This window comes from Pteronotus mesoamericanus, unplaced genomic scaffold (genome assembly GCF_021234165.1).
Source record: "Pteronotus mesoamericanus isolate MK-2021 breed Mesoamerican mustached bat unplaced genomic scaffold, CSHL_Meso_final scaffold_36, whole genome shotgun sequence".
In the NCBI taxonomy this organism is placed as follows: domain Eukaryota; kingdom Metazoa; phylum Chordata; class Mammalia; order Chiroptera; family Mormoopidae; genus Pteronotus; species Pteronotus mesoamericanus.
Window position 1 is genome coordinate 15,631,820 of NW_026555313.1, and position 72,089 is coordinate 15,703,908.

Consider the following 72,089-nt stretch of genomic DNA (forward strand, 5'->3'; position numbering starts at 1 on the left):
ACATTTACTAGTAAACACATACAGAACCTCTAGAAAAATAAACAAACAATAATGATAACACACAGAGTCAGAGGAATGGGTTGATAGGAAACTTTTAATTGTATACCAACACACACATATTTTTAAGACTCAACTCAAATGCCTCCTTCTCCAGGAGCCCTTCCTGCGTTCTGAACACTTTCTCTAGGCCATTCATAGACATTTTGTGCCAATATTAAACACTTTGACAATGTTAGAGAATCTATGCTCTTCTTTACCTTAATTTGAGGTAAATTATTTTGTCCACTCAGAAGGAGGAGGAGGAAGAAGAGGAGAAAAATGAGGAGAGAAGTCACCTTCTAAATCTTTAGGAGGAAGAGATTTTTAATGTTTAACAAAAAGAAACATGAATTTTTAAATGGTTGAGAAACACTTCACTGTACCATAAACATTTTGAGGGCAGGGATAATCACCCCCAAACAGCACTTGTCACACAGCATGCTCATCATCCACTTATTCCTGTCTTCCCCACTGAACCATGAGCCCCTAAAGGGAATGAATGACTTTTGAGTTTCCTCAGACACAGTAAGGAATCCGTCTGAAAAACTGAATGAGAATGAACTTACATTCTTTACCAGAGGAAAAGGTTGGCAGTTTTGAAAATGAATACTCAGACACACAAATCTTATGAGTTCTTTCTTATTTTATGGATTCTAAGATACTAATGTTTCCACATTTCAGCGTCTCTGAGATTGAGTGGTGCCTCCCAGTCCCTGACACCCAAGCAGCAGTTATGGCCAGTTGTCACTGCCAGTGTCACTACAGCTTGGTCCTGGCCATTCGTGCTACCACCTCAATCGAGGTAATTGTAAGGTGACTACAGACTTGACCCCCAAACCAAGACTCTTTTAAGAGTGAAAAAGGACACTAACCAGGTGGGATGTCATGACAAATATAAACAGAGATTGTCCCACACAAACATGGACAGAGGGTCACCTTAGTTGATGTACCTCATTGATGCCACATAGCCTGGATTTACATGTCATCAAAATGTCTTCAAATAGAGGACCCTGTGATAAGCATTGAGGTTAAAAATTTCATGTCAACCAAAAGCACAGAAACAGCAGTGGGACATAAACTTGATATTAGTAAAACAAATATTCATTTTTGGAGAAATGACCACAACTCCCTATCTTCTTACAAAGCAATAACTAAGTAAAGTAGATAATTCAAGTCTACAGAGATGTGTTACATTTTTGGGGTAGGAAATATACTACAAAAATCATATTGTAAAAGCATATATAAGCGAGAGAGAGAGAGAGAGAGAGGAACATTGATGTGAGAAACATCGATTGGTTGCTCCCCATACATGCCCCAACTGGGGATCAAACTTGCAGCCTAAGTATGTGCCCTGATTAGGGATCAAACCCATGACTGTTCTATGTACAGAATGACACTCCAACCAACTGAGCCACCTGGCCAGGAAGAGCATATTTTTAATAAATATATTTAAATGCCAAACAATGTGATTAAAGGAAGGAAAAATCATCACATGACTCAAAATTGAAGACAGATATTTCAAAGAAAGGAGAGTCTTTGTGACCAATTCCTATATCAGGACTATTTTCACAGAGGGAGGTGGGGGAGGGAGGTAGGGGAAAGTGGAGGAGGGAAGGCAGAGACAAATGTATTTGAACAATAAAAAAATAAAATTATAAAAAAATAAAAATAAATAAATAAATAGCAGCTTTTGCTTTCTTTCTCAGTGATACACAAAGTCATAGTATGCTTTACAATCCATCGCGCTGCAACTTCATTAGATACAATACTTTGTCTATGTGAATGCAACGACCATCTTCATCATCGCAGACCAAGCTGTGTCTGACTAGACGCTATTTGTCAGGGCAATTTATCAAGGGTCTTCAGTGCCTACCAGAGGTGTGCTGAGGCCAACTTCAAGCCCAGCTTCTGCCCCGAAGCAAGAATCTCTGAGTGAGGTTACCTACCTCTTGTGCCTAAGAAAGGTTAATAAAATCCTATTCAAATAAAATCTACTGTCTACTTCTTGATGTGTATAGTCAAGCTCCCCACTACAACAGTCACATTAGGGACACCTAAGATATGGGAATCTATGATCATAAAATCCCGGCATTTTTGTTAATCAAGGATTATGGTTAGGGAGAAAATTTCTTTTCAACTCTCCCAACAGTGCTTCTTTCCCTCAATACACCATAGTTAAGGGACTCAGAGGCAGGCTCTTCCACCAAAGAAAAAGGCCTGAGAGTCAGGGGTGGGAGTGGGCAGGCATCCACCTTCTGCACCACTTTGCCAGCTCACTCAGCTGTTTTCCTGTATCCCTAAAATTCTCTAATGGATTCTGGGGATAGCTCAAGAGATTGACTGGTGTCTTTAAGTGTAAGGCTCCAGACCCAAGACCCTCCTCAGGAGCTATACACTGCTCAGCAAATAAACCCGTCTATCTCTCCTGCCCCAAAGAGATACTTTGAGCAAACTCATTGCTTTCCGGAGGGCCAGTGGGTGTCACAGAATCATGTGAGAAATAAAATAAAATCTCCAAGAGCTTCCTCAGACCACCTCATTCATCCTCTCCCAGGGCTAGGGTTAAGCCTACCCCCAAGGTCGACCCTGCCAAAAGCAGCCCCAGACCCCTCTCATCTGTAACTCCAATGTGCCTTGATACCAAACTAAATGCCAGGATGGATTTAATTAATTTTCCAAGGGTGGCGATCCAGGATCTAGGTCTAGGATAGCAATCTTTCCCACACAAATAATGACTATAGGCTGCCTAATCAATGTTCTTTGCAGTGGAAACACTATTATTCACTCTTTATTCTTCAACTGAGCATCCACATGCCCAATGCCAGAGTATTTGCAAAACAGCTATTTTCAGATTGGAAGGAAAGTTTGTGGCCATGAAGTTACCCACATGCAGACGAGTCATGATAAAGTGGCCAGGACCCCCTACTCCCAATGTCCAACAGGTCCCTCTAAATAACAATTCAGCTGATTCAGGGTGGCCACGTCCAGCATCTTCCCTGCCCTTCATTGTACCTCAGACCGGCCATTGGCTCTATTCTCAAGCCATCTTCATCCTTATGTGGCAAACTCAGGTGGTCAAGCCCCTCCTCCTTGCTCAGTTTTCATCAGGATGACTGTGCCCCACCCCAACAAAGCATGGAGCTGTTGGAGCAGGCCCAGACCCTTGTCATCCCCTCAGGGGTGCCTGGGCCACGCCAATCTTCACTCCTAAATGCGGGGAGGAAAGAAACTTCTATCTGCATGTGAGAATTCCACTGGGCCCCCTGGGTATGTGCTTGTTCATGCCTGAAAGAAAAAAAAGTGAGAAGGTTCTCTACTCACAACACTTTTGACAGTGTATGTGTGGGTTTTCACATACCAAGCAACTCTCCAGTTTTGGCAGAAGCTGACTCGGTGTTCTACAATTAAACTGGGTTGGAACACTGACTACCCAGAGTTAATACAGACCCCACAGTTTAAGGGTTTAGTCCCATAAGACTGCCTCCCCACTTCAGACACCAATCATAAGTCCCTAGCTGTCACATGTATGTATTCCCTCAAATCTGAAAACTCAGCTATAATTTAGGAGTTTCCGTGACACCCGCCTCAGGTTCAGTAATTTGCTAGATCTGTTCGCAGGACCCAGAGGAGGAGTTTACCTAATATTAACTGATTTTTTTTTTTATAAAGGATACTACTCAGAAATAGCCAGGTGGATGTGATGCGTAAGGCAGAAGGTACAGAGATGCCATGCCCTCTCTGGGGGCATCACTTTCCCAGCACCTCAATGTGTTTGCCAATCTTTAAGCTCTCTGGAGACTGCAGTTCAGGGATCTTTATGGAGGCTTCACCATACAGGTATGATCAATTATTAACTCAATATCCAGCCCTTCTCCCCTTCCTGGAGGATGGGAGACAGGGCTGAGAGTTTCAAGTTTCTAATCATGGCTTGGTCTTTCTGGTGACCAGCCCCATGCAGAAACCACAAAGTCACTCCTATCACCCAGGAAACTCTAAGGGATTTTCGAGCTCTACAGAAGTAATTGGAATCAAAGACCAAATATTAGGGGGCCAAAAAAGATGCTCCTAGCACCTCAGAATATCTCAGGAAGTTACAAGTGTTTGAGGAGCTCTGTGTCAAGAACTGGGGGCAGAAATCAAGTATATATTTCTAACTTTGTCATAATTTCATTCTTTTCTCCATTTAAGAGGTATCTTGTGGGTTACTATCAATAGCACATTTCTTCTCTACCTCCCAGTAGAAACTTCCCCCTCCTCTCCTGTACCTTATGGTAATGGTGTCTCTGGGCCCCCAGGCACTGTGCGAGTGGAGTATGACATCACCCAAACCACTGAGCCGCCTTACTGTCCCCTTCAACTCTCCCGCAGAGAGGAGGCTCAGAAGTAGAAAGCCTGGAACAAAGATGGGGGGGACGGAACAGAGGGTACCTACTCCAAGGTCCCTCACACCTGTCCTCCACACCCTCACCTCCACCATGCCTGCCAAGTTGTCAGGAGCTACCCCACCTACATAGCAGGTGCCCAGCCATGGAATGAATAGGGAAGCTGATACAGAAACTTGTGATTGGGAGTATCTCAGGGGTGTTCCCCGTACAAGAGAAAGGAGACCAATACTAATCATGCCTGTGCTCTGAGGATTTGTGTTTACTGTACTCAAACCTACCCTTGCTTCCCCCTCAACAGGATGCCCAGACCATCAGCATACCTTACCATGACCCAACAGCCCGCCTGGCTGCATGTGTGCCATGTTTGTGAACCCACCAGCAGCTGAAGCAAAGCAGACAACCCTCATCACCAACCCACATCCTTCCAGCAACAACCATCCACTCAAATCTACAGAAGACTTGTTTCCTTATTGTGTGAAAACAACCTGTTCAGGGGATTTTAAAAATATGTTTAATTCTATGTAAACAATTCTGGAATTCTCTGCAAGTGAAACAAGTGTACTAGAGGGTCATTTAAAACAGAGGAATGTATCTTCTGCAAATCAGTTTCTCAGCTTCAATGCATTTCAGCTCTTCCCATGACATTTAACATCTGCAGTGCTTCTGCAGGGTACTGGACATTTCTTCATCAAACTTCCCCTAGGAAATCATCATGTCTTTGAGTCTAGGCTACAGGACCAGCTACTGGGCAATGGTTACAAACTCTTCAGTGTTGTATTCAGTTTGTGGAAAGAGAAAGCAGTTTTACTCGTAGAGTTTCTATACCGTGAAAAATGATGGAACGCCCTCTGCTCTGCTTTATCTTTTCTGTGCTGCTGCTCTTACCCAGAGACCATCATCTCTGATGGGCCCTATGGCAGGGTTAAGCATGGCCTGCTCTCGTGAGGACCTACTTTGTGCACAGCCCCATAGACACAATTAAGTGCTATGGGGATGCAGAGAAGAAGAAAGAGACTCTCGTTGGGAGGATAAATATGCAAACCACTAACCAGAATGAAAAGCAGTATGAAATCAGTGTCATTACAGAGAGTCAAGTAAGACAAACAGTGAAATGGGCCATTGAAATTACCTTGCTAAGTGTACAAACTACGTGGATAGGGTCGCATTGGTACTAAATATTGAAAACCACTGAGTTATCAGTTATAGCTAGAGCAGGGGCCCTCAACCTTCAGTATTTATTAAGAATCACATGCATGATAAAGATTGCACCTCTGGAAGTAGATCCGAAGAAACCCAAAACACTAATTTGAAAGAATACATGCACCCCTATATTCATAGCAGTGTTATTTACAGTACCCAAGATTTGGGAGCAGCCTAAGTGTCCATCAGTAGATGAGTAGATAAAAAGGCTATGGTACATTTACTCACTGGAATAGTACTCAGCCATAAAAAAGGAAATATTACCCTTTGCTACAGAATGGATGGACCTGGAGAATATTATGCTAAGCGAAATAAGCCAGTCAGAGAAAGACAAGTACCATATGATTTTACTTATATGTGGAATCTAATGAACAAAATAAACTAACAAACAAAATAGAAACAGACTCATAGATATAGAGAACAGACTGAGAGCTGTCAGAAGAGAGGGTGACTAAGTGAAAAAGGTGAAGAGATTACAAAAAAAAAAAAAAAAAACCCTTAGAGATACAGACAACAGTATGGTGATTGCCAGAGGGAAAGGGGAGTCGGAGGAGATAGAAAAGAGTAAGGGGGGGATAAATGGTGATGGAAGGAGACTTGGGATAATGAATACAAGACAATGCACAGATGGTGTATTATAGAATTGTACCTTTGAAACCTATATAATTTTATTAACCAATGTCACCCCAATAAATTCAATTATAAAAAAGAATCACACGGGCGGGAAGGGCAGGGATTTCCTTTAGAAGTGCAGCATCCACGAGAAAGATTGTTCTATCAGTAAGAGAAGCAGAGACAAAAAGTTCTCAAATTTGACTGCACATTAGAACACCCCAGAAACTACAAGTGTTTTTCCAAGAGGGCTGGTTTCAAAACTTTTGGTCTCAGAACACATTTACTCTCTCATAAATTATTGAGGACCCCAAAGAGCTTTGTTTTAATATGACATTAAGATATAAATAAATTAAAAATGAATTAGCCCTGGCTGGTGTAGCTCAGTGGATTGAGTGCAGGCCTGTGAACCAAAGAGTTGCAGGTTTGATTCCCAGTCAGGGCACATGCCTGGGTTGCGGGCTAGTTCTCCAGTAGGGGGCACACAAGAGGCAACCGCACATTGATGTTTCTCTCCCTCTCTTTCTCCTTCCTTTCCCCTCTCTCAAAAAATAAATAAAAACTTTTTAAAAAATTAATTGACTAATATATATTTATTATATTAAAAATTGAAACTAAGAATTTCAAAAATATTTATTATTCATTTAAAATAACAATAATGAACCATTACATATTGACAGAGATAAACTTATAATAAAAAATAACAATGTTTTCCAAACTGAAAAAAAGGGTGGCAGTGTTTTACAATTTTGTAAATGTCCTGTATGTCTGGCAAAAAAAGGTGGTTGACACATGTGATTCAGAACCAGGTGGGAGGACCACTATGTGATACCCATTTGAAACCCTGAAATCCAAGTGTTACACAAATCCAGAGGGATGAGAAAGGTGTCCAGTAACTAACTCTGTTCAGGAGCAGGAGACAGAACCAAAAATTAAGTAGCAATTGCGGTTAAAGATGAATGAGAGAAGTGTCAGAAAGTACCTAAAATTTTATTTTGTTAAATTTTGCCTTACAGGAGTTCGCACTGATGACTGTACATCCAAAAAGGCCCTTTTCCCATTTTAAAATCCTTTTTATTTTTCAATTACAGTTGACATACATTATTCTATTAGTCTCAGGTGTACACACCAGTGATTAGATATTAATAACTTACTAAGTGGTCATCCTGCTTAATCTTGCACCCATTTGACACCATACATAGTTTTTAGAATATTTTTTACTCTTTTCCCAGTGTTGTACTTAACATCCCAAAACTATTCTGAAACTACCAATTTGTACTTCTTCATCCCTTCCCCGTTTTCACCAGTCCTCCCAACCCCCTCCTAACCCCCTCCCCTCTGGCAACCATCAAAACGTTCTCTGTATCTATGAGTCTGCTTCTGTTCTGCTTGTTCATTTATTTTGTTTTATAGGTTCAATTGATAATTGAATATATATGTATTTATTTTCATGTTATTGTTCATATTTTTTATTAAAAAAGACTCTTTTTTAAGAGCAGCAGGAAGTTTGGCTTAAAAATACAACTATCTTGGGCCGCCGTTCAAAAGAGTAAGAGGGGGCCGGGGCTGGGCAAGCCGTTCTGAGCCAGCTCGGCCAGCGCTTCCGGTGGGCCGCCCGGCTGGGAACTCGGCTCTAGATCATATATTTATGTTTTGAATGTAACAAAAAGGTTATTCTATTATATTAAAATGATGTTCATTTTTATTTTTATTACTATACAAAAACATCTTCCTGGATTCTGAAAGATACCTAGCTTTTTAAAATCACGTATTTATAATCTAAGTATTACAAGCATAGTACCTATATTTCCTACAGTTCTTTTTCACGCATACTGTTTTTTAAAACCTAACTCTAAATTAAAGGGATAGAAAATGTCACTGCTATTCATAGACAAATAAGGATTCCTTGTTTCCATAATAAACTTTTAAAAGGGTGTGTTCCTGATGGAAACTCATTGTTACTGAATAAAAATCTCCTTGGGGAGGAAAACAGTACCTTCATATATAATCTACATTGGGGATGCAAATTGCAGAGAAACAGGCACCAGAGGATTTGCATTTAATAAAATCTAAAGCAACTCATTCAGAAGCATCACTACCGTGTACAGAAGCCTTTCCCATCAGAGTCAGGCTGACCTTCCAGGAGACCAGGACCCTTCATCAAGGAAAATACGCCATTTACCAGAAACCCTACATTGCTGTTGAGAAGGAAATTCACCAGAATCACCAAGAATGGAAAGTGGTGAGTCAGTGTCAATTATTAAATTTTTTTTTAAACTTTCAGGGAGGGGACTGAGGGAGGGAGAAGGGGGGCGGGGCCGGGGAGAGCAACGGGCGAAAAACTGGGACAACCGTAACTGAACAACGATTGAAAAAAAAAACAGAAAAAGCCTTTCAATAATCCTAATGTTTATTTTTGACATCACAAAGTCATAACTGAAGCAAAGAACAAGAAGAAATATCTTTAACTCTGGCTAAAAAATATAAAAATATAAAAACTTACACCAGAGACCAACTGTTAAGAACTCTTGGTAACATTTTTATCATTCTACTCACCTTTGATTACTAATTGTTGATTTACTTTTGCTGCATTGAATTTAGATTGGTATTTATTCTAAAAGATGAAGCCCATTGAACATTATTTTTATAAAATGAGGACTTGGATATTAAAGCATTCTTTCTAGTCTACTAAAATTTTATGGTAAATGTAATGACTTCTGGGAAGCCCTTTGTTATAAGGAAAGTGCAAGAGGAGAATCCACATATATATATATATATATATATATATATATATATATATATATAGAACTTGAACTATCTTTTATTCATGCAGCTTGCTTTGGGGTCTTAAGCTAAGGCTTTTCTACACGCACAAGATAAGGAAGAACCTGAGTCATTATTTCATGAAGTCAAACTATATATAGGTCTTTCTCCATTTGTTCACTCTGAAGATATAAATATTAGTATCAGCATAGAGTAAAACCCAAATTTGAGATTAAAAATTAGCATTTTAAATATCAATAAATAATGATAAGTATTTCAAAAAAAATCTTTATAAAGTACCTTGAAAGAAAAACTAATATTTTTAAAAATGCCACAGCCCTTCAAAGTCTGGTCTCAAAAGATAAGAAGACAACAAGATCCATAAAAGCATCTGTGTTCTGCAGCATGTAATTGGTTATTGACAGAAATGTTAGATTTGCCAATACAGCTGCTATGGGGCTTAGAAGGCAGGAAAGAGGGGTGGCTACTGAGAAGGCCTATGGATAGATGCCTGCTTTGTGGGCAAACTAAACTTCAACAAAATCCTAGCAGGTTAACTAATTTGGCTTCACTTCTTTAAAAGTTTTGGATGCTATTTCCAGTTTAAGATTTCATATGCAGTATATATTATTTTCTGCTTAATAATGAATATTTTGAACACTTACAACTTGCTGAATGTGCCATTCCTTGTATTCTCCTAGAGGTTTCCCATAATAAAATGAATATGATATAATTTCCCAGATCAGAAGTGGAACCACAACTGCTGAGCCTCTTATAGGGTAGACCTAACACTATTATTCCTACGTGGGTATCTGCTGCCCCCGGGAGGGGGCTCTGCTCCTCAGCAAGGCCGGCGGAGCTGGGTTAGCAGCATGAGGAGGGGGCATCCACAGTGCCAGGGCTGGCACCTGAGCCAGATGCTTCAACAACACACTGTACTGTCACTGGCCTGTCCAGACCTCATTCTTGGCGCTCCCCGGACAGATAGAGAAATAGAACCAACATGGGTGCTGTCCACCAATAACAGATGATTTAGGATTTTCATCCTGTTCTTTCTTGGGTGAGGGAGTGCCTATATTCCATACCTTGAAGGTCTACAGTGCAGGGAGACATCATCTGTTATCTTAATTCTGGCATTGTCTAATGATATAATTCAAAGTATGAATTGTTCTTTTCTAGAGTTACAAGATTTTCTCTTGTTTTGAACTCTTTATTCCCTTACCTATGTAGTAAGAACCTATTTGGAAACTCAAAATCTTAAGGCAAGAATATGTATTCCAGAGAATGTCATCAAAAACAATAAAATAAGAATGTGCTTCAAAAACACCATAAATGTATTTGATATTTAATAACTAAAAACAGTTTAGGAATTTTTTAAATATTCAATTTCAAAATATATGAATTTGACTTTATGCAGAAAAATGTTTAATTTTCAAAGCAATATTAAAATAACAGTACCATTACATTTACTAGGGGCCAAATTCTTCAGCAACTTAAACAGGAACAAGGAGAGGATGTAACTGAGAAGATCTGCTGCATACACCTTGCTACACAACACTACACAGCACCACATCACACTACAGAACAACTTTTTTTTTTCCAAATTTTAAAGGATAAATTGATTCTTATTAGTAAATTTGCTTGGGCTTTTTCTCCGGAAAGACGTGTCTGTTTTCTCAACAGCTGATCTGAATGCAAGTTTGTATCTAGAGTATTTGAATAAAAACTCAAGCCTCTCCTGATTTCTGCAGGTGTGGAGTCCTTAAACAGACATAATGTACAGGGAAAATAATGTTTGGGAGTAGGGAAACTGGTAACATTTTTAAACTCTAAATATCACTGCACTCCAAAAAAGGAGGGCGGGGAGAGTTAAGGCACTTTCAGAATTCTCAAAAACAGGAAGAATATTCCAGTTGACAGTCTAAAGAATTTGTACGAGGTTCCATTGCTTAGTTAAAATTCTTTTTAATTCACTTTGAGTGCTGCATAAAATGTTGGTATTTGCTTTTTGGTACCACTGCTTCAGAACATGGTTTATCCCCACTGCCCCTGTTTTCTCACAACCAGAGGAGGGCTTCCACTGCCATCTCTAATGAAACTGCTCTCCCACATTCTAAAAAATGATGTGCGCCTTTCCAAACCCTGCGGGCTTTCTGGGCCTTCATTTTCCTCAACTTCTCCAAGGCATTTTATTTATGCCTCAAGTGCTTGCTGGGCACCTACTAGGTTCCAGGTCCTTGACCCCACCGGTGATTTCTGTTTCTCAGCCCTCCCCCTCCCTTTCATTTCTCGGGTGCTGTCCTGATGGTACATCACACATTTACATTTCTGACCTCTCCTCTCTCTTGGTTCTCCCACCCCACTTCCCTGTCCTCCGCCTTCCCCCGCTCCCCGCCCCACCCAACACCTCCAAACACCAGAATGTAGCCTTCTCCTGATACCCAGTGCTTGGATTTCTATTCTTCTTTTGCTACAAAGACTTCCGTGAAGAACTGCATTTTCATAGCCTTAGTTATTATAGTTTTAATGATGTTTCTTAGATGTACAGTTCTAATCCTGGTCAAAGTTCTTGTCCTATATATGAGGTATTTTATTTGATTAAGCCACCATAATTACATTAGTTCTTTACCCTTTCAACACATGCCTCACTCCTCCCTGCCTCTGCCTTTGCTCCCGCCATGCCTGATGTCTAAAATACCTTTCTCCCTCCTCCTAAACATCCACACCCTTCAAAATCCAGCTGAAGTCCCATCCTTTTCCACAAAACATTCATCAACAATCAAAAGTGTCTTCTTCCCATTCTCTACTCTTTCACATGCAAATGTCTTATTTCTCTCACTAAAATAAAATCTCTTTGAGGACATCTGTTGTGTGTTCTAAAGTTATTTTGCATCTCCTGTGGCAAAAAGTCCCATGCTTTGCACCAAGTCAGTGCCAACTGCTACATAAGACAGATTGTTTCATGACAAAACCTCAGAAGTATTGATCTGGTTATTTGCCAACTCATGAACTTTATCCCTCTATTCATGATTATGTGGTTATTTGTTAAACTTATTTAGAATAGGTGTATTTCCTCTAGGCTTTTTGGCATACGCATAAAGTATAAATAGATCATTCAGATTTAAATCATCAATTAAAAAGCCCCTTCAGGAGGAAAAAGAAGGTGAAGCCAAACTCTCTGCAAACACACAAAAGATCTAGCCTGGACCTCTTCAATCTCCACCTCCCCTTCCTACTCAGACCCAAGTCCACACCTGCCAGCAACCAGTCAAATGTTCCCCTTTTTGCCTGGCCAGGAATGCCTGTGTTAGAGGTGGCCCCACCTCCACTGGAACCTTATCTAAAGTCCTTATTCTTACACTTACCTGTGGTTCTCATCAGAATTACCAGGAGGGTTTCTTAAAGCATGGATTTCCGGGCCCCCTACCCCTAAAGTCTCCGATTCAGTATATCAGGAGGAAGGCCTGAGAATCTGCATGTCTCAGTTTCTTCCTGCTGCTCCTGCTGCTGGTCTGGGGATCTCACTTCGAGGATCACCGGTGTGTATTCTCACTTTGACTCATCTGTCTGGCTTTGACCTTTACTTTGTTCTATATTGGATACTTAAGTTGTCCTCCTACACCCGGCTGCTTCTAGGGGCACGAGAGGGGTCTTGGTCACTGTGCGTACCACTCAACCACCACCTCTCCCCTCTTCTTTATTCCAGTCTCAGAGGTTGAGAACCATCTTGTGCCCTTGACCCCAATTTCTTTCTTCCTTTTCAAACCGTCATTCCATCATTTTCTTCCTCTTTTCCTAAATCTTAAGTCCCTTCGCCTGTCCTGTTTAAATATCCTCAAAACTCTGCCATCCATAAGAACATAAATGAATATAAAAACATAAATCTCTCCTTGGCACTGTAGTTCTCTCTAGTTTTGATCCAATATCTTGCTTGCCTTTCTCATTCAAACTTCAAGAAGTCGTTTCCCTCCCTGTCTCCACCTCTTCCTTGACATTATTATCTGTAAAGGAAAGAGTTTTAGGAGATGAGGTCAGAGGTAACACAGAACAAGGTTCTAACTACTCTATATGTCCAAAGTTGCCACTGATACAGTCTAACACCAGCTGCTAAATTGAAGGCAATGGGAAGCAATGGGTGCTTTGGCTGTCTTTATCTTCCTGGATCATTCTGCTGCATCTCATACTTCTTCCTTTTTTCTTAAAATCTCCTCCCCTGAATTCTGTGGTATCTTATGCCCCTGATTTTTCCTAGTTCTTCTTCAGCCATTTCATCTTCACAGTGTTCTCTCCTCCTCTGACAACCCTCCAAACAAGGATGTTTCCCAGGTTTTCTCATCTTTAACCGTTTAGCCCAGAGCTTCCCAACCAGCCTTTCAGAAATCGGTATTAGAAGAGTTGCCAGGATATTGATCCTCTCAGCCCTTGGGGATGGCCTGGCTTATTTGTTCCAATGTGCCTAAAACATATTGTTTCTACATTTGCCATCCTGTGACTCTACCTCTCAAACACTCCCCAAGAGATCTCATCCTCTTTCCTGGTTTCATCACCATCAACAGCACGGTGGCTCTGACCTTATGTACTCAGACCAAACCCATGGTGGAAGCTAGAGAATCACCCTTGAATTTTCTCTCCCACAAGTAAATAATTTCCAGGCTCATCTGCTCCTTGTTTTCCTATCTACCACTATTCAGACCCCATTACTTTTGGCCTAAATAATTCCAGAATCTTCCTGCCTGATTTCCTTGTGGTTTTGGGATTCTTAAATCTACCCTTTACAGAGCTACCAGATAAGTCTATCTAAAATGTAAATCTAACCACAATGCTCCCTTCCTCAACAGCCTGCAACGTGACCTCTGCGTCGACAGGACAGGATAAAGTCCACGCTGCTTCGCCCAAGAAGCTTCACTACTGAGTCCTTCTCATTTTACTTCCCCAGGCGCACTGCCTGCCACAGCGTCCCTCACACACTTTTCTGCCCTTGCCTCCAGCCATTGCCTGTGCTGTCTGTCCTCTATGCCTAAATGTTCTTGCCCATTTTTCCATCTCCACACACCCATGGCCTCGGCACCTTGCCTTCACTAATTCCCTCCCACACAGGAATTGACACAACCTGCGTTTTTCTGAATACCCTAGGCATAGTTCTCTTGTGGTACTTAGTACATTGCATTATAATTATTTCTTAAGTGTTTCTCTCCTCCCACTTGACAGCGTATTCTTCCATATCCCCAGTTCTGGCACAATGCTTGACACAGAAAACATCCAATAAATAATTGATGAATAAATATAGCTTTAAGCTTTTCTGAAAGATAAGATGTCTCACATAATTCTAGGAGCAACACTTAGATTCTTTTTGGGGGTAAAAACCCCATAAGGTCATTAAGCTTTAAATTTGAAGCTGATTTGAAAGGTATACTTCAAGCTATTTTAATTAAAAGATATACAGTCCAAACCCTGTCAAAATTGGACCCAAGGGACCATTCAAATAATTTTGTTTTGCTAAAATCAGGTTATGTGTGGCATTATTTGTATTTGATAATACATTGTCTTGGAACCTAGATTTTTTTTCTCCTTCATTTTGCATAGGCACTTAGTATAAAGTTTGGTAGTTTTCAAAGCATTTCCTATACATATATTATATAACTCTGAAGTCAGCTATGGAGTGATTGTACCCCTTTTACAGGTGAAGAAAATGAGGCCGAACAATCGTGATTTTCCCAAGCCAGTGACTAACGCGCGGCGGCGCAGCATTGGCCCCGGTCCGCAGCACTGCGCACCGGCTCATCACTCTGCCTCTGGTTTGGGTTTGGCTTCTTCCTGTCTTCCTTCTTTTCATTCTCTTTGTAATGAGATTTGACTCATAGTCACATACATGCTAGACCACCTGCAGATTCAACCAGATTGGAGAATATTTTGGTTATATACGTAATACATATACATGTTAGTATGTTCTGCCATGCACATGATGCGGAAGTCCGCGCTGCTGAAATTGATGATAAGCCAGCAACACCTCAATGAATCAAAACCATTCAACTTTCTACAGAACAACAATATCAGAGTTAGAAAATGTCTTATAACCCTCTAGTTAACTACTAATGGGTGCTTAAATACTTTCTATAATAATCCAAACAAAAAAGGGTCTCCTGTCTTTGTTTGATCATCTTTAGTGACAAGGAACTCATTCTCAAAAGCAATGTTGCCAGTTTCAGAATATTGGGGGAATATTTTCTCTATAGCCTGTTATCTCTCTATAATTTCATCAGGGTAAAAATAGCAAACTTTCTATTAGCAAACTTAGAGCTACAATTTGATGTAAGTCTGGTTATTAGTAGCTATGAGACTTGGCAGACAACTTAGCCCCAGACCTCAGCATCTTCTGTAAAATGATTCAAATTAAATAATATATGTACATTGTCAAACATTATAAAATGTTCAATAACTACGTGTGGTAAGTGCTCAGTAAGTATTTGATAAATGAATGAATGAATGACTCTTCCCTTATCCATGTCCTTGTTTCAAAGCAGCAGATCCTCATGTTGAATCACTGTATTTTTAAAAATAAAAATCATAAAAAAAACACATACAGAAACAAATGACTGTCTCCTTGAGAGCATAACCTTCCTAAAACAGTGCAGTTGACCTGTTCACCCACATTGGGTAGAAATACAATGCGGCAGGAATACTGTCGCGCTGTAACCTGAATCATGCAAATCGAACTTTTGCATCATGTATTAAGAAGCATTGTTTCCAGTTGCATCCAATCCTTGATCATGTGATGAAAGCATACATTTTAAATCTTCCTTGAGTAAATTTTGACAAACCAGAATATAAAAAAGAGGCTCCTTTGAACAGTTGTTGTATAGAAGATGGAATAGTGTTTCTTTCACTTAATCAGAGCTTGGATGGGTTTCCATTAAGGCCAGGAGATAAGACTAAATGATTTTTAATGAAGCCACTTCAAATTCAAATCTATTGCCCTGGCCACTCAGTTGGTTGGAGCATCATCCCTCACACAAAAAGACTGTGGGTTCAATTCCCAGTCAGGGTACATACAAAGATTACAGGTTTAATTTCTGATTAGGGCACATATGGAAGGCAACCAATCAATGTTTCTTTCTAATATCCATTTTCTCTCTCTCTCTGTTTCTCTCCCCCTCTCTCTTTCTCCACCCCTTTCCCCAACTGCCCTTCCCCTCTCTATAAAGCCAATAAAAATGTATCATTGGGTGAGGATAAAAAAAAATATATCATTCTAACAAGAAATTAGCATCACAATTATCAACTCTGAGTACATCCCTCTAGAGGTTAACCTAATTACTCCACCCACATTGTTACTATTTTATTTTCTTAAGTTCCAGGAGACTACAGCAAACGAGTATATCAAGGTGTAAGAGTGAAGCACACCGTCAAAGACCTACTGGCAGAAAAACGATCCAGGCAGACAAGTAACTCAAGATTTAATGTAAGTCTTAATATAATACATTCTGAAGTCTTTGGTGGGGGTTGGGAGGTATATCTTCTATTAAGGTTAGTTATCTCTCCTCTTCCTTTATTTACATACCAACCTGTCACCTCTTGAATCTGATATCTGGTTCGCAAAGCCTTCCCTCAACTGGATACTTACTATATAATTACCATTATTAACACTGGCACATCTGTTAAGTAGCATGTAAGCATTCCAAGAGCTCTATGAACTTACTGGCTGACTACTACAGCTAGAAACAATGAAAGAAGAATGTGTCTTGACTTTTTACTTCCCCTCAGTCATGAATTAACAAAGGCTCTGTTGGTGAAAATAAAGCTGACCTTTATTCCATCTTACTATAAACCTGATAGAGACAACTTAGGAGAATCCTCTCTGTATCATACAAGTCCAAGTATTAAAATCCAAGTAGGGCTCAACCATAAGAAAATATGAAATACAGTCATTTGCGACAACATAGCTGGATCTTGAGAATATCATGTTAAGCAGAATAATTCAGACAGAAAAAGTCAAGAACCATATGATTTCACTTATATGTGGGAAATAAACTGAAACTCATAGACAAAGACAACAGTATGATGGTTACCAGAGGAGGGGTAGTAAAGGGTAAAGGAGGTCAAATATATGGTGATGAAAGATTTGACGTTGGGTAGTGCACACACAGTGCAATATACAGATGATGTATTATAGAATTTTACATTTGAAACCTATATAATTTTATTAACCAATGTCACCCCAATAAATTTAATAAAAATTCAAAAACAAAGGATGAATCCTAGTAGATGTCTTAAGTCTAAACCCTTATCTGCCATATGTGTCTTCATAAATAGCTATGCTCTGTGCCTAAAATGTTTAAGTAGTGACACCCAATTCTCCAAAATAAAAATGGTTCTAGAATGGAAATAACATTTGACTATCAAGATGGGTATATAATCATTATTCTCTGAGGTAAAATAAAACATATCTGTCAGGCATTGCTGGATGCATGACATGAGAGCAGATGGCCAAAAATAACTAGAGCAATGTGTACAACAGCCAGCACAAGGGCTGGTACACAGTGGACACTGGTTCTTCCAGTGTGTCTGCTCTGAATGTCAGCATCATGTCCAACATTGCTCCAAAACCAAACGTCTAGGACATGTTTTAAATCTACAAACCCAGATTCGACTTGCTCCCAACCAAGAACACCTTTTGCTGCAGTTTCTGATTCCCTTTCTTTTAAACCACTTCCTCTCTTCTAGTTCAACAAATAGAGCTTAACCAATAAAGAGAAATCTAAATAATTGGCTTCTTGTCTGCTCCTAGTGCAGTGTTTTCCATAATGCCTACTAAGAATCATCTGGTTGTGTGTTAAAAATATCCATACCATCCCTGGCCAATATGGCTCAGTTGGTTGGAGCACCGTCCCATAGACTGAAAGGTCACAAGTTCAATTTCTGGTCAGGGCACATACCTAGGTTGTGGGTTTGATCCCCGGTTTGGGCATGTAGGAGACAATGAATCAATGTTTCTCTCTCTCTACATAAGAAAATGTATTCTGTAAAAAGTACTTCTAGGACTGGAAAAGTGCAAACCAGCTCTAATTGTGACACTTACTCTTACACATCAAGTATATAGGTTATATGAACTCGACCTTAACCTCGTTTACATACATTACCCAATGTCTCAATGCTAGTATCTTACTCTTACATCACTTCAATGGCCTTTTGAATGTGGGTAATTAAATACATATAAAGTCAAAATGTGGTTATTTGAACTTTAGGTATCTTAATAAATTGGCTTTACTGTCTGCCTGCTCACTTTCATCTTCTCAACCACCATTCTACAATATCTGTATATCCCAAGAAGGATATTGTATTCAATAATCATCTACTTACAATGATCCAAGATTAGGAATTATGGAGAATCACATCATTGCCAGGCATTTTAGGGGCTCTAATTGCTTGAGTAATATTAAAATTACTTCCTGTTTTTCATACCAATACACTAGGAGACAATGGGTCAGATATCTTGAGTAATTTCCAACAGGGGAGCCATCCTTACACAAGTTCAAAATTTTCTACTGACAAGATAGATTATAACCAGCAAAGGCTAACCAGAGGAGATGGGAGGTCCTACCATGCGGTTTTACCATACATATTGTGCTAGGCCATAAATGGACCCCAGAATATCCCATGTCAAATCCCTGGAACCTGTGCATGTTGCCTTATGTGGCAAAATGAGTGATGAAGTTAAGGATCTTGAAAGGCGAATCCCTGGATTTTCAAGCGGGCCCCCAATGCAATCACATATATCCTTGTAAGAATGAGTTTGAAAGAGGCCCACGCACAGAGGCACAGACGCACAAAAGAGGAAGAGGCAATGTGATGACGGAGGCAGAGGTCGGAGTCACACCACCCGCCCCAAGTCAAGGAATGAGAGCAGCCATGGAAATCTGAAAGAAGCAAAGAATGAGTTCTCCCCTAGAGTCCTATAAGGAACACAGCCCTGCCAACACCTTGATTTAGACTTCTGGCCTCAAGACCTGTGAAGGAATAAATGTCTGCCTTTTTAAACCATTCTGTTTGTGGCAATATTTTACCAGCAGCCCTAGGAAGCTAATGCACATATATTCATGAAGCTATGTCACCCTGAATAGATATCCTTTAGGAAGTTCCTAATGTCCAAATCACTGCTCTGCTCTTTGCAGCAATACTACGATAAGTTTACACAGGTTGTGTTGATCCATCTTTACCATAATTTCTCTAAGAGCATCTGTTTTTGATACCATGAAATGTTCTTCACATCTTTGTAATAGGAATCAAAGGAGAAAACAATCCCTCCAATCAAAAAAAAAAAAAGACTTTTAGCAAAGACTGCATTTAAAACCACTTCCATACATTGTAGCCATAATCCTGTGGTTTCACACTGTTATTGCAGATATCTGTTTTTAAATAGCAGTTTTTCTCTCTCTTTCTAAATTTTTTCTGTTATTCCTTACTACACTACTAGGTCTTCTACCAGAATATTTAAAATATGAGCCATTCACCAACATCTAGTACCAAAAGTATATATAATTTAAACTTTTCATGTAGGTGTAGGTTGTAGGGGGTTTTTTCAATTACACTATTTTCATTGAGTTCCATAAAGGCTAATCATTGAAAAAACTTAATAATGTCACAAAATTCAGTGAACTTTCAGTTACCTATAGCAAAGGGAAGGAAAGAATAACAAGAAAAAGAAGCACTAATAACCATAATTATTCATCTTGGTTTGAAATCCAATGAACAATTTGCAGGTTATTGAGCTTTCTAATTAATTTTTAAGCTATTATAAAGATTCATTTAAAATCATTGAATATACAACAGCTGGCATGAGGGAAAAATATTTTTAAACTTGATGAGTAGAAAATGAAAGTCAGTTTGGAACTAAAATTGTGTCATGGAAAGGGGGAACACAGTGCAGGGTGGAGGAGATTAAAATGGGCCTGGGCATCAGAATCTTGACATTCAGTCTGTTTGGGGGGGTTTGGGGAGGTTTGTTTTTATTTATTTTTTTGAGGTGTGGTATGGACATGCTAGCTGCTATACCGCTGTGCTCAGTCATCAAAATGCTGTGGTAATGAACAGTAAGGAATAGCTATGAAAGTTACTTTAAGTTCATATTTTACATAAACATGAGGAAAAATACGTGAAGATTTCTGGTTGTTTTGCAAAGTCTGAACTGAGGAAAATATCGAAAAGATACATCCCAAGTGGGAAATATATTTGGATTATATCAGCCTTGAATTAAACATATCACACATATACAGACCAAAATTTAATTATTTGCACTTGGCAAGATTCTTTTGTACCAACTTCAAGTATTTGTTTTTCAAATCACAATTACTAACAATTATTTTCTTTATCCTATATTATCCCAAATATTTACATTTAAATTTGCTGCTAAAATCTCCACATCAAGGACACATAAGATAAGACCATAGTGTTAGCTGGGCATCTTGATTAAAACCTTTCCTAAATACTTAAGGAAGAAAACCATTTTATGCACAGCAAAAAGTATGACAATAATACATACTGATGGGGAAATTGGGAGGAACAGATGGTCAATGGGTGCCATATACTGCATTTATGTCATAGAGTAATTGAAAGTGTTTAATCTGGGTTGGGAAATGGATTAACTCTGTGGAACAGATGTGCATTGTCTAGCTCCATGCCTGATACCTGTCTGTTTCACCTTCAAGACTGCTAGTTAGCGGTTTCTTTGGTTTAATATCCAACTGCTGTTTTGTGGCACGGAACAAAGGCACACTTCAGTTACCACTGGGTGTAAACATTGTGATGTCCATATATATGATTTGCTTTTGGATTTCTTGTGAAATATTTTAAAATAATACACAATTAGGAACTATATATTATAGTATCTCAAAGTGTCTTTGATTTCTCTGAAGTTTGGAAAATGCAGCCAAGACCTCTCTTCACACCAAAAAAGAAATTGCCTCTTCCTAGGTCTGTCTGAACCCCGCTTCTGGATATCGGTGGTCTTGGGCAATTCCTTTCTTCTCTTTGAGCTTCTCTCTAAAGGTAGAAAGTTAGATCCCTCCCATTTCAGTACTCAGTTTTAGTGCTCAAACTTTTAATAATCTATACCATTTCTTTATTTTCTTTATTATCATTATTCATGTTTCACATGTTCCCATTTCACTATTTAGGATTTAAAATAGACCCGAGTCTCTCAAAACTAGCTCATAGCCAAGTTGAAGCATCTCTGAGCGGAATTTTGAGATGACTCTGTCACCTGGGAACCTGCAACACTTAGGTTGCCTGGAGTTCGTCATCCATGGCACAGACAGCATGGCATGGTGAAGAGTTGGGGCTCAGGATCCAGGTGGCCTGAGCTGAAATCCCAGGTCTGCCATCTGGCAACTGTGTGATGACTTAATCTTGCTGTGAAAGGAAGATAATATCTGCCTTGCAAGGTACCATAAGTGTTAGGTTAATATTTGTTAAGGGTTTGGCACACAGTATATGCTCAATCAATGCTATTATTATTAAATACTGACTGCATGCAAGGAAGATTAGAATTCAAAGTGATGTAAGAAATCGGTTGACCTGAAGAAACATACAGTCCAGCTATGGGAGAAGAAGTTACACATGAAATAAGTGATTAAAAATAAAATGATGGCTTTGCTCCAGGTGCCAAACACGTGATAGTGGCCATCAGTGAACATGTGGTGGTTTAGAAGAGTGTGAACAAAGCATGGGTGGGCAGGCGGGAAAAGACTTCTGAGGAAGATGAGCCACTGAGATAAACTTTGCAGGAAGAAAATAACTCAGGTGAGCAGCGAGATGGGGTGAAAGTCCCAACGGAGCACAGAGTGTGTGGAGCCCTCTGTCTGTCACATGCAGTGGGTGGGCAATCTGGTCTGCAGGGTTCAGTGAAAGACAGGATTGAGAGGCCTGATCGGGTATATGACCCTCCAAAATTCAGTGCTAGCCTTGCCTGCTAAGGTCTTCCAGACACTCCCCTCTCCTCCCAGAGACTCCAGCATATTTGTCTGCTAAAATAGTTATGATATTGCATTATGACTGTTTTCTTAAATCTTTTCCCCAGCTAGCTAATGCCTTTCTGTTCTCATTTGTTCATTTTGGAGTCTCAAGCCCAGGAGAAATGGCAGTGTGATAGAATGGTTAAGAGTTTATGTTTAGGAGTCAGACAGACTGACAATCTGACTCTAATATGTGAAAGTGATCTAATTTCTCTGGGCCTCAGTTTCCTGCCATGTATATGGGGATAGTGGTACCACCATAAAGTTGTAATGAAAATGAAATTAGATAATATATATAAAGTCCTTGGTACAGCTGGTACATAGCTGTTGTAAGTGCTCAAGAAATGGCAGCTTTTATGGTGTTTATAGTGCCTGGAACATGGTATCACTTGATAACATTGCAGTAGAAGCATGCTGAGCAAAAGCAGATATTCACAAGACTGTGACCAGCTCTGACAAGCAGCCTTGGCAGTTAGACACTCCTGTTTCCATTACTATAGACCGTAACATAATATAAAGAAATCAAACTATTAGAAAAACTACTGGGTGCCTTTTGTAGGTTGGAATTGATTCACTGTGAGGAATGGAACAATAAAACATCAGAAGCGACAGTTAGTGACCTTATTTTTTTATTCTGACTCGGCAATGCCACACTCCTCCACTCTGAAAGACAAGGTGGCTAGAGCTGAAGCTCCAACTTCGTACACTTCATTCATATAAATTCAGCCGCTCTCATTCTGTGGCCATAAATATCTAAAGACTTAACCAGTCTTGGATAACATACCAAGAATTATACTTCCCAATCATGGGCTACTGTTTTATGAAAAATCCAACTTCAAATGGCAGGAAGAGAGAAATAAAAATCTTAACATTTTGACCAGTCTGCTGACTTAAGAAGTAATGTTACTTTTTTTAAACCTACATTTCCTCAATTACAAAGAATGATATAGTATTATGAATGGTACAGATGGGAGGGGACTGATACTCACAGTGTTTTTAATGTTTTCCCTTCTCCCCACTGGATATGGCTTTTCCACAACCTGGCTTGATAGCTTTTCCCAACTTCAGAACATGTTCCATCCACTGGCACCCCAACTTCCAAGGCCAAGCTGGACCCCCCTCATTCTTCTAAAAAAGATAAGTCCCCTTTCCTCTAACTGAGTTAAGAGTTTCACAGATTGAGTTTGCAAGGAAAATAGGGAACAGAAGAACCACATAAAGCACAAGAACAATTATGTGGAGTGCAAATGATGTGACACTAACTTTAATATCTGGTCAGAGGTAGGCACAGGTGGCACAGTTGAGGTGACTTCTGGGCCTGGGTCTCCTTCTATCCCCTCAGTTCTCTGTGGAGTAAATAAGAATTCTTAATAATAATAGCCGTCATTTACTGCTAGGCTCCTAAATAGAAACTTTACAAATATTTTCATTTATCCACTTCTAAATATATATCATTTACCAACAAGAAGCCCTACAGTCTTAAGAGAGTGGCACTCATCTATGTTTCAGTTGTAGAGACTAAGACTCACAGAAAGCAGGGAAGCTTAAACTTGGACTCAGGTTTTTTGGACTCCAAAGTCTTTATTCTACCTAAGGTACTGCCTTCTTAAGTACCTGGTCCACAGAAGAACTAGCTTTGGAATAACCACTTTGCTTTACTCTTCTGCTCAGTGCTCACCTCACCCTTCACATTCCACACGTGAGGCTGAACCTCAGGCGCAATTCTTGTTCCTTCTCCACACCTCGTGCCTGTCTCCCTGCGCATCCTGCAGGGGTTCTGTAGACTGCTCAGATCCAATCAGAACCAATGCCTTTCTTTCCTGTGATATTTAGACATCTAGGTGCAAGAAGTCCTTAAATTCTTTCTAGAAGCTGTTTCTAGTTCCATCCCAGAGCCTGCTTCCAGAATACCATACCTCCTTGTCATTCCCCACCGTTCCTGGACCCCAGAACTTTTAGGTTCTCCATGGCACCAGGCCTTCTCTGTAAGAAAGAGAAAACTTGCCACACTGACTTTGTACGAGCCTCTTTGCTACTCTCCTAGAGATCTCTAAGGCCTACCTCACCCAACCCATTTGGTGCAGACCTTTTCTTCTTGCCTGAAGTTTACTCTTCCGGTATGCCTTTTTATGAGGTATGATTTCCTTTCGGAATATTGCCAAACTGACCTGAGAGGTGGGCATCCTGTGGCTCACGCCCGGGACTGGATGTAGAATGCCACTTCTCCCACTTAGAAGACGGAAATGGTGTCAGCTCTCTTTTGAGGGCTGGAAGGGATACCAGAGCCAGGAAAAGCATCAAGCTTACCAGCTTTAACGTGCTGTCTCTGGTGATCCACTTCTTAGTTGCTCTCCCAATCTCCATGGTATCCAGCATTCTCTCATAGTCTCTATGCATAAAGAATCATATGCATATTCTTAATAAATATAATAGCTACTAAGGAAAGACAAAGGCCATTTCCTTATGCTCTTCCCTTATGAAAGTATGAGAAGAGATAGGAAGATGGTGACCACCAATGAACTCAGTTCTTAAGTACAAAGCCGGGTTTTAGTAATCCATACAAAAGATATATGAAAACCTAGACTAATATGTAATTTTAATCAAGATACACCCTCCAAACCCTGCTAAAACTTGGACAATTTATATATTGTGGTATTCTAATGGTATTGCTAAACAACAATAAAAAGGCCAAAAGAAGAAAGAAGCAGATGAGAAAGAAACTGATATAAATAAAAAAGCTGATTATCCATACCTTAAACTTAGGAAGTTGGCCATGCATAAATTCAAGGAAGAAATCACAGCTATTGCAGCCACCAACACATTATCTAAGAACAGAACATATACAAGTTGTATTCGTGGTTAACAGGCATCCCAAGCTCTGAAGATCAGTGAGTGCAACAAAGTCTGTACCACCACTATCACAAGAAATATTCATGCTTTCCTCTGATTTCTTAAAATTTACCATAAAAATTATTTTTCATCTCTTCAAGTCTTATAAGTTGAACCCGTCCTACAGTGTGTTCCCACTTTAGTGAGAGTTTTACGCTTGCCTGGGCAAGGCAAACGATCATCAGGTGGCCAATATGTTACTTGCTAGTGTGTGATTTCTCTTATGCTGTTTTCTTTTTCTTATTTTTCAGCAGTACGTTTTCTCTTTGTGTTTTCTTATGAAAACTATATATTTTTTCCTTTAATAAGTCCATGTCATTTGCCCTTCCTGCTTTTTTCCTGAATTGCCAGCAGAAGGATCCTTATATTTGTCAGGTTTGCAAGGTTATCGATAAAGGGAATCAGTGTCTACCCTGGAACACTTTTTTGCTCACTCTCATAGCACAGTACTTTGCATGTTGCTTGTTAACATAGCCAACTAACCCCCTTCATGAGCCTAGCAAGAATCTAAAAAAAAACCCCAAAAAAACAAAAAACAAAAAAACAAAAAAAAAAAGCCCTTTTCTGAGCAGGCAATGCCTTGTAAATTCAGAACGTGAATGTTTGAATACAGACATACACATTATATCCTTGACATTCATTTGAATGAATGTTTTATCTAAGGCTTTCAAAGTGGCTCTTTGTCTGACTTTAATTAGCTCACTGTCCTGCCCGGTGTAGATAACTGAACCACATTTCCAGGGCTTTCTGTGTTCCCCACCCAACCACCTGCTCCTTCACAATTGCAGAAATATTTTAAAATAATAATAATAAGGGCAAGTTTTTGCAAACATCTTATTTTTCCAGCTGTTCTATTAGTTCTGCCATTTTTTTAATGTTATGAAATTTAAAATATTTCCTGGTGGTGAATTCTTTCGCACAGCTTGCAAAAACAGTCAGGTTTGCAGCACAAGCGCCATGGCAAGCCCGTCTGGCAGGGCTGGAGTCCTGCAGACTCTGTTCTGGCCCAAGTGTGCCAGACCGTTTATCACTGTGCATCCCCGTGGTTCCTGTGTTCTAACTTAGGTACATAAATACAAAAGGCATTCCAAAGGCACAGGAATACCCAAGGGTTTAAAAAAAAATGTGTTTCATTTTGTAACTTAGGCAACAGAAATCACTTCTTCACAGAGACAGCCAGGGCATAATTTTGTGCCAAGTAGGAGAGTTTTAACAGTAAAATTTCAAGAAACTGTCAGAGTTGGAATTCTGTAACTGTGTTAGCTTTCTGAAAGATATAAAATCGTTCATATTCCAAAAATAAACTGACAAAATAGAAACAGTCATGGACACAGAACAGACTGACATCTGTCGGAGCGGATAGGAGAGAAGGGAACTGATGAAAGAAGGCGAAGGGATTAGCCAAAGAACAGGCATGCGTGACCCATGGGCGTGGACAACGGGGTGGTGAGGGCCAGAGGGAGGGGGAGTGGGGACCACGCGGAGGTGACCTACGGGAGCCGGGGAGCAGGGGGACGTCGGTAATAGTGTCGACAATAAAAGTCAAAATAAATGTCCTATTTACAATAAATAAATTAATTAATTAATATATCAGAAATTTAAGACACTTAGAATCATAGTTTTACTAAGAATTGCAGGAGGGTACAAGAGAAATAAATGGCGATGAATGGAGACGTGACTTGGGGTGGTGAACGATGTTACAGGATTGTGCGCCTGAAACATGTATAATTTTGTTCACCACTGCCACCCCAATAAATTCAGTAAAAAAGGAAAGAAGATAATTTTAGATTTACAATAAAGTTATATAAAGTTATATAAAAATAAAATATTTTATTTATTTATTTATTTTTAGCTTTTATTAGCTAGTTGTTTTAATGACAGAGATAATACATGGTAAGATTTCAAACAGAATAAAAGAGTATGAAGTAAAAAAATAGAAGTCTACTGACCCTCATACTCCCCACCTGTCCCCTCCTACTTTCCGGGGCTCACCACGCTGAGTTTCATATGCAGTTTTCCAGAATTTTGCTCTTATTATATTGTGAAGAAATTAAGTTGCTGCACCCACAAGTTAATGAAGATCAAAATCAATATTAGATATTTACATGTATTATTACAAAATGCATAAATTAATGTTTTCACAGTAAATCCCTTTCCCCAAAATAGAATTTAAATACGTCTTTTAGCCTTCACTTTACTTCCATATATTGGAAAGCCTTCAGCAAATCACTTAACACTCACACTGCCAACCATTCCTGACCTGTGATTTTCAGCCCCGATGAGATTCCTTGGAATGACGCCCTCACCATGTCTGCAGTGCTGAATGCTTCTAAAGGACCGTTGCCTGCCCCCAGACAGAGACAAAGTTCCTCACAATGGCTCTAGAAAGTTCTCGGTGACCCGGCTCCTACACCCTCCTCCAGCTTCTCTTCAGCTTCTCTGTTTGCAACCTTCCTGCACATATTCCATGTCTGTGACATGCTATCCACCCATTTGAGCATTGTTTTGGCCCCCCAGCTATAACGCCCCATATCCTATCTTCTTACACATTTCCTTTCATCCTACAAAACTGGATTCAAGTATCGTCTACAATATGACGTGTTCAGTCACCTTCTCCCAAGACGTCAACCCACCTCTCTCCCTACCCTCATTCTTACCTTTACTCTACCCTTTACCTCCTACATACACTAAATCATGGTTATAATAGATCTATATTGGAATTCAGTCTATGTCACTTATTAGCTTTGTGACCTTGGATGAGTCCTTTAAAATGTTTATTAGTTTTCTAATAAATAATCTAGACATAATAACTTACAACAATCTATCTCATTGGTTAATGGTAAGATTTAATGAGAATGCATGTAAATCATCTAGCATAGTGCAAAGGACATAAAGGATATAAAGGAATGTTAGTTCTTACTGAAAATGATGAAACACACACTAATATATGTGAAGTGCTTGACACAGAGTCTGGCATTGAAGTAAGTATTCATAAAATGCTAGTCCTTTCAACCCTTATTTTTATTGCACTATATATATGCATATATATACAATAATATATGCATATATATAACTGTGCTGTGTCTGTGTTCTCCCTGTGAACAGAATCCATGCCCTATTCCTTTTAGTATTTCTGGAAATTACCACAATCCTGATACATAGCGGACACATAATACATTTTTATTTAATCAGTCAAGTAAAACATATGCTCCTGACAAACCAGCTTGCTTGATTCCTGAAAGAGTAAGATGCAAGTATACCTTCCCACCTTTGTGCCTGCTTCACAAAATTCCTTGCACCTGGGAGCGTTCTTTCTTTTTTCTTCATCCTCTCATCCTGCGGTGCCCAAATCCTTAGCAAGTTGATTTCTCCCTTTTCTTACTTCTGGAATATGTAGAGCATGGACCATGCACCTGGAAACTAGATTACACGCTGTTCTGTACCATGATCTACTTTTTTCCTGGGTATGTCTCTGTCGGTTACTTAAGAAATCACTTCAACCTTAGTAATTAATAATAATGATTATGATTTCTCACAATTCTGTGGGTTGGCTAGAAGTTTCTCTGAAGGAATGTTCCCCCTCGTGCACTTGCATTTAGCTAAAGTCCAAAAAAGCTCCTTCACACGTCTGCCTATCAGTGCTGGCTGTCCCCAGGAGTGCCGGGGCTCACTTCCACGCTCTCACACATCGTCCAGGACTTTCTTAAGGGGAAGTTGTAAGGCAGCCTTCAAAGCAAGGAAAGGTAAACGTGGCAAATCCTCTTGGAGCCTAGACTCTAAATCTCTCCCCACATCACCTCTGTCACATTCTATTAGTCAAAGCAAGTCTCACAACCAAAGCAGATTCAAAGGGGTAAGAGATAGACTCCATGTCTTAATGGGAGGAGCTGCAAAGAAATTGTGGCCGTATTTAATCTACCACAAATGGCCTGTGTTCCTGAGTAGATCCTAATCTAAGCTGTTTGGCTGTATTTTTTCTTAGCACCTGCAACATTCAGCACCATGTCTTGCACATCAGAGGTGCCTGGTATATATCTGGTTTGATGGAAAAGCTAGTGCAGAGAACCTGCTTGTTATATCGCTGAGAGGCTGAAGGAGCAGTCAAAGAAGTTCAGTTTAAATCTTAGTTTTATAATTTACTAGATGGATGATTTGAGATACATTACTTATCTTCTCTGTGCTTTCGTACTTTGTAAACCTGAGATGATAATAACTACTTGATAATGAGATAACAATATATAAAAAACTTGGCAAATGATAGATTCTTATAACCGTAGTTCCTACACAATATAGAGTATTTTTCTAATTTATGATTAAATTACTATGTAACTCAGATAAGTGATCCAAAAATCAAAACTTGTTTCATACTTTACAAAGCAGTAAGACTTATTAGAACAGCTTTGGTATAGTTTAATCACTGTATAAGATTTCACACCAATTAGAATGACCCTGGTTCTACTAGACACTTGTCACAATAACTAAAGCATCTAGTTCTCTCTGCCCATTTTCTTCTGGAAGGAGAAGGCATTTCAGCCTAACATGGGTACTTATGTAAATGTTAATTGTCTTAAGCCCAGCAGTAACTTTCCACTCGTTTCAAAGTTGAAGGAAAATCACATGACCTACCATGGGTCTAAATCCAGATATTAAAATGTGGTTTTAGAATGCATGGTACAATAACATCAGTTCCAATTTCTCCCAACCATGGATATAATGACAATAAGAAATTAAATATATAAAATACTGTAAATTCCTAAAAAGGGACCCCAGGTATTCACAAGTGGCTATGGCTATTACTATTTAAGCATTAATAATAATATCTTTAAGTTTAAAGAGATACTTCCTAAACTGTATTATCAGAATTTTTTAAATATATTATTCAGCAGTGTGAAAAGTCTTATGCTAATCAGAGATCTCTTCCTTGGTACATTTCAATAAGTTCCTTCACCTAGGTTGGCACCTAATATTATTATACGGTCATAAAAAAAAAGACTACAAATGTGTTCAAAGGAACCTCTTGTCACTTTATTACCTTGGTAATCTCTTAGTTCAAATTAACTTATTTCCACAGAATGGCTTTGGGGGCAGCTGTGAGGCTGCTGTGGTAGCTACAGGAAGTTGCAGACTGGCAAATTTCATTCAAATATAAACCTCTAAATTTGGGTACCTGGCATGGCAGGATCCTGTTGTCTGGAATATGCAAAATAAAAATTTTATACCATCTCGCTTAGTCAGAAGTTATGGGCTCTTCAATATTAATATTATTTCTGGAGGATTCATATGGTGAGAGGCAACTGTGGGAGTGTTCTGTCCTGAATGAGGGAGAAAGGAGTGTGAGCTTTCCCTCCACATGAACAACAACAGCTAGTGTTCACCCTAAATGCTCATGCTTGAGGCTGTTCTCTCTCAGCCTTAAAACCTGGGGGTGGGATGGGGAATAAGGAACAGCTCTGAAATCTGTCCAGTGAAATCCTCCCCAGTCCCAGCATAGGCCCTTTAGAACTCTTCTGTGGGATGAACTGAAGTGATGAATTTTCATTGCTTTTTATATGTATCCCTTTAAATATTTCCCAGGCTACCACAGAGAGGGAAGCACTAATTATAGCTACAAAATAACTAATTTTATGGGAATGTTGCATATCACAGTAGTTTGTCAAATTTGTCATTCATTAAATAGTATACTTAAAATTTGTACATTCGATTATACGTAAATTACACCTTACTAAAAATGACCCTCCAAAAATAGAATATTCATTCATTGAAAGACTAAGGAACTGATTGACAGACCAGACAAGGAAGTATAATCCTACTCAGTCATTTTTGTGAGCTTTGAGGTAATTATGTGATCCCTCTTGGATGTTCTAAGTCTCCTTTATACTAAAAAAAAAAAAAAGAAAAAAGAAAAAAATTAATCATGATGCTTTCCTACTTTAATTTTTAAGTTATTAAAATGCATAGAGGGCAAAAGGTCCTTATTGACTCCTACCGACCACCACCACCTGCAGGCAAGCTTGGGTCATTCTCTTCTGGGGCTGTTGTGATAATTAAATGAAATAACACATGTAATGTATTTGGCCATGTGTTTAACAGTGCATTTATGAAACCACTGCAAGTACATGCTTATGATTACTTCTATTATAATTTAAATCTCTGGTGGAAAATGTTGAAAATCATAATAAAATAAAAGCTTTTGTGCTGTGCAAGAGTCAGAAAGATATCTATATCTGGTTTCAATATTTAGGGATTTGATTCTGTTTCAGGCAGACTAGAAGGGCTGGAGGTGGGGAGACCTCCCCCGCAACAAAACCGGATCCTGCGTGAAGCACGTTGGCTGAGTTGTTGAGCCCGCAAGAAGTAAAGGAAATCGCCAAAGCCGGGTCCGGGGATGGGTAGGGTTGACATGGGAGGTTGGGGAAAGAGTTGAGCAGAAATTAAGACACTGAATGATGAGAACGTAATTACATCAAAAGACAAGTGCCCCTGAGGACAGGTATCCAAATTAGCTTTATATGTGAAGACTACTAGTCTTTGAGCTGTTGCCAAGTTTGAAGAGCTGAACCTGGGACTCCAGGATTAATTTGGGAAGCCTGGAAGGGAGCTGGCTCCCAAGAAATGTAAACGTAAATATTTTGGAGAGACATAACCTCAATTTAGGACCCCAGATTTTTCCAGATTAAGGTTAACCAGATATGAGTTTTAACCAAAGATCACCAAATGTTTAAGGAAACATATCACTAAGAATGATAGTCAGCATGAACAGTAAATAATATATTTAAATTCCAAGAACTTTCAGGTATTAGAATTACCAATAACTTAATAAATGAACACTCAACTAGACTCAAAAAAAATTACCAAGCATATTTTTTAAAAAGCAAATGGAACTTATAGATATGGAAAAATGTAATCATTTATACTTTTAAAAACTCAATATATGAGTTAAACAGCAAACTACAGTTGAAGAAAGAATAAGTGAACTGGATGCAGATTTGAAGAAATCTATACTAATCTATACCAAAATATAAAACAGAGGATCATGAATGTAGAAAAACAAAGGAGAGGGTAAGGGATATGGAATATAAAAATAAAAGGGTTCGCATTCATCTAAACAGAATCCCAGCAGGAGAGAATAGGTATAGTACAAACAAGGCAATCTTTAAAGAGAGGATAGATGGAACTTTTCCAGAATTTAGGAAGCACATAATTCCTCAGACACACAAAGTACATCCTATACCAAGCAGAATAAATTTTTAAAAATCTACCTCTAGAAAAAATGAGGTAAACTTGAAAAATCTTAAAGACAATTGGAGTATATTAAAACGCACTCAGAAAGAAAAGATTGTACCAAGAATGAACGTGAGCTTGTCTCAGTAGCAATCATGGAAGCCAATCATAGAGTGATATCTTTAATGTGTCAATAGTAGAATAACTACAAAGTTGCAATTGTGAACCCAGCAATATTATGTTTCAAACACAAAGGCAAAAGAGGTGATATTTGCAGGTAAATAAAACTGAAAGTTTACCACCAATACCACCTTCATAAAAAGAATGTTCTAAAATTTTAGTTTAGAACAGCAATTTTCAACTGGTGTGCCTCAAGAATTTTTAAAATATGCAATACCTGCCTGTTTATTTGGGAGCACTGACCTCTCTTGCTTGAGACTGTCAAATAAAAATATGACAACAGCCAACACAACAACAGTTGTTTGGTGTGAATAAATCAAAATTATACTTATTTTTTGTCAGATCAGCAAAAAATGTATATATTTTGCTGTGCCACAGAACTTTAGTAATTAGTTTACATGTGCAATGAGATGAAAATGCTGAAAACTGCCACTTTAGAAGGAAAAGTAAATCTAGGGGGAAAGTCTAGAAGAGCAAGCAAAGAAAATGATGAATATGTAAGTAAATCTAATGCAGGTTAATGTAATAAAATGATAATTACAATGTCTAATTTGTGTAAGTTTAATAAAAAGAAACTAGCTGAAATGGAAGAAAATGTACACATATAAATTAGGAGAGCAATAGTAAGAGTTATGTTCTAACAACCTTGTTCGTCAGTGAGAGGTTTAAGACAGTTTGTAGTATTTGTTAAATATACAAGGTAAAATTTTATGGGTAACCATAATAGGAATGGAAGTAGTTTTCTTTTCACAGCACGTAGAGAGAAAAATTGGGTAGGAGAAATGAACACAGGAGGTTTCTTTTGATCATGTAATAAATAAAATCAACCACACTGGTGACTGTGAAAACTGTACAGTCTTAAGGTATTAAAATTGGATTGGGGAGGATACAGTGCTGGGAATTCCACAGTAGTAATTAAACATGGGCAGAAGAAGGAAAAGGAATTTAAGAAGATTCTGGAGATTGCTGGTGGTGGGAAAGAAAGTGAGGAATGCTTTTACAGCAGAGACATCCAAAGCTGAAGGGGCCATGGCAGCGTAGGTGGAGCTGCATCCATGCCTTGCGTAGAGGCCAGAGGCACAGCCATGCTATCTGATGATAAAATAGCTGAAGATGCTGAGGGGACAATAGGCACTTACATCTACCGAATTGGACACGGGTAGTGGGTCTCACAGCGGCCTTCCTCCTGGCCCCAGCCTTGGCCAGAGCAACTTACCAGGGAGAAGAGGTGGGAGAAGAGCAATGGGATGTCACCCCAGGCAGCACCAGGACAGCCACCACGCTGCCACACCCTACTCACGTGCAGAAAGAAGGTTTAGGCAGGAGAAGCCAGAGCGTATGTGCCTTGGCACAGGCCTTCAGCAAAAGACCCAGCCAGACAGAGCTAGAAATTGAAAGGAAATGCTAGACAAGATTGCAGAAATGCGCTTCCTGAAATAATCACTGCCTTTTTTCCTTTCCGTACGAAGCACCTGATCTACACTCAACCTCTGACCCCATAGATTCCCTTCTGCCACTTAAAGGTGTTAACTTATTAAACAGGAAAACACATAAATTAGAACTTGTTTAGAGAAATATATCTTAGGTTTGAAGGAACATAAGAATAAATTTGAATGATAATAGCTAACATTTATGTCCTGCTTACTCTATTCTAAGTGCTTGACATATATGATCTCATTGAATCTTCTTGTGCCTAAGATCACACAGCTAATAAGAGGAAGTGCTGGGATTCCAACACAGACACTCTGGTTCCAATGTCTCCACTCTTAAGTATTGTGCTACTTCTGAGTGATTAGATGCTATTTTACCTGGAGAAGATAGAATTCCAGGTTGGTGCTGTGAACTGAATGTTTGTGTCCCTCCGGAATTCATGTGTTAAAGATCTAACTGTCCGTGTGATGGTCTTTGGAGATGGGGCCTCTAGGAGGTAATTATATTGTGAAGGTAGAGCTCTAAGGATGGGATTAGTGTGCTAATAAGAAAAGACGCATCAGAAAGATGATCCCTCTTCCAACACAGGAAGACACACAGAGAGGCCAACATCTGCAAATCAGGAAAGAGAGCCTTCACAAAGAATCCAACCATCCTGCCACCCTGATCTCAGACTTCTAGCCTTTATTCCCATTCTTTATAGTTACCCGTAAAATTTTACCTTGCATTTTTAACAAAGACTACAAACAATATCTTAAGCTTCTCACTGACAGATCTCAAACTTCCAGCCTCCAGAACTGGGAGAAATGTTTGTTGTTATTGAGAAATGTTAAGCCACCCAGTTCACAGCACTTTCTGTAACAGCCCAAACTGATTAAGACTCTGGAAAATGATGGGTTGCCTTCAAATATTTGAAGGGCTGTGATGGAAGAAGGGTTAATTTTACTATGTATGGACAAAGACCTTAGGATTAATAATGCAACTCTTCTCAGCCAGATGTCTGTAACAGAGGTCTCCAAAGAAGAAATGGGCTTTCTCAGGGGGTGCGGATTTCTTTATCACTAGATGCTAAATACACCCAGTGTTATTATGGAGAGGATATCAGCATTGAGTGGGTGGTTGGATGAGACTCTCTATAAAAGTCTCTTCCACACTTGAGAGTCTATGTGGACTGTGAGGGTCAGAGCAAACTAAGAGCTCAGATCCACAGAACTGGAGCTGGATATTGAGGACTCTTAACTTTTAAAACAGCTACAGTTTCCACTTAACTTTGCTCCTAGAGCATCTTGAATCCAGATTTGCATTTGTATATTTTAATATACATCTATACATCTGGGCACACTTCCCTTCAGAAGTGAGCGTAGGTATCACTTCCCCAGGAGGTGCTGTTCCCCCCCACCGACCCCTAATACCTGCTTCAGCACCCTCCTCCCCGCATCTGCCCCAGATCCTGCCACTTCTCTCACACTGCAGTCAACTGTCTACTTCACCATCGATCACTCCTTGTATTAGCTTCCTAGGGCTGAAGTAGCAAATCTACAAACGGGATGGCTTAACACAACAGAAACTTATTTTCTCACAGTTATGGGGACTGGAAATCCAAAATCAAGGTGTCAACTGGGTCAGGTTCCTTCTGAAGGCTCTAAGGGAGCCTCCTTCCTTGCTTCGTCCTTGCTTCTGGTGGTTGCTGGCAATCCTTGGTGTTCCTGAGCTTGAGGTTGTACCACTCAAATTTCTGCCTCTGTCTTCACGTGGCCTTCTCCTCTCTGTGCCTGCGTCTCTCTCCTCTTCTATGGACGCCAGTCATGTTGCATTTAAGGCCCACCCTAATCCAGTGCGACTTCGTCTTAATTTACCTAGTACATCTTCAATTTTCTCTTCCCAAATCAGGTCATGTTCACAGGTACTAAGGATTAAGAAGGACTTCAGTATATCTTTTTGGACATTTAATTCAACTGACAACATCCCCAACCTCCCTTGCTCACTACACTGTGGCTTTGAGGATTGTATGTTTATTCTATATATTTGTATGGTGTTTACTATGAACCACACTCTGATCTGGGTACTGAACACAAGGCACAGATAAGGTCCCAACCCTTGGTGGCATTTCAATTCTACATGGAGGCAGGTAGTAAAAAAGTAGCCATTCAATGCTGAAGCCAAATGCCAAGAAATGTAGATAGACAGACAGGCAGATATAGATAGATAGATACTTACTGTATATTTGACGGATATTAATTGTAAGCAGTTAAAAACAAAGGATTAATTATTCCATTTCATCTAGCCAATGTTTTATGGCATGTTTACTAGAATCTAAAACTTTGGTTTCTCTTTGTCCCTTGTAAAACTTGGTTCTCAATTGACTCCCACCACTCTACCCATCCGAATAACCTTCTTTTTTTTTTTTTTCAGTATCAGGAAATAAAGCTTGTAAAATATATTCCTGATCTCTTTTTTTATCCAAATGTGCAACTAAAGAAGGAAACACTTGCTGTCTTTTCCTTGCAGGGCAGTGTCGGCTCCCCTCCGTCTCCGTTCATCCAGATGCCAGGTGGGTACATCAGGCCAACGAGCAATGCGCTCACGCCCTGTGGTGTATAAATAGGGCACTGGGGCTTCCATTCTTCGGTAACTGTCCTACAGCACATTCAAAATGCTGCTCCTTTAATTCAGTCTTTCTTGAATTTAGAATTCATTCTGTCCTGAAGGCAGCCTTTTGATCACTTGCCTGGCAGAAGTTTATTGGGCAAAAGCAATGAATGGCATTTAGGCTCTTGATATAATTTTCAAATGTCTAAAACTCTGGGACCATAATCCCAAAATTCTCTGGATTATGCACCTGCCTTAGCGCACAGAGAGACCTGGGCAGATGAGGAAACTGTCATTGAATGAGTGCTTTCTATATGCCAGGCACTGAGCTAGGCACCTTGGATTCACTTCAACACATATATCTTATTAAACAGTCCTGTAAGGACAAAAAGGGGGCATGGCTGACGTCAGTGGTTGGCACTCTCATATGTGCACACATGCATTCTTTCCAGATCCCAAACTCAGAAGTGGCATAGTCTTGCTCAGTAATTTTAGTAACCTTCAGAGATGGGTAAGGGAAAGAAATAAGAGCAGAAGAAGGTCTACATGTCTGAATGTCTCTACGTTGAACTTCCCAATCACATTTATTGTCCCTGGATTCTGCTCCCTTTTATAAGAGAAACGTTTCTGTATCTTCTCTTCCCATCTACAATTATTCTTTTTCTTTTTAAGGAGAAAAAGAATTATATACCTAAAAGAGCAGAAAGTTTTTTTCTTTATGGTTACTTTTATTTGAAACTTGGAAACACAGACATAATACCTGGGAGCCTTGTTTACATAGTCTTTATTCTGTTCTTAGCCTTAACAACTCCTGTGGACATAAATCTGTGGTATTAAACAGACCTCATGTATTGATATTAATTTTCATTTGCTCTGATTTTTTTCTAAGGAAGTATGCTTATCGTAAAACCCCTAATAGCAGCTTTCAAATTCATGAGCAGATTAGAAGTTTGGGGTTATAAATTTTGTGCTGTAAGTTTCGACAAGGGCTTTTGATTTCTTCTGGATGAATGAATAAATTTATATATAATTGTTGAGCAAAATAATAAAATACTGGATTTACAGAAAATGCATAAGACATAAGCTCTGCCCCCATGGGGCGTGTAGGAAAGAGAATGGTAACTCAGGTGAAAGAGTAGTGAGCGTAACATGAAGGGCCGCATCGCGTGACAAGGGCCAAAGTGCTGTGTGTGTAGAGTAACATAAGACTGAGTCATGACGTGAGGGACAGGATGCATCTGACTTCTCCCCTGCAGAACAGTGGGCAGGAGCAAAGCTCAGAAATGGTCCACTGGTTGGAGAAAGGCAAGAGAGTGAAGCATCTGCCTTCTCCTCCCAGTTCAGCCCTTTGGTGGCCTGGAGGTGTAGGTCTTTGCTAATGAGGCCACACCCACCACCAGCTGGAAACTATTTTACTGGCTTTGACTCCCCTGCCCCCGAACAAATGTGTCTCCTGCTACAGCTGAACTACAGCGTCAGGAAGCTTTTTAGCAAACACGCCTTTTCTCTTCTGGGTCCATTTCACTCGCCTTACCTTAAAAACTTTTCTCAGTTTCAGCTTCTCCCTCTATTTTCCCCAAGGGAAACAACTTTGTGCCAGGCCTTCTCTTCCCAAACTTGCAGTACCCAATCATGGCCACAAGAGGGCAGCAAATAACACGAGACCCCTCAAAGCCAGGAAATATTCTTTTGTGGTTCTTCCCCTAACTTGGCTGCAGAGAGAAACCCTAGCATTCCAAAACAAGCAAACTGTGCCTGCTAGGTGCCAGACGCGGTGTCAAAAGTTCGTCAGTATACAAAGGATTAGACGAATACAACTTGCCTCGGAATTGGGGTGAGGTTATAGTATCACCTTACCTAGAGATAGTGAATCTCAAATAATAGGCCTAGAAACAGCCTCTTATTAATGGTGCTGTGTATATGAGGACAGAGCTCCGAGGCTGTGAGGAAGTTACTTCATTGGATACACTGTAAATGTCAACTTACTTATCTCTTTAAGCCCAACCCTGCCCTAGCACGGGTGCCTGACACTTAGAAGGTGCACAGTGAATATATGTTGAGTGAGTGAACGATTGAACAGTTATTGCACCACCTAAAGTGAATTCATCCCCAAAGGCCGAGTGAACTTGAAACATATCGTTACTTGAGCTGGACCAGATAAGAGGTAATACAACAGTATTTAACACTTTCAAGGCATTTATCTACTTAAATGTTAGCTTTGATGTGACACGTGCGTTAGTAACATCATTTCACAGATGGAGGGACTGAGTTGCAACAGAGATGCCCTGACTTTCTTAAGAGGAAAAGTTTGCTTGTTTGCTTTTCATTTGGCAACAGGTTCACCGGTCATGTCAGGTTACTATGGTGTGAGGAGATCTTTCCTATCTGACTCCGACTTCCACAACATCAAACAATTTACAAACGACCTCTGCACCCCCAGCGTGGCGAAGCCCTTGCCCTGTGAATCGTCCACGGGGCAGAGCCACCCCACCCTCCTGGATTCCTACTTCCCGGAGCCCTATGGGGACCACCGCCCGCCGGCCCTGATGCCCACCAGCGCAGGCCCTCTGTTGGGTGCCTCGCCCCTGCCGCCACTCCTGTCGCCCCCGTTCCCCAGCGACCCCACACACTTCGTGCTGGTGAGTGTGTAGATATTCCACGGTTAGGGGGTCACTAAGATCAGGGCTCAGGCGGTCCCGCCCGCCCAAGCGCTTGAGGCAGCCAGGTTAAAGCCAGGCCTGGCTGGCCCTGGAGACCCCTGAGGCTGTTGTGCACCTGCCCCGCGAGACGCCAGGACAGCCAGCTCTGCCGGGGCACTCTCCAGAGGAGCCTTCCTCCCTCAAAGATCCGTGCCACCCACGACAGGAGGAGGGTCTACCCGGGGGCTTGGGCGGGGATGACTAACAAGGCCGGATTTATATCCGCTTGGTTAGTGCCCTGCTGGTTTGGCCAGATGGTCTCCCGTCAGGTCTTCCAGAGGAAGGAAAGAGCTATGGAGTTAAATCTCAGATAAGGTTAGGCTGTAATCCCCCTCCTCTCCCCACACATCTCTATCCTATAGAACCTTGTTCACTCTCTGTCCTTCCAAAGTGGAGTTCATAAAGATCTGAAGAACACTAACACCCTCCTTCTAGAAAACTGTAAAGCCTTCAACCACAAAAGAATGAATCTCTCTAAAGGTAGAATTTTAGACAAAAGGAGGGTGGAGGAGGGGTGGGGTGGGATTAACATTACTGTGTACCTACTCCAGTCAGGGTCTCTTATGTGCCTTTGTTCATTTATTACTTGCAACATCCCAGGGTATCATTAGTAAAGCCCTATTTTACTATAAAAAAAGTGAAGTGCTCAGGAAGCTAGGAAGTGTCACAGCCGTGAGTTGAACCCCAAATCTTTCCAGCTCCAAGCCAAGGAGATCCCTACATCTTTGCTGACCAGAGCAGGGGCCTTCCCGGCCCACCCAAAGGCCCAGTCCTTCCAGGGGCTGCTCGCCCGCCCCCCACTGTGGAAAGGGCATTCCAGGACACCTCGCACTGAGGATTTCAAAGAGAATGCAAGATATGGTGCATTGTAAATGTCAAAATGCTCTACAGATGTTTACCTTATTATTCTCACATTTCACTCATTTAATGTTGTTCTCTGGGGAAAGGAATCTTAATACATACAGAGAACCTAATTCTGGAGCAAGAAGGGAGCTAAAACCTTCACTGCTGGTATCAGTCACCAGAGGGAAAAGCTGCCTGGTAAGGAGGCTTCAGACAGCAGAGATGGTGGTCCAGCAGCACCCCATGTCGGGGAGGAACTCTGTCCACATCAGAGTATCATCTAATGACTAACCCCAGTGACCTTTCCTTTCTCCTCAGAGAGACTCATGGGAGCAGACAGTGCCAGATGGCCTCAGCCAGCTGGACCCTGGGCCCACCGATGCCCTGCAGACCTTGCCAGCCAGCATGAGCTGCCTCTCCCAGCTGGAGTCGGGGAGCACCGCCCAGCACAGGAGCTCCGGCTGGGGGGGCCCTGTGGCTGGGGCTCAGTCCTACTCGTTGCATGCACTGGAGGATCTGTATCACACACCAGGGTACCCCACCCCACCCCCATACCCTTTCACCACTTTCACAGCGATGTCCAACGACCTACCACCCAAGGCGGTGCCCCTTTCCCCAGATGAGGGGACAGATGTCTCTGCCCTTCAGGACCCTTCTCCATGGACCAAAGAAGATGGGAACATGGTGTGGGGGTCATACGAATGCCGGAGAGCTTACTGAGGGGTGCACCAAAGAGCTTCTATCCTTTTTTGTTTTTTTTTTTAACTTGGATTCTATATTCCACAGATTGTTTTTGGTGTGGCAGCTCACTCAGAACTGGATTTTCAAGATAAGCCATTATACCACCCTTTGTTAATGGACAATGGAATTTATTTGTAATATTCCTCAACTTATCAGGGACCATATACTAATGAGAAAACCTGACAATGAGGTCTTTTTGGAACTTGAGTAACCCAATGCATTCGAAATCTTCTGTTATCTTTGAAGTATCATTTTTGGCACTAGTTTCTTTTTCCTTAAATTACATTAAAAAGTTTATACAGATCCATAAAACATACTTATTCTTCTGTTCTTTTTTATTTGATCTTTATTGTATTTTTCCATTACCCTTTAGTCCCCTTATACTACCCTCCCCCCAGAAGTCACCACCCTGTTGCCCATGCCCATGAGCCCTTTCCCCGTTGTGCTCAGTCCTCCCACTCCCCGACCTCCCCGCTCCCAACCCAGCTGTCACTGCGTGTGTTCTGTAGTAAAGAGGACGCATAGGATACAATGTAGATCAAGGCACATAAAACTACCCCATTTTATACCATGGGACTTTAAAGCATTAAGCATTTGTTATATACATTTCTCTACTTACAGCAGCTTGTAAAGGACCAGTAACAAACATATCACCATATATGAATGCTTTATTGTCGTTAAAATAGGATGAGGTCAGGAGACTATGGCAGCAGAAATATTTAGTTTTGACTCTTCCCTAAAGCCCAAAATGTCCATAAATTAGACTAATGCAAAATACAATAAAGGCCAAACATATGTTGATCAATGGTTGCCACAATTTAGCTGCAGGTTGTCTCTCTGATGGAATAAACCTACAGTTATCAGAGTGAATTAGTAAAATGGGCATTCGGTGATCAAATAAGAACAAATGCATTGTGAAGAAAATACAGAGAGCAGGGCTGAACTGTCGGCAAGGAAGAGCAGACAAGAGAACACCATGAAGCAAAGGGACTTTGAAGGACAATATATTGTCAGGTGTGGGCCAGTGGCATTACACATAACATCTCCCATTTAAAGGGAGACCTTGTTGATGGCTCATTGGTCAGAATTGCACAGCTCTTTCTATGTATGAAGAAGGAACTGACATCTGAGGCAGTCATCTCTTTCATGCAAGTTTGATTGGTGTGGATGCCTTTGCCAATCAAGTTCCCAGAGTAATTTCCACCACGCAGTGTGCCCATCTCTAGGCCATCTGAATGCCTCTCACACACTTCCACTTTGCAATGCACGGATCACAGACCACAGGTTACACCCACACCCTCCTCTTATCTTCTTACACCACCTTCCTTTATTCTCTTAACACATTTTTCTGACCCATCTGGTCCCTGCTGATGCAATGCCTTTTCCCTCCATCTCCTAGGGGTCCAATGCTCTCGTTTTCCACCTGGCTGTCCAAAGCCCCTCAAGAGTCTCCATCACTTCCCTAGTGACAGCATCCCATGCTCTACCTCAGCTGGGGAGCAGTCTAGAATATCAAATGAAGACATTGATCAACACTTAGAAGTGAGTAATTGAACTTACTCCTTCTCCAAGCCTTCAGGAGTATTTTCTGGTTAAGCAAACACACTCCTAACGTACAAACTACCACTGAAATGCTTGGATAGTGACTACCTTTACCTCACACCTCTCAGCACCGTCCTGGGGGAGCACCCCTGCAGGAGCAGGTCTAAGTGCATCAGTGCCCCTCGGCTGCGGGGCTGCCCTTTCCCGGGTCCCCTACCCTACTCCTTCCCTCCTGCCCTCCTTTTCACCCCCTGATCTTTATTTTGCTCAGTGTTTGCTCTTCAATGGATTGGGAGCAAATTCTACTGTGGGAAAGATAGCTGCCCTTTCAGTCCACTGAGATTTGAGACCTGAGACAGCAGTCCTGGTTCCCAGTATCTGTGGCAGAGCCAGCTGTCATCCAGTGTCACTCACTTCTGGGACAGCAGATTCCTGCATCAGAAAGAGGAGCACTGGTCCTCTCTATAGATTTAGGGGTCTTCATCAGGGTCTCAAAGTCATTTTTCTAGATTGGTTGTACAAGATTTATAATAGCAGTTATCTGTTTAACACCTGTTACTAAGCAGCATACACAAGAATGGCTTTGTAAATCATAAGTATATCTCTACATCACTTCAACTTCTGTTTGGTTATAATGCCAAATAGTGGGCATGCTCACTTCTCTTAGTTCGCTGTCATCTTCTCATGCATCATGTTCATCCCTTCATAACCAGAGGACATACTGGCTGTCAGATAAGTACTGCTCAGCAACCAGGGGTCCCTGAATTCTTCCTAAAGCATCCAAGCCATTTCATTGTGACTGACAAAATTAATTTATAAAAAAGGAGACATACACAGGACTACATTCTATCTAGAATCCACTTACATTATCTAGCCTAAAGGGCATGGGGGTGGGGAGTAGTCCTAATTATTTCACATGTAAATGACTTTTAAGAATTCTGTTTTAGTTTGACAGTGTGTTTTTATATTACGTATGCTAATTTAGTTCTGTTTTATTGTTCTAGGAATTTACAATACTTTGCTAAAAAGTGAAAACAAGCTATAACATTATGACAGGGAAATTAATTATACTTCCCTATCCCATTTCCCATAGGACTGCTCTCCATTTCCTGCTGCATGCCAGGGACTAACTGCATCTTTTCAAAACAGTGCACAATGACAACATAAGGACAAAATGTGCATTCTCCCTCCCTCATCTTCCTGAACCTGCTGTGCTCCCACTCACTGCTTTCCTGGGGAAGCCAGAGAAAATCAGAGAGTTTGGGTTCAAGACACCATCTCTTTCAGGTCCTTGAAGATTAAGCAGAGGTAATGACGTCAAGTTCAAGCTACTTATGAAAGCTTACTAGATGATAGTATCAAAAAGAAGTTGAAAGCAAAGTTTGCCTATGCAAACCTGCAATATAAACAATCCTCCATAAGTCACTGGAAACAGACATTACAGTAGTAGTTGAAAGTGTTTGTGTGTCTCTTTGTATGTTATACAAACTCTAAGAATGAGAGAAGAAAACCACATCTTTACCTTGTTTATTTAATAAATGCTCCTAAATGAGCATTATGACTTGCTACAGCTCAGAGAACAACACAGTACGGTTGTACTATTGTGGTAGGGGAAGAAGTGGGGAAGAAGTACTCTATTACTTCGGTACTAGAGTCCACTACAAGAAATTTCACAGGGGGAAGAGAGTTACTAACCTGCTAGTAAAATATACATTTGCATACATACATACCTAATATATATAAAAGTATTATTAGTAGCTTTGTGACCCACTATTCAATATGTAAATCTAAATAATACATTCATAAGAAGTGAAACATTAGTTATATTTAAAGAACTACAATAAAACAGAAACAGATTCATAGATACAGGGAACAAACTGATGGTTACTGGAGCAGGGGGGTGGGGGTGGGAGCAGATGGAAGAAAACGGTGAAGGAGAATAGGAAGTACAAACTTCCAGTTATAAAATAAATAAGCCATGGGGATATAATAGGAAAATAGTCAATAATATTGTAATAACTTTGCAAGGTGACAGTGGGTACTAGACTTACGGTGATCACATTGTAAGGTATATTAATATTGAATCACTATGTTGTACACCTGACATTAATATAATATTGTATGCCAACTATATGTCAATAAAAAATAAACTTAAAAAAAGAACTGAAAAAAATCGATATCCTAGGTTTAAGGCACTTTACATTACAGTGATTCTACCAATCACACACCAAAATTATATTTTCTTTAGGTTCTATTACTGAGTTCTGTATCAAGTATACTCTCTATTCAAAGCAACATGACACTGTTCCTCTTATACACCAAGCTCAATAATTATTGACTCTAGAGAGCTTATATACAGAATCCTACACTCCAGAGGAAGAGTGATTCTCTCACGAGACTCATCGAGGGGTGGAGTCATGAATGGCTCAGCAACGTGTCTCCAGTATCTGGCTTAGTGTCCAGTATATTGTAGAAGCTCAGAAAAATCGTTGTTAAATTGAACTAAAATTATACTACAAAGATGAATAACTACTTAGACCCTGATTTTGTGGGTGACAACTCTCTCAGGCAACTCTTCCCCAACATGTTTAGGATTTAACACTAGTGATGCCCTGCAAATGCTGACGGTATTGGATATTAGGCTTTGGTGGTAATATATTTTTAAAAATTAATTTAGTATTTTTACATGTCTCTTAGAAGAAAAATTACTGAAGATTTGAAGTAAAACAGGAAAATGTTTATATATTCCTTCCGTGTCCATATGTATTATAATGTTAAGAAGTGTTATAAATAAAAGTTACTCAATGTTTGGTATCATCTGCAGTGTGATTAAAACAAATATGAAAAATACATCAGGAACTAGAACCCCCCAAAGATCAAACTAAATAAATAGTGGGGGGAAAAATCATCTATAATTATCTGTAAATGATACAATGTTATTTTTGATAATTGATATACAAGTGTCCTCTAATCATAACTGTTGATAAATAAGATGTGCGGGTTTGCAATATGCAATATCTTTGTCAGTACAAGTTAAGAGGAGAGAACTGCAAAAAATTTTAGAAGTTCCAAAAGGAAAAAAAGGTGGACAAAACAAATAATACCAAAGAATTAGCTCTTTTGCATTAGGAAAATTGATAGATATCCCTACTAACCTTCTCCATAACCAGATATCTTGAGTGGAATAATCCAAAAGTTTATTGCTAAATAAATTAACTTGGTCATAAATGAAACCCAACTATATTATATCAACTGTGTTATATTTTAATATTCATAGGCTTTTATCATGGTAATCTTTAGGTATGTTTTATGACATATATCGACTACTAAATGTTTTGAGTAGAAGATGAACTTTTCAAGCAGTGTTTGATGGTATTTCCCTTATTTGAATGATAAATTATCAAATACTCATTCCCTATAGCAGTCTCTGAAGGAAAACTTAAAACTTTGAATATGTTTTATGAGAAGAGACTGACTTACCACAAATCATTAAATAACCTCTACCTAATAGTCTTTCTGGTCATTTTCATATGGACCAAACATTCACTCTGGGCCCAGTAATTACTTATTTCCTCCATGTTTTTGGAACTTGGTATTTCCCACAAGGTTTAACAACAGTATCCCAAAGTCAAAATGACAAAAGAACTTTGCATGTATAGAGTTTAGAGCTGTAGTCAAATTTGAAGAGAATAAACTCCCCCTTTTCCTTACACTGAAAGCCTTTTCATATTCATGTCGAAATTCAGTAAAATCTACTTTGGGGGAAAAACAGAGTGTTCTGCAATGTTGTTTACATACAAAAGACTGCTAAAAATTGCGTCAAAATAGTTCACCTGAAACTTTAAAAAGAAATGTATTCTATTTTCATTATTCTTCATGCTGAGTGACTTTATGAAGGTCAATGACAAACTAAAGGGTTTCTGAGCTCAGTGGCCCAGAAATCTGGAAAACTATATAATGTGAAGAACTAGAAAATAAAAGCTTTGGGTTGGGGATGGGCATGATACCTTTTTCAGTCTTAGCACTGGGCCTGGTCAGAGTAGATAATCAGTATATGCTGAATGAATGAATGAATGAATGACCAAACAAACCCCTAGAGGAGAATCAGGAGTGTGGAAGTAGGAAGCAGTTATTTCATGTTACTCACAGAGCAGTTAATGACAGAAAGCAGGACTTACCTATCTTTGCATTCCTAGTTCTTGATACCATGCCTGGTACATAGGTGGTGCTCAGGTAATACCTAATTGGCTTTTGGCTTGATCAATGATCATTCTATTTAAAGCAGTCTAATAGTAGAACAGGCTGCCTGAGAAATAGTGAGCTCTCATTTCTTTGGCTACTCTGGGTCAGCAGTGCCGCTAGCACCAGAGAGAGCCGGAGGCTGGACAACCACCAGCAAGGATATTGTAAAAAGACTGTGTCTCAGCACCTTAAAAATTCTTTCCAACATGCAAACATCTGGACCCTATGTTATATTGTTAAGCAAGTGAGCCTGTTAAAGCTGTTGAAACCCCACAATATTTTTCAGCCTTGTATTAAGACCCCCAAATGATTATCAGGACACCCTAGAGATGGCAGTGTCCCCAGCAAGAGGGAAGAAGTTCCCAGTCTGAGAAGCACAAACTGTAATTACCAAAAATAACAGCTCACCCTCCCTTCTAGCCAGCCTATTCTTTGGGTTCCGGTGTGCCGTGCTAACAGAATACGCTCAAGTCAGTATGCTACACCACCTTGGTCTCTTCACATACCCTGATAGTAAAAGAGATAGCAACCAAAACACTTCCATGTACACAACACAGACATGTATGTCTGCATGTCCTATTGGCAGTATTTTTCCACCGTTAGTCACAACACATTAGTGGGCTGTTAAATTACCTTAGTTACTCCCAGCCAACATAGATTTTTCATATACAGAATGAAATGGAAAAGATGGACTAGAATAAAAAATTTCAGTGTCTCATATGCATAGGTATACACTGTCTCATGAAAAGTTTTATAAATATGTAGATACTGTTATTGATACAGTATGTGAACATGCAAAATGGAATTCTTACTGCGTGTTGAAGTTGAAAAAGTTTGAAAGCCTGTGCTACAAAAGATCAGGAAGACAGCAATGATAGTTAAGAGGAAAGTCTTTAGCATCAGATATATGAAATTTGATTCCCAATCCTGCCATTTATGGCACCAATAATCCTGAGCACGTTGTTTACCCCTCTGTGCCTACTCCTCCCCTTCTGAGATAAGGAGACTATACCATATAGTACCTGGCATCCAATCAACACTCAATAAATGACAACTTTTCAAAGTCTCTTGTGAGAAACACCCGTCTGTGGAGTCTCAGGGCAGACCTGGTTGTTCCAGGTCTCATGGCACATGCAGGTCTATAAAGGATTCACAGGATATATTTGAAAGGATTCTCCCTTATGCCCATAAGCATAGTGTTTGGCTCTTGAATACCTGAGCTGGGGCCTTTCAATTATAGTAACAGCAGGAACTAAAAATCCTTAATATTGGGCTAAAAAATGGGGACTTCTTTCTCAAAATAGGGCTCAGGTCTGAGGAAACCCAGTTGGCTGGAATTGCTGGCCAGCAACCACACTGGAACACCCATTCCAGCAGCAGGTGCCAACATACAAGCCCCCAGAACTGCTGCCATGGTTCAGGCAGAGGTTTACTGGTGGAAGGACAGAGAGGTCTCCACTGTCCTTAAAGACCCTGTGATTTCCAAGGAGCTCATCTCTTATCCAGTGCTGCCTGCTGTCCCCACAGAGGAGACAACCATCAGCATCAACTTCAGTGACGTTGCCAAGGGAACACTATGGCTTCCTGCCATCCCTGTCCATCTCTATGTGAAAGGAAAGGCTAGAAATGAGACAGCCTGAAAAAATGAGGCAGCACCTCAGAATAGAGGAAAACAGACACACACAGGGAGCCAGGGAGGGGAAAAAACAAAACAAAACAAAATGCAATGCAGGCAAGAAATGGAGAAAAGCAGCAAAAGGCAGACAAAAAGAAACTTAAAAAATAGAAGCCAAATGAAAAAGAGGAAGATTTTTAGAAGCAAACCAAAAAAATTATAAAACAAAAAGGTAAATGACAAAAGAAAAAAAGAAATAGTGGGAAAAGCTATTAGGACAAGACACCATCCAATTCCATGCTTTGGCCACCGTTCCTGCAAAAGGAATAGTGCTCAGGCCGGGCAGGGCAGGGCAGGGCAGGGCAGGGCAGGGTAAAAGGGAATAGGGGCCCTTGATCTTGTGTTCTTCCCCTCTTCCTGAGTCTGGTCTGCAGCCTGACTTCCAGCAGGGAAACTCAGGACACAGGCTCAGAGGCGTTTGGAGAAAGAGGCTCCAGAAGCTGTTAGATTCCAGCTGGGCTGGAAACAAGCACACACTGCCCTGCCCTCCACGGTCAGGTGCCACCTCAGGTGTTCCCAGTCCTAGTCCCCTCCACCAGAGATAAGGCTCCAGCTGCCAAGCAATTCCTACCCAGTTATAGACTCTCGTATCTTGTCACTCCCAGGGAGCCCCGATCCCCCATCACTTTAGGCTGCACCCTGAGTCAGACACATTTGAGGGCATTCAGGTATTTTTCTGGTGCCCTGTGGGGCTCAACGCCACGTTTCCATTAGAGAGAACTCAGGGAACACCAGCAGAGGCCTATAACCATCGCCTGGCCTAGCCTTATGGGAATGTCTGGCTGATTTGCAAAGGGCCACCATGCCTCTTTCAGTGCTTTCCCCTTCTCTCAGGGGCTAGAAGAGGGTTTGGCCTGGCACTCTCTCCCTTTCTGAACCACTCGTCTTCCCAAACTTCCAAGTCACACAGAAGAGGCACAGCAAGTGCTTGGAAAAGATGACCCAACACAGTCCCAGGTCATTTGTGAGGGGCTCAGGCCTGGACCACCTCCCTCCCACCTCTCATGCCAAAGTGAGAAGGCTTGAGTACATCCATGTCCTTTCAGCTCAAATGAGCAGGAGCCAAGTGTATTATCAATTCTCAATGCAAGCTCCTGCAGCAAGCCAGCAGGGATGCTTTAGGAGGAAGAAAGGGGGGAAGAGGGAACTTCACAGTGAAGACACCACTAGTCTCAGAAAATCTCCAGACTGCAAGGCCCCATGGGCAGCCCCAAGCACCTTGTAGAGGAGCAAAGGGTCTTAATGAGCAGGCATTCTGCTGAAACCCCAGTGTCCCGGGCCCAGACAGAGTGGTCAAAAGGGGAGGGAAGCCTCCAGGTAGTCAGGCAGGGACACAAGGAGATGGTGTGCAGAGCTAAGGCCTCTGCTGGGCCTCTGGCTTGCAACCTGGGCCCAGAATGACTCCTTGCTATGTCATACCTACTGGCTGCCATGTTCATGGCCCAAAAAGTAAGATTTTTCCCCTAAAAATAGAAACAGAGGATGTGGGGATCAGTCTGGCCAGCCAGGCCGGCCCAGGTGGTCATGAAGGGCAGTCTGAGTCAGTCAGGGTTCTTGGAGCTGCCTTTGAGGCAAAAATACAGAGCATCTTTGAGCACTCCTGCTCTCTCTGTGGGAAGGTGGGCAAAATGCTCAAAATAGAATAAAAGCAAGGATCAGGACCCAAAGGGGTCTCACTCCCTGTTTCTCTGGACTCTCTATGGGGTGTCTGTGAGCAGGATTTCTGCAGAAGATAGTCCATTTTGTTAAGCCTTTGAATATTCAAATTGAAAGTACCGCGCAATCATTGATTGTCAAATCATGGGTTTCTAGAGGTTTTAAATACTTGGCATGAGGGGGAAAAAACTCAAACCTATACCCGAAGGTATAAAACATTAATTCTGTTTGTCTTCTGCTCCAGGAACCTGGATGCAGCTGGGTGCTTTGTGAAACTTTAAAAATGTTGCATCTCTGCTTCTCTCCTTGCACAGGAGCCCTCCTAGGCGCTGAGTCCCTGCAGCTGCAGCATCCAGCCACGGACCCAGCTTCTGCAGACCACCATGTCGGGTAACTCAGCTGCTTCTCCTGGGGTGGGGTCACGCGGGCCAGGGGCACTTTGATATGGGTGTATTTCCACAGCTTTTCCTGCACAGAACAGAGAGGCACAAAGTCAGAGCATACAAGGGTGTGCCGGGGATCCGGAGAGGGCACGGGCCACGCTGTGGCCGCTCCCACTCGGCGCCTGTTCCCGAGGGCCGAGGCCCAGGTGCCGAGTTGGCTGCTAAGGTCGTCCGAGTACCCCGGCCCCTCACCCACCCTCCCACTTTGCCACAGTTGTGACCCGGAGACTTCGCGGCGCGGATTCTGCGCGCCCAAAAGCGGCGGCGCGGGGGAGCTAGAGGCTCACCGTGAGCCCGGGACGCGAGTAGGGCGCGCGGGGCGCACAGAGCTGAACGCTGGGTCCCTCTGCGGACCCGAGCCGCGCCCGCACCCCGCGGAGCCGCGAACCCGGCGAGAAAATCGCGGGGAGAGACTGGACCGCGGAGAGGACGCGGTCCCCCGTCTCTGCGGGATGGGCATGGGACTCCCTGGGTCTGGGAGACAAATAACGCAACCTCCTTTCCTGAGGAGACCCCCCTAGCCCCGGAGACCAGGCCTGGGGGCTTCCCGAAGTCCAGCTGCGGTCTCCGCAATGACCAGGCAGAGGCGCTGGCGGTCAGGCACCGCGGCCAGGCGCCCAGGCGGGTCGCGCCGCCGCCCCAAGGCGCGGGGCCCGACTCCTCCCCGAGCGATTACCCCGGCGACTCACTCCGGTGTCGAGCTCGGAGTCGCACTGCGTTCCTGCGGCCACTCCCGACCAGGAAACCTCACCCGGACGTGCCTGGCCCGGCGTAAACTACCAGCCTGGCCCAAGCTACTTACTGCGGCTCAGTGGGGCCCCGGGGCCGCGGCTGCCCGGCTCCGGGCGCGCTGGGGCTCACTCCCCGACGACCGTCCGGCGCGCGCTCGCCTGGCCCAGCCAGCCGGAGCTGTCCGGCCCGGCCCCGCCGGCCGCGCTGGACCCGAGGGCAGCCCCTTTCGGAGATCGGCCTCCCAGCCGAGTGCGCGATCCTCGGGATCCCCGCACGGCTTTTCCGGAACTCGCACTGCGCGGACTCGACTCCGGGCCTCCGCGCTGCGCAGTCTCGAGTCGGAGCCGCCTTGCGCCGCGGAGAAATGCCTGCACCAGAAAGGGAGGGGGTGGGGAGAGACGGGAGGAAGGGGAGAGCAGGAGCGGGGCCTAAAGAGGGAGGAGGGAAAAATGGAGAGCAGGAAAGGCGGAGGAAGGGGGCGAGGGAGGGAAGGCAGAAGAAAAAAATCTGCAGAAGAGAGGGACGGAGTTCCCAGGGTCTGAGCCCTTTGCTGGGGTCAGACTGGCAGGTCCCTCACTGGCCCAAGGATAAGGCTCGCCCTACCTCACAGCCTGCCTCGCCGGCCTCCAGACCAAGGGCACGCAGAGGTCGAAGCCTCCCCAGAAGCCACATGTGGCCTGTTGGAGAAGGAAGGGAATCAGTGATTGTGCACTAGTGGGAGCATCACGATGGAGTAGAATAGATCAGCAACTACAGATCAGAGAGTGCCCCTGCACCAGCGACCGGCCCCTCCCCTGGTCCATCATACCCTCTGCTAGGCCAGGGGGCTGGGCCCAGGTACCCCCAACTTAGTTAGCCAAGATGGTGAACTCCCCTGGACTGGTCCCCACACTCCTGAGCAGAAAAACCTGTATGCTATCGGTCTAGGGATAGGACCCAACCTGAGCTGAGTGGCCACACAGATTTCCGTATTTTCTGATCCCTGCTGATGCCCTGCAATCTGCTCAGCCTCTCTTCTCCCCTTCAAATTTGAGAACTTTGAGTTTCTTTCCCACTTGTCCTTTAGCATTCTCTTTGTGTTCTCCAAACGTAGAAAGCTGGCCTCAGGTTCCATGGTCTATAAAGAGGACCCCCACACCCCAAACTGACACCCAAACCTCACACTTGGCCACTGACCCAGTTGTCTTTCCCCAGAAAAACCAAAGGTGTATCAAGGTGTCCGGGTGAAGATCACGGTGAAGGAGATGCTGCAGCAGAGAAGGGCTCACCAGGCAGCCTCAGGGGGAACAGTAAGCATAAACCCTTCACTTACTCCCAACTCAAGTTAGGCATCTGGGAAGGGGTAGAGGCCATCCTGGGCCCCAGTCAGCACCCAGACCTGGCCTTCCTGAGCTGTCCTTATAAATTTGGTCCCCAGCTTCATCCCAGTTCACCAGAGGAAGCCACAAAGAATAGCTGTGGCACGTTTGGGGCTCAGGATTGGGGGGAAGCCCATCCCTCCCTGATCCTAGTTGAAAAAAGGACTTGTTGATCCTGTGTAGGGAGAGAAGCAGCCAGCAGGTAAGTAGATTGTTATTCTGTAAGGAAGACAGTGTGTGTGCCCTCACATATACAAAGAAAATCTCTCCCAGAAACTTCTTTCGTTTTAGGAAGCCCTTCAAGGATAGAATCTCTGTGGAACAGACCCCCTGCCCTCCTCATTCTTCTAGAACCCAACCTCTGAGGTCATTTATCTGTAAATTTCAGTATGGTGTTTTATCTGTAAATCACCACTCTGAAAGTTCCCAATGGAAAGGGTCCATGTCTCTGGGGAAGAGACAGCTAGGAGTATAGACCACCTCCTTAAGATGTAATGAAGCCTTATACTGTTCCAGATTATCATGAGATTGATCTGGATAGTCATAAGATGCCCTGCCACTTATATACATTCTAAACAGACAGGACTGACAAGAGCTCTTGGGGCAGCAGCAGAATAAAGCAGGTTGGGTTATCCTCCAGGAGAGAGAAATTCATCACTGTTAAGTCCTTGATTGTACAATTGCTTGCTGATTGGTTTAGGCGTGCATGTAGGATCTGACAGCTAGGGCCCATATTGCCAATATCAGCATTGGTGCGCGCTCAAGCTTATTAGCACCTGCCTCAGCGATGGGTTTTGTGCCTGGTGCTATTTGTTTGCAGTGCAAGACTTCATGAAATGGGCCTTTGTGAGAAGACGCAAATCATATTGGGGTGGTGAGCACAGGTTCTAGAGCCAGTGGACTAGGTTCAGATCTCAGCACTTCAATGGAGTGTGTATCCTCTGAGCAAGTTATCCCGCCTCTCTTGCCTCAGTCTTCTCATCTTTAAACTGGAGATAAGACTGTGTGAGGGCTATATGAGTTATTGCATATAAAGCTCTTGGAAGAGTGCTTTCTACACAGTAAGTGTTAAATTAATGCTAGCTATCATTATTATTTGTGAAAAGCAGCTACAATAAAATTGCAACCAAGGCTTGAAAGCTAGCTTTTCGGTAATGTTCATCTGCACCCTTTGCTCAGAATTTAGAGGTTCAGGTGTGAACTTGTGAGATGGCCTGCACTGTGCAAATTTTAAATTTAGTGACAAAGTTAGTACCTTTATATGCAGAACTTGAGCTAACACAATAAGACTTCCTTCCATTTGTAGATGGTTTTACAATGATTCTTTTAAAGCATTTTTGCACTCTCATTTTTTCATTTAGTTCTTATAATAACCAGGGGAGGTAAGTAGATCAGGGATCTATATGCCTCTATTACAGCTGAAGTTCAAAGTCTTGCAGTTACTAATGGTAGAGCTAAAAGTAGAACCAAGGTCTTCTTATTCTTACTACAAAAAACAAACAAAACTTCCCACCTGTAGGCTCCCTAAATTCATCTTTCTGCAGATCCAGCTGTGCTGAGCAGGAGTCTGGTAACCTCAACCATCAACCCCTTTCATTCAGAGATAATTATAAAATTAATAAAATCAGGAAAAAGGGAACTGGGAAATGCCTCTTAAACAAACAAAAAAAATCATCAAGATGTTCATGACAAAATGTAATCTTTCATTACGGAGCTTTGGTACAAGGTAGAATTCTGCTTCAGCTGTGCCTGGAGAAGTCCCACTAGGCATGGCGATTCTAGTGCTGTTGGCCTCTTACAGGTTGGTTTGGCCACTGTTCCCCTGTTAGCTAGCTGCAGGAAGGAAAGCCTGGGTTAAATATTTCACTTGTGTATCTGATCAGTTTCTGTTCCCTGGAGAGATTTGACTTATCTAAATGTTTCCCAATTCCCCCCTGAGAAGTAATAAAGCAATACTTCTGAACCAGTGCCTTGCAGAGAGGTTCCTTGTATAGTATATCTGCCCATGCCAGAAGGAGTAGCACACAGATGATTTAATTACAAGAGCTAGATGTACAGCCCTTCTGTGGGAACCCGCAGAAGGATCTGGGATTCCAGGAAAGCTGTGAAGGCATCAGTAGGCAAGGATGGCAAATACCAGGAGATAATATATGCCTGCTTCTTGGTGTAGACTCTTCTGGTTCAACAGAAATGATCTCCAAGTTGTTCAGTGGTTGAGGGACATCTCAAGGAAGCTTTAAGCCAAGGAGAGAGTTAATTTTATGAAATACACAAAGCAGGAAGAAATTCATCTTAATTTGTTATAGAATCAGAGTAGTATCCACAATTTGAAATTTTAAGAAGACAATTGTAAATGGAAGTTATAGATTAAGACAAGTATCACGGTCTCAAACAGTGCCAGGAGAAATTGAGTACATGCAGGATTTGTAAATTTGATTTACAAAAACTTATTTTGGCCAGGCCAGATCAATATGCAAACAGCCCTGCACACACACACTTCTCTTACCCTTAGGATAAAGGGAAACCTAAGTTGAGTTAGTACTTATCAAAAGATATAATTTATTCTTTTCTAACCATTAATTTTTTAACAGCCTTGATATGTTTTTTAAATTGTAGATTGTGGATTTTTGTGCTGTTTGAAATCTAAGAGAGAGGTACCTTTATTTGTATTCTTGGAGCGAAGTAGAAAGTGAGCCCATAGCCAGAAAGATAATATCAAGTAGGATATTGTAAATATACCTTAGGGAGATAAGGTAGGGAGGCAGACAAACAGACCATTCTGGGGGAGGAATGGGGTTAATGAGAACTCTACAATGAGTTTTTAAAACCCACTCCTTCCAAGTCCTTCAGCTCAAGCTGCAGCCAAATATTTGCATGAAGAGCTGGTGAAGGATTCCAGCTTCCTGGTTCATGACATTACAGCATGGATCATTTTCAAAATTAACACCACCTCCTGTTTCGGCAGTGGCTGGCCGTACAATCTCCTACAGTCAGTGGCTACAGGTATGGGAATAAGTATACCCTGAAACCCAAGAGAGAGGTGTGGTGAGCTCAGCTTCCCAGCACAGAACCACAGGGCAATGTTAGTCCTTTTAAACTTTAAAGCCACCACCTGAAACCTAAAGTAGTAATAATAATAACAACAACAACAACAACAATAACAATAATAATAAAAATAAATACTACGTTATTCAGTATAATTACCAGTTCAACTAGAAAATACAGGCTGTTTTACTTTAAATAGTTAAAAGGAGCACTCTTATAAATTTCAAGTATTATTGTCGTAAAAAAAACAACTTGCATAAAAATTAAGAAAAAGCATACAAGGAGTTGAAATATTTCCTGACCATTAACTAGAATATAGGTAGACTCCAACTCGATGACTACAGCTTTAAGAAAAAAAATTTTTTTTTTAGTATTTCATAGCTAGTAATAACATGTGAATATTTTGAGCTCTCAGAATTTAAAACATTAGGAACTGTGTCCTTTGGGGAAAACAAATTCCTAAGGCTAAATAGCTAGATAGTATTTGGAAATTTTGAAGAAAATAATTGACTAAATCATAAAAGTTGGGATTAAATAAATGTAAGTTCTTGTTAATTTTTAATTGAATAGTTTTACAGAAAGGCTATTTACTGTTTTCTTGAACTGTTACATTTCTGTAATATAAAAATCATTTAAATTAAATTTTCATCACAATTAATAGCTTTAAAATTTAAGTGGGAGAATCTGATATTAGAAAACAAACTCCCAAGCTAACCTAAAAATTGAATCTAAGTAAAATATAATATTGGTTGTATTTAACTTTTTTTAGAGGAAAGAATCTGGCTTACCTTAGAGCAGAAGGCACCATAGTTCACATCAAAATGTCTTAGCTTTCCCTGAGTAGAACTTTCATTTTGCTTTGCTTTATGGTCATATTCTTGCTTTGGCAGCTGTCCGGAGGGAACAGTGTCCACCTTTCAGATCCAGTCACGCCACCTTCTTCAGGTCAGTACAGCCAGCATTACAATTTCCTCAAAAACTCTTTCAAAAATGCATCTCGAAAGTCTTTCAATGCTTGATTCAGAGGTTAAGATAGGCACCACCATTTAATTGCAGTCCAACCAATCAGAAGGTGAAAAAAGCATAGTGACTCCAGATAGAATACCTGCAAGGGAACAAGTGCAAATGTTTCCTTCTTTCCGAAGTGTGTATTCTTTGCTATCTACTCTGTCCGCAGTTTGTTCTTCTCATTTATTCCAGTTCCTCATCTCCAAGTAACTAAACTAGACTAAAAGATCAGAACTGTTTTAAAAAACTTGTCTTGTTGAGTGTACTTTAGATCGAATACAGAACATCCTGAGGTCCTAGAATCATGCCTTTGCTCTTGTTCAATCAGTGTCTAGCCGACAGGGACTTCCCTCCCCTTCTTTTTCTCTCTTCCCAGAAAGCAGTTCAAACAACTGTTAAGTTTTCTCAGCCCAATACGAATAACTCTATTACATAAACACTCCTACCTATGCCACTCAACAGCTAAGAGCTCAAAGAGTTCAAATATAAGGAACCTGCTTATGGTAACTTACCACTGAATTTGCCACTTACACTTAACTTCAAAGGAATCTTTAAACTTCAAAAAATCCCTCTGATGGACACACTCTAAATCTATCTTCTTTGAATGTTAAAGGACAATAACCACAATATGGGCCTATTATTACCAAAATGGAAAAGGAGTCATGATTTCAGAAATATTCTTGTTATTTAACAACTTATTTTAATTGAATTATCACATTAGCAAGTTCGCTAAGAAAACATTTTTGCCTTTTGTAATTTAGAACAAGTAGTACTAATTTGTCCTTCATGTTCCTGGTTTCTATCTATAATTTGCCTTGCCATTTATACCACTTCACTCCTCAAAATTTAAGTTACTGAGCAAGTAAGAAAAGTTTAGGAAAGTAATAACCCTAAATCCAGAGGATTGTTCCCCATGACATCAGAAGTTTTCCTAAAGCCTCAAACAACTCTGTAAACTCTTTCTGAGAGGTTTATTTGAACCGCAGATGGGGGCCGAATGTGAATGCTTTTCATGGTCCAAGAAAGTGGAGGCCTGAGCCACTGTTTGACTGTGACAGCTACACACAGGTTGGATGGCTATTGCCATCGCCATCGGTGTGTGTTAGCCTTAGCCGCATTCACAGCCGATTTTGACATTATTAACCAGATTCATTTCACTGGAACTTCAAATAGCTCAAGCAACTGAAAAATCCTAAGTGCCTAACTGTTTACATCTCTGGAACTTCTTAAGCCTTCTTTTCCCTTATACATAGTAAATATTCAGAACATGGAATAGAACTTTATTCAAATCAATAACTGCAATTTTTAAACAAAAAAAATATATTTTTCCATTCTCTTTTAGTCTATTTTGAACCTGATTCGAGTTCTTCCACACCTAATTGCTTTCAACCCCAAGAATTTTCCAGTTGTGTTTCTTGTGAAGAAAACCCAAGCTGCCTTGACCAGATCTTGGATTCCTACCTTCAGACAGAGACACACCCGGACCCTTTCCTCAACTCCATGCAAAGTGCTCCACACTATTTCCAGGACAGCTTTCAGGCTGCCCCCTTCTGCTTTAACCAGAGCCTGGTAATTTATCCCTGTTCTTAACAAAATCTGTTTATTGTTTGCTATGAGGTAATAATGCTTTGTAAGAATGCATCATCTCATCTCATGAGAAAGCATACAAACACTATCAACAAGGAAATCATCCAGGGAGCAAACAAAATTATTTACAACTCAGGGGAGGTAGAAATAGCCACACATTGCTCAAGTAGCTGTGCCAAGTTGGTGTGTGGCAATAAAAAGGTTTCCTGACAATATATACATTTAGTGGTTTTAAACTATAAAGTTAAGACATCTACTAATTAGAAATCACAGATTTAAACAATGGCCCTTGGCTTTGGTGGTTCTTGAAAATGGAATTAAGGCTGTATCTCTATGATACCAAATTATCATACTGATAAATGGGTTTTGTTTTATTTTGCCATTGAATTTGCTCCACTAACTGGTTGTTTTGATCTGGTTTAGGCACAGGAGCTCATTAGGGTCTGAGATGGTTAGTAAAAATGAAGCCCTAGCACTTGAAAGAATTTGGATGGTCTGTTCTTGATGGACCTCACATGAAAAAAAATGCAGAAAGGTTTGCATTAGTAGGAGGATACTAGTTGTTTAAGATGCCTTTTAGATACTCTCGATATTTTAAACCTTAAAAAGTAAGTTTTTTGAATGTAAATCCTTTCTTATTTGGGTTTGTCAAAAGTCTGTGTAGGAATCAGATTAAATTTTAAAGGGCTAGGAAATGAACTCCACAGAATGAGAACACAGGGACCCCAATCTTCCAGCCCCATTCAGTTTCAAGGTAGGCGTTCTTAGTAACAACTGCAGACCTGCCTAAGGAAAAGCAGAAGGTACCTTTTTCCTCAGGGGACAAAACTTTAGGGACTGTAAGAGTAGTTTCATGTCTCGGAGCCTCCCAGACACTGGTCATTGAAGGTTCCAGTTCTACCTGAGTATATTCCCCTTGTTCTCCACAGCCAAGGGTGTGGAGAAACATCCAAGGTGCCACCTGCAGCTTATATTGTGCCTGACGCTTATATTGTGGCACACAGCAGGATTTGATGAGCAGGTGACTTGAAACACAATGGGATTTTGTGGTATAAGGACAAAGCATCCTCTAAAGTACAGTTATAACAAAGGAAGCCAGTGAAGCAAGGCAATTTATTGTTGGGAAAGAAATAGGTAAATATAGAATGCGGTGTCATGAAATCATGCAATCAGCAAACAAAATTACTTCTGCAGACTTGGGTTGGGTTGGGTGTTTTGTTTCTTTACCCCTAATGTTCCTACTCTAAGTTATTAAATCCACTCTATTCAGTCCTTTTAATCCTGTCTTAGTTATCAAGCTCTTTTTTTCCTTGGTTTTCATTTCTCCAGACCCCAGGTTCACCTTCAGATACCTCCACTCTCTCTGGCTCCTTAGACCACAGTTACTCGCCGGTACATCTACCTTCATATGCTGCGGAGAATTACAATTCTTCTCCTTCTCTGGACGCCAGAAACTGCGGCTATCCATCAGAAGACTACTCCTACCCTCACTTGCCCTCGTACGCCCAGTACGACTGCTTCTTCCCAGCCCCTACCTCAGGCTGCTACTGTGTGTCCTGTGAGGCAGAGCACTTGGCCACCATCAGAACATCAGAGTATTTTTCCTATCCTAGCACAGACTGTGTGAACTTTGATCCCATGGCAGCAGCAACTAGTGATTTCTATATGAAGGAAACAAACTTTGATATCTGCTATAGTTCATAGAACTTCATTAATTTGGAACATGGTGTGTATGTATCTATTTTTCTGCCACACCAAATGACAACTTGAAATAGGCAACTTGTTAACAAAATACCACAGGCGCAGTTTACATGTCACCATTTTCAGTTTTCTGACACTAACTTAGGCATTAAGATGAAGTCCTCAGACCCGGTCTTTGTGCCACTCCTACTTTGTATGCTTATGGTTAAAAGTTTTTTAGGGAACATTTAATTGTTTTACTTTTCTGTATAATGAACAAATTCTAATTTTTTTACTAATAAATAATTTTGTATTATTAAATGTTGGCTTACTTTTTCAATTTTTGAGTAATAGTTTCCAGTTGGTTTGAATATCCGTTACTTCTGGAAATCACTAATTACTATTCAGTAAATTAATCTCACTTATCCATAAACTTAAAATTATTTTAATGTGGCAAGGTGCCTGGGCTTCCATGGGGATGGGGAGCAGACACAGCTGTGATGGCAGAAAAGTGAGAGTTGGCCTCACCTGTCAGCGAGGGCGTGTGTACATCTTGGAGCAACATCAGAGAAAGACATTTAAGAATCATTATTTTTTTGTATGTAACATTAGTCAATAAAATATTAATATGACCAAAAAGCACATCTTGCCTACAGCAATGTTGATTTGCAGATAATTCTTTTTTCAATTCCAGAGCATTGTTTTGTAAACTTCTGGGCAAATATTTGATCTTCTTTCTCCTGAGGGCTGCCTTGCAGTTGATGCATCACCAAGTTTAGAATTTGTTGCTACCTTATATTTCTGAATTTCTGCTTCAGGTCCTTAAATATGCATCACTTATATTTGTAGATTGACTTATAGAATTGGCTGTGTTTACAACTGAATTTCATAATTTATTTTTTCCAATGAATCATTTGAAAAAGCCCAACAATCTTTCAAGGTGAAGAGAGCTAATTAAGCTACCTAGGCTAGACCTTACTGTCAGATCCTGTTTGCTGAGGGCTAAGGCACAGGACATGAGCCCTGCACTGAAGTCTGGGGGGCATTTTCCACGTCCCCAGGTTTAGCGCAATGACAGTGTTACTGGCATCATTGGCAATGGGCCACAGCTGCCCTTTTCTGAGCACTTCCTGTGTGCCAGAGTTGTCTACAGGTTTTCTCACACATCGTCTCATTTCATCTTTGCAACAACATTGGTAGCAAAATGAGGACTCTGGACTCAGAGAAGTTCAGTCACCTGCCCAAGGTCACCTGGCCAACAAGCACCCAAACTCGGGTTGGAAGGACATCAAACGTATGCTTCTTACTCTCCAATGATGGTGTAAAGTTCGATGTACGATTTTTGTAAAGTCTGTTCAGGAACCTGTGGAACCATCTCCCATTAAACCCCAACTTCCTCACACACACAGAGGTGTGACCCCATCATAACTAGTCCAAACTCCCCAGAAGGGTGAGACTGTCCATAGGATAAAAAGTTGTGAAGCACAAGAGCTTTCAGTTTGGGGACCAGGGGAAGAAGCTAACCAACTGCCACCTCAGCAAGCCTCTTCCTATGAGGAGGCAGACATGCTTTCAAAATGACACTGATTGTCCCCTCCCTTGGGACTCTGCAACGGCTTGGGCAAATAGGACAAGTTGCAACCTGCCTCCTGGGATAAATGTGCCAAGGAAACAGAACAATTACTGCCTTTCTGAGATGCCAACAGAACTAAATTTTTAATAGCTTCAAACTAAATTGAAACTGGCCTGTTGTCAACAAATATCTGTTCACACAGACCAAAGTCCCTGTGTACCACACACCCTCCACCCAAGAGACAAAAAGCAGAGAACTGGGAAGAGGCCCGGTGGTTGGCACCAAAATATCCTTTTCTTGGATATCATTCTTCCCCCCCCCCCACTTGTATCCTTTGTCTTGTGAATCAATTATCTTGAAGCTCTAACACGACATTTCTAACTTCCTGTTTCTTGTTCTTTCTTCACATGCCTCTGACTTTTTGCCTGAATCTCATGTGAGAAAAGATTCATAAGGGACTGTAAGACAAAGGCTAATATAGCTCCTGTGCATCACAATGCATAAACCCACCTTAAACTGATCTTTAAGATCTTCCTTGCATTTGGACTAACAGGTCACCTGGCACACAATGAAGTGGGTGGATGCTGCTCACCCAGTCTCTTAATCACCCCAGCACACACAGAACTGCTTAGGAACCCCACCGCTGTGGGTTCCTAAGTCAAATATCACCCGCAGCACTGGGGCAATCTAGAATGCCTCTCCTCAACATAGACCTTGGAAGCTGTATAAAATACAGATGTCTGTGCCTTAGTGTGAGAAAGCATGATTCGATAAGTCTAGTGGGGCCCAGGCATCTTCATTTTTAATGTACCTAAGTTGATTCTTATATAAATGGCCCTCTGTCTACAGCTGAAAAACACTGACACATTCAATGTCTACTTGTTCACTTGTAGGACCTAGCAGCACAATAATAATGTTACGTAGACCAAGCTCTTTCTATTGGCCAGCGCTGTGGGCCTTATCTTAGTGAATGCTCAAACAACCACATAAGATAAATACTATTGTACTCATTTTTATTGATGATGAAACTGAAGTTTGGAGAGAGAAAATAACTTGCCCAAGGTCACTCAACCTATAAATCAGGGTAAGAACTTTCCAACTCAGGTTGTCTGATGCCACGGTCTGAGTTTCCAATAGCCTCAGTAAACTTTCCAAACATTAATTATACTTGGAGGAATTTGACTTTTTGCTTAAAAGTCACATGTATATCGGTAGCCATTTCCTCATACCACAGAGACATTTAATAAGATTATTATGAAAGTTTGAATGATTTTATTATTCAGAACCATTAGAAATTAGTGAAACAAAATATTAATTAAATGCTTACCTTGTGCAAGATTGATTATATGTCTTCAAAATGTAGCCAGTCAAACGTTTAAAGGGGATGTAATTTTTATTTGTTTTTTTTTCTCTTTTATTGAATCTATTGCAATGACACTGGTTAATAAAATTATGTAGGTTTCAAGTGAGGGGGCATAATTTTTTTAATTTATATTTTTCCTTTTTTATTGACTCTATTGGAGTGAAACTTGTAAACAAAATTATACAGGTTAGGATGGCTATGGACTGATTTTCACATTCTTAAGAAATTTATCTTAGGGGTCAACCCTTCAAGCCTGAGATAGATAAGATGAGGCAAAGTTGAAAGTAGTAAAGATTTAGAAACTATTACCTGGAGCAATGGCCTGGAGTGGTGACATCCTGGCAGCCAGCCTAAGCCTGCAGGTAGACAGCAGGAAGCAGGTGTAGATAAGCAGAGCTGAGCTGACGGAGCCCAGCAGCAGAGAGGGCAAGGAGGAGGTGCGGGTGGGGTGCTACCTTTTGATTTAAAAAGTTTTTAAAAATCATACTCAGTCAAGATAGGTGAAGGCTAAAAAGAGTTAGAATCAAAGCTAATAAAATTGTGAATAATATAACTTTAGTATGACTTACCATCATTCCTAAATCCTTAAACCCTATGTAACCCCCAGTACTGGCAGGGCTGTCCAAGAAAGCAGTGGACCCTCACACTGCCTCCCTTCCTTTTACAGATAAGGGGGTGAGGATGTCCTGCCTAGAAACCAGATTCTGTCCAGGGGACTAGATTTGAGTGTGGCAGAGCAGGGCCATCTGGGGCTAAAGGACTCTATTTCACAGGCAGGGAGATGTGCCCCATTGCCTCTGGGTAAAGTATAGAGGCTAGAAGATGGACAAATCTGAGAGGACTTATCTCTGCATAATAATAAAGCATCAATTCACTGAGGGCAGGAATATGTGTCCACTTAGAAAATGGTTTGTCGTCCTTAATATGGATAGAGAACAGGCAGTTTGGTCCTTGGCAAATGTGGAAGTGTGTGTGCTCCATCCTTTGCCACTAGAATAACAAGAGGAAAGAGGAGACATCTGTCCTTTAACCTGTCAGGATTGGGCCTGAATACCAAAGCTCCAAAGTTACCACCTCTCACTCCCATTGTGAAATTCTTCGTTGAATAAGCCAGATTCCGAGGAGATCTCTGCTGTCGGCAGTCAAGTTCTAGGGTTGCCTTGATGGGAGGAAGTGGGGGATCCCAGGGAAAGACCAATTTGGGGGTAGGTGACATTTTCCCTAAAAAGGGGAGTGGGGTAAGAATCATGATTGTGCAAAGAGAAAGGCATTCTCTGAAATGAGGTCTCATAACGGGACAGGGGACCTAGACTAAGAATTGGGGTACATCCTCAGGCGAGCTCCCTGTGAGAGGTTCAGTTTTGGGGGGCTTTTTTTGAATGGTGATCACAGCTCCATTCAGCACTGTATTTTAATTTCTCCCCTCCCACACTATAATTCCTGTTGGTTAATTGCAACTGTTCAGAAAGTCTGGCTCCCAGCAGAGATTTGGATATAAGTACAGAAAATAAAGTGAAGGGACATTACAGAAATATGTATCCTGCCCATTTCAGTCTTCAGCGCTGAGGCTTGTTTGAAGCTGGTAGCATTTGTTGTAGGGACCTGTGGTCCGGGGCAAACAGGAAGTGGGCTGCAGCCAGTGAGTGGTGGCCACGGCGGAGACAAGACTCATGGGGAAGAACATGGATTGAGAAGCAGCAGCTCCAAGATATAGAGAGAGAATCACAATGCTTGAAAATGAAAGAGGCTGATACTTGGGTCACTCCAATACTTTAGGACAAATAAAAGAAAGTTTTTACACAGAGGGTAATAAACTTTAAAAAACATATTACCCCTACAAGTTGGACACTTAAATAGTTTTATAGGGGTTGAGATAAATTTGACTGATAATATTTTAGGGACCCAGAGATCAACCAGTTCACTGGTTCTCAACCTTGGCTGCACGTTACAATCACCTGAGGAGATTTTCAAAAACATTGACGTTCAAACCCCAGACCAATGAATCACAATCTCTGGAGTGGGATTTTGGCATTAGAATTTTTCTTAACTCTTTATTTTGACATTACAAGAAGTTTCAAAATTAATACATAGAGTCATATGCACCCTTCACCCAGCTTCCCTCTATGGTGACTGACATCCTAAATAACTGTACCACAATGTCAGAATCAGAAGTTGACACTGGTACAATGCTGTCACCTAGACCACAGGTTTTATTCAGGTTTCACCATTTTACATGCACATATTTATGGGTTATTGGTGTGTGTGGGTTTCAGGGAAAGAAGAATTAGTATTTTTTTTAATCCCCTGAAGATCCAGGTGTTCTCATCTCAGGGATTAGAACTAGTGGTTCTATCCAACCAACCTGCATTCAACAGATGAAGAAATTGAGTTCCAACTAGCAAAGTGACTTGTCAAAGGACACTGCCATACTTCTGTGGGGAAGGCAGGGGACTTTCTTAGTCCAATGTTCAAAAGTCTGAGGGCTGCAGCAAGAGATAGAGGGGTATCTGCCTAATTTTTGAGATTGTCTTAAGGGACAAACACAAAACACAAATTTTTTTTAAAGATTCATGAAAAGCATGGGCCTTGGAGAATAATAAATCTCCCCCCAAATTCAGTATTATTATCAGAGAATTGAGGTATCACAGATCTGGCAGCATATGGACATCCTCACATTCTTGGACTTTCTGTCTGTGTGGTTCCTTTTGCTCGCTGTCCTCTCAGTGGTTGGGAACACGCAGTCAGACTTGGTAATATGACCTCCTGCCATGCTGTCCCCAGAACATTCCTCCCATCTCCACTTGAGGCATGGAACCAGGCTGGTGGGAGAGCTCACTTACTCTCTGTGGGGCTCAGTGTGTTCATTTTATGTGATTTTACCCTGAGTAAGCCACAGAAGTGTTTCTTTCCTCTACAGTACCCTGCTTCCTCATGATGAGCCTCAAACTACTTTCTCTGTCAAACACAGCACACCCAGGGGAATGCATGGAAAACGGACCCTGTGTGGGTGACATGACTCTAGCCTAAGCCCTTGATAGCCTGAGCATCTCACTGTCTTAGTAAAGCTTTTAGCACACCACCCTTTACCTGAAACAGAAAAATACAACCAGGACATCCATCTACACTCTCACTGGAGTCTGGACCCAAGAAAGTTGTGGAGGACAGAGGGCCTCTGAAGGTGGCTGCGGCCCTGGAGCTCATGAGCCTGAGCCCCCTCCTCTGACCGCACCACTGGGAGCTGCATATCAGTCCACCAGCTACAGGCAGCTTGAATGGAGCCAGTGGAGCCAGACTATTCCTGAGCAGCTTATCTCTCTGCCAAGGGCTCCATAAGCAGAATTGCACATAGATGCTGGAGAATCTCCTTGCACCTTTTTCAGATTTCTCTTTTAAGAGTTACAAGCACTCACTCATAGCCAGTAAATAAGAAAGAAAAAAGCTGAGGTTTTCAATCTGTCCCCAACATTTCACAGTGGGTAAAAGGTTGATCAGAGCTACAGTGGCCTTAGTGGCCTTCCGAAGCCTTTGTCTCCTCTGCTGTGAGAATGACTGCAGGAGGACCCGCTGCTTGGTGACCCCCACCTGGTGCTGGCACATTGCCTCTCCCTGGCTGGAGAGCACGAGCTCGATGATTAACTGGAGGAGGCCATGTGTGGAGGACAGAACTGAGCCTTCTGATCTGGTTAGTCATGCAGAGCCTGAGCCTTGGTGTTCCCTCCCTGTCCTTCGGGATCAAGGCACGCTCACTTCTGTACTTCATCTTCCTGCAGCAGGAAGAGGGGGATCCAGCTTCCCAGATATTGACTCCATCATCTCCACACAAAATGGTACAGCCGTCCTTAAGTGCTCTGCAGCCAGATGGACCTGGGTTTGATTTCTGGTTCTACCGCTTATTTGACCTGTGTTATTGGTTTTGTGCTGTGAACAACTTGTAGAATGCTATGCTTTTATTATTGATCACAAGTAACTCTTACCGGGGTCACTCCTGAAAGTCAGCTTCCCCTCTGACCACTGTGAATTTCTCCTTCATTTGCTGGAGGAAAATAAAATGTTCTTGTCTGAGTCACTGGTCTGCCACCTCTAAGTGGTCATCTCACTTCTCGGGAACTCGGAGCACCCTGGGTGAACCGGGACTGCCCTCTACCCTCTCACCCAAGTCTGCACTGTGTTCACCTGACTGGGGCTTCAGAGTTGTAGGCTGACTGATGAGGTTTTTGAAAATAAATTTTATTTCAGGCAGAGTTCATCAAAATCAAAACCCTAGGCCAGTCTAGGCAATTCTTTTATAAGTCTGTGTGAAGCTAGACCTCCCTTCCCCAAATAACGTCTCTGTAGAAATACCTTGCAGTCCATTTTAGAGCATCTTTGGCAAAGGCTGTGCCGAGGATTTTTATAAGCCCCCCAAATAGTCAGTGTGTCCTATCTGCTCCATGGCAGCAGACCAATTTTATGGTGCCTCATAAAAATAGCCAACTTCTCATAAAGCATCTGAGTTTTGCCCTGAGATTGTTCTCAGAGATACACTATGCAAATGTCCAGGTGGTATCACCAGAGAACAGGAATTTAGTCTGGAAAAGCACAGTAACTGGGAGGTCAGACTGCAGTCCCAAACTGGACCACTGGGCCAGAACTTCTTCAAGAGGGCCCACGGAGGACCTGGCTGAGGTTTTCAATATGGAGCATTAATCCTTGTGCGACACCTTGTTCTCACTCTGGGTTTCTTAGGCAAGTGATGTTGGGCAAGTCTGTTAAGTGATCAAAGTTTGGTTTGCTCACCATAATAACAATCATAATAATGTCAGCCTCTCAGGGATTTTGTAAATGCCAAGGGGAAAAAAGGATTAAAGGAACATGGTGGTCCTGACATGAGAAAAGGGCAGAGAGAAGTGAAGAAACTTGCTTAAGTTCACACAGTGGCAAACTGTGATTTAAACCCAGGTGTCTGGCACATACTGTGTTCTTTCTATGAAGCACTGGATGCAATGGGCAAGAAACATCTCGACACGTTTGCATGTTGTTGTCACTGTAGTTGGGGACTTCAGTTGAGTTAAACTTTCCTCAAGGCCAGTTTCAGCCCAGCAGAGACTTTTTAGGGGCAAGGTTTTATCACAATCATACAGCCATTTCTAAGCAAACTGGTGAAACACAGGATTTCTACCTACTCAAACTCAACACAAATTCCCTCTAGCAGCTGAGGATCTGGGGCTCCTTCAAGGCCGAATAAGCAAGATATCAGGCAGCCTCATGACACGCTCTTGACTCATCCCTGCTCCCTCCCTTCTGAGCACTATTCTAGAACTCAGAACTGTCAACATTTCAGAAGCAACTAATACTATTAAAATGATTATTAATTTTAAGGAGCACCTATCAAGGTAGGTCTAGCTCTTGGTAATAATTGATATTCAAAATGGAGCTGAAGGTAAGCATTTTTTACCATGCTCATTTTATGATAAAGGACCCTGAGGAATAGAGCTGAGGTGACCTGCCCTAGGACATACAAACAAGAAAGGTGGGCAGGATTTGACCCAGGTCCTCTCCCACCAGCACCATGCCTGTCCCAGAACGCGCTGCCTCCCTCTTGCTGCTGAAGGTTCTGTGGCAGTAAGGGCAACACACCCGGCACACACATCCCCCTGCAGCCAGGTCAGACACTTAAAAATGCAAAGCACACAGAACAGGCAACCATGCAAATGTGCACACAGCCAGAAGTAGATCTACCCTGACAGAAGCAACCCAGGTGACCATTTGACCATGGAATGTCTTCGGCCAATAAGGAGGCAAATGCCTGCCACCTTGTATGGCCAGGACGTGGTTGAGCTTCACTTTTGGGCTGTTGCCAGGCAGAAACTGTATGTGGTCTCCACCTACCAGGACTGGCTGGCATTGATGCCTGCAGCCTGCCGGACATGAAAAGCTCAGTACTGTGCCCCCAGGGGGCCTTCTCTTGTCCCAAGCATAACTCCTAATGTCTTCCTGCTGGGCTACGGTTCCACAACCCCATGAGGCAAGAAACCAAGGACCAAAACTTCCCTTTGGCCTCTGCTGTCCCCAGCCCTACCCCTCTTTCAAGGTCAGTTCAAACTGCCCTCCATTATACAGAGTCCAATGCCAACACTAGCTATGTGACCTTGGATGGGTTGTACCATGTCTCTGAGTCTCTGTGCCCTCTTCTAAATAAAGTGGAGGTAAAAAGTCCACTTCCCAGATCTATGGTGAGAATTAAGGGGTCCAACCCTGTGAAGCCTGGCACATTGGAAGTGCTCAGTAAATCCTAGGCACCTCCTCATCGTGGCCTCTTTACCCTTGCATTTCTTCTTATCGCCTACCTCATTCAACTTACCATTTTCTAAACACTGGCTTAAATCTGTTTAGCTCATCTTTTTCTAGTCATGTGTAAGTCTTGTCTCTCCCAGAGCTCCTTATAGCCAAGAAATAAGACCCATCTTTCTCTTGTCTCCCCATGGAGCACTTGGTCACAGTTTGAGACCACAGTATGACCCATCAGTTGCTCATGGGTTGGATGTCTAAGTTTGATGATAATACATTAAACAGAGAATAAAACATTCTGTGAGAGTTTTTAAGTATCCTGTGCTATACTGTGTGATTTACATAATTATGTATTTTATCCTGGCAAAATAAAGCAGCTTCTGTTCTTATTTTCACTTCATAAGTAACCAAGTCTTAGGGTAGTTAAATGAAGTCCATAGTCACAAGGACAAAAAGTGGGAAAAGTCAGTATTTATATGCACATCTGTCCAACTTCAAAGCTCATGCATTTAACCATTATCTTAATCCCAGTTACTTAGGGGCTATTTTTTTTTTTTTTTTTTGGACTGCAGTGTCTTTCTCTCTCTCTCTCCCTTCCCCATCTCTCTCTCTCTCTCTCTCTCTCTCTCTCACACACACACACACACACACACACAAGCCCACCAGGACTTAATGAAAAAAGGAAAAATAGGTAAGGAAGGACCCAGACAAGACCTGGGGGAGCGGGCACCCAGAGCTGGCTAGTGCCTTCCTCTCTGATTCAAGGTTGACCCAACTGTCAGACATCTAAGCAATAACCTCCAACCCATTCCTGCTATAACCCACACACAGAAAACAATGTGTCATAACCAAAGGCATGGGAAAAGTTTTCCTTTGTTTAGAATATTCTCCTTAAATGTTTTTCTCTTCAACACCATAGCGTAAAAGGACCTCAGGGTGGAAAAGACCCAAACAATTTCGACAGAAAATAATAATCTTGCTTTTTAGCAATTAGCTTTATGGAAGGATCTACCAAGAAGTGCTGGCTTTCGAGTGTTAATTTCACCTGTCAGTTATAACTCAAATTAAAACTGTTTGCATATTAGCTGGAGGGATTTGAAATTTAGAAATTCATGTGCTAAAACTTGAAAGCCGAAAAAAGAAATCAATCAGAGCCAGCTAGGGCTTGTTCCCAGGAGATGTAACTGAAATGTACCAGAATCTACCCCAGCAGTTTGAGGTGCCCTCCCTGCTGGGAGACTGCCACGGCTGGCCATGTGGGTCTCAACCACATCTGGCTTCCCCTCCCCAGGTGCTGTGCAGGGAGCCTGGCCTGGCTTTGTCAGTAACTCTAAGCCCTGGCTGCAAGCATGGGGCCTACTCCAGGTTGTTGTGGGCTTTCATTGATGCTGCCGGACTCACAGAAGACAGAGCACATTGTCAGGACCAATGTCTTAATCAAATGAGGAGTGATTCCAAGGAACACAAGAAGAATGGAGCTCCTGCTTTATGCCAAGCCCTTTGAAATATGTGAGCACCTTTAACTGAACTAGCCACAGCTCAAGGATCAGTAAAATTACCCCCATTTTATAGATGAAGAAACCAAAGCTTAGAGAGGTAAAGATACCAATGAAGTCAGGATTTGAGCCCAGACCTGTAGACCCCAGAGCTCACCTCGTTACACTTGGTCACATTCCCCTAAGAGCCAACAAGGGCCAGCACAAGGAGCTTGCGGGCATGAGCCAGAGCATTACCTGCACATACCACAGCCAGGCAGCTACTTCATCCTGGGTCTCAGGTCAGATAGACCGATAACTGGAGCAGAGGTTCAGCTAAAGTGGCCTCGGGGATCATCATTTAACTGGTTCTCTGTCCTTGCATCAGTACATGGCGTCTGGCAGTAGAGACAGGGGCTGGGTGCATGCCAAGGCCACAGTTTGGGACAAAGGGCAAGCTCATAAAGCCCCTGAAGACACTGGGTTCCCATCTCCTTACTGGCCTCAGGGCCCCTCACTTTAGAGGTCAGCCCCTGGCCAGGGCCTGTTATCTCTTTCCAGGCTCCAGACTTGATGAGGGCTTGGCCCCAACCTGACTTAAAAACATGCAGAGGAATGCAGGTGGCCAGCCCAGCAGCCCCACTGCCTCCAGCCATCCAACATCACAGAGCACATACTCTCTGTCTAAAAACCCATTTCTCAGGGGTGCTTAGGTGGTGCGAGTCTAACAGTAGTAGTAACCAGACTGTCTGTGGCCATGTGTGTCATTTTCAATGACAGAAGAGAGCTGGGAGAAGGGAATTAGCAAGTGTGGAGTGTCTCCTCTTTGCCAGTCACTGTGCACTAACATACTCGTCAGTTCTTTCCTGGTCGCTGGCCTGCTGGCCTGCACTATACACATTGCATTTACTGGCCTCCTTAATCATGTAAGCCAATTCCTTAAAATAAACTTACCTCAGATAGATAGATAATAGATAGATGATAGATAGATAGATAGATAGATAGATCCTATTGATTTTTTCCATTTCCCTGGAAACTCTGACTCATACATGGGGTTCCTGTGAGAAATAACAAATTAAGATGTGTATAGTTCTTAGCACATTCCCTACCACCTGATAAAATGACAAAGTGAGTCATTTTATGCTATCCAGATGGGAAGTGGTAAAATAACACACCCAACGATTGAAATCCAGGACTGTCTGACTCTCAGAGTGGATAGAGGGGTGGGTTTGCTGATTGTCCTGGGTCTTGCCCTGGGCCTTGGAGAAGAGGGTTTGGGGTACAGACCAACTTGTTCTGGTTTGCTCTAGATTCACCCAATGTTAGCACTCAAATTTCTGCATCCTGCATACCTCCGTTAGTCTTGGGCAGACTGGGACAGTTGGTCACCCTAGGAACAGTGCTTCTGAAGAACACAGAGTTCTGGAAACTCAGAGGCTCTTCACGCTCCTGGTACTCACTAGCTTTGCTTCGTGACTCCTTAGAAAGTCAGTTAATTTCACCAAGAGACAAGCCTACTCCACCAAACTTGCCAGGCTCTGTTCAACCTCATACACTGTGAGCTGACCATCTCCCAGGCCCCTCACTCTGCAGATGAGAAAACAAAAGCTCAGCACCAGCAGACTTGCCCAAGGTTACCCAACTACTTAATTCTGGTCTCCGGGCTCCTAGTCCTGTGCTCCATCAGCCATATTCTGGGCTAGATCACCATTTATGTTGGTTTTGGAGAGGGCAGCTCAGGCACAGGCAAACCCCACAAGAAATGCTTTTCTTTTAAGGATGGTGATGGGCCAGGTGCTGTTGAGCATGACTGTTGAAGGTCCTGGGGTGTACAATTTCCTACA

General features: G+C 41.7%; 2 protein-coding genes across 2 annotated transcripts; both read left to right on the forward strand.

Annotated features, from left to right (window-relative positions):
• The first annotated feature begins 8,468 nt into the window (after window positions 1-8,468).
• On the forward strand, window positions 8,469-40,670 carry POU2AF2 (POU class 2 homeobox associating factor 2). Its single transcript, XM_054592254.1, has 5 exons — window positions 8,469-8,478; window positions 16,349-16,458; window positions 36,236-36,278; window positions 38,654-38,955; window positions 40,177-40,670. The coding sequence occupies exons 1-5, from the start codon at window positions 8,469-8,471 to the stop codon at window positions 40,576-40,578; spliced, it is 867 nt and encodes a 288-aa protein (XP_054448229.1). The 3' UTR covers window positions 40,579-40,670.
• Window positions 40,671-50,729: 10,059 nt separating this feature from the next.
• POU2AF3 (POU class 2 homeobox associating factor 3) lies at window positions 50,730-59,591 on the forward strand. Its single transcript, XM_054592608.1, has 5 exons — window positions 50,730-51,138; window positions 52,084-52,178; window positions 56,183-56,246; window positions 57,643-57,869; window positions 59,217-59,591. Exons 1-5 carry the CDS (start codon window positions 50,730-50,732, stop codon window positions 59,589-59,591), a joined length of 1,170 nt encoding a protein of 389 aa, XP_054448583.1.
• Window positions 59,592-72,089: the final 12,498 nt, after the last annotated feature.

What these genes read in the sequence shown, in the direction of transcription:
- POU2AF2 (XM_054592254.1), top strand. An exon ending in CAAGTAACTCAAGATTTAAT is followed by an intron (nt 16,459 to 36,235) that starts GTAAGTCTTAAT and finishes TTTTCCTTGCAG; the next exon opens with GGCAGTGTCGGCTCCCCTCC. An exon ending in TCCGTTCATCCAGATGCCAG is followed by an intron (nt 36,279 to 38,653) that starts GTGGGTACATCA and finishes ATTTGGCAACAG; the next exon opens with GTTCACCGGTCATGTCAGGT.
- POU2AF3 (XM_054592608.1), top strand. Translation starts at nt 50,730, where the DNA reads ATGACCAGGCAGAGGCGCTGGCGGTCAGGCACCGCGGCCAGGCGCCCA. An exon ending in AGGCAGCCTCAGGGGGAACA is followed by an intron (nt 52,179 to 56,182) that starts GTAAGCATAAAC and finishes TTGCTTTGGCAG; the next exon opens with CTGTCCGGAGGGAACAGTGT. An exon ending in TCTGCTTTAACCAGAGCCTG is followed by an intron (nt 57,870 to 59,216) that starts GTAATTTATCCC and finishes TCATTTCTCCAG; the next exon opens with ACCCCAGGTTCACCTTCAGA.